General features: G+C 39.9%; 1 protein-coding gene across 1 annotated transcript; it reads right to left on the bottom strand.

Moving 5' to 3' along the window:
• Nucleotides 1–1,090: 1,090 nt before the first annotated feature.
• Nucleotides 1,091–32,022, bottom strand: SPTSSB (serine palmitoyltransferase small subunit B). The gene is made up of 3 exons (XM_045503073.1): nt 29,920–32,022; nt 19,635–19,730; nt 1,091–2,694 (listed from the first exon to the last, which is right to left on the bottom strand). Exon 3 carries the CDS (start codon nt 2,659–2,661, stop codon nt 2,431–2,433), a length of 231 nt encoding a protein of 76 aa, XP_045359029.1. The 5' UTR covers nt 2,662–2,694; nt 19,635–19,730; nt 29,920–32,022; the 3' UTR covers nt 1,091–2,430.
• Nucleotides 32,023–60,948: the final 28,926 nt, after the last annotated feature.

The following is a 60,948-nucleotide window of genomic DNA, read 5'->3' as shown; positions in this document are numbered from 1 at the left end:
TAAGCCCATTTTAACCATGAAGCTTTTGGCTATTTTTTTTTTTTTTTACAGTTCTGTGACCACCATTGAAACATACATATAAAAGAAATAAAGAAAAAGCATATAAACAGTGTTTGTAAACTAGGTTAACTGTAGTCATGGTAAAGAGCATCTCTGCCTAGTCTAGAAAATTGACAAAGCAGACACGGCAGGTAGGGCTTTCTTGCCTTCTGCATGCAGATAGGTTTTTATCCAAACTGTTTGATTGTATTTGTTGGACTCTGTGTTTATCATTTTGATTGCTCAGAGGAAATGCTTACCTTCAAAGTGACATCCTGGGGCAGTGCTTTGCAATATCTTTTATTAAGCTTTGCTGTGTCTATTCACATTTATTTTAACTCTTATTTTTAGAAGGAGGATTTTAAGAAGGTCAATGCAGTATCTTTGTAATTGAATTCCAAGAGTACTTAGTAGGGGTCCATGTATATAAGGGTGTTAAATCATTGTGAACTGGGAATGTGTCCAAGTTCATGCTTAACTGAGAATCCTCTGTTAAATATTTAAAAGTGAAAGCAATCTTTCAAAATAGGCAGATGGGCCTGGACAGCATAGAAATGGGTGAACACAGCACTTGGGTAACAGCAAAGGTGGAAGCTGGGACTTGGGCCTGTTGTTCCTCTGACCTCAGCTGTCTCCTCATACCCTTGCCCCTTTAAATTGATGTGGTTTTGCTTTCTGACATGTTGGTGACCCTATCCCATCAACTTTCATTTGCTCACATTATCCTCCCATGGGCTTGCATGTGGCAAATATTGCAGGGCCCTGTGTGGTCCTGGATTTGCTTTCTTGCTTTGCCACTAGTAGATAAAGGATCTTAAACATGAATCTCATCTCTGCCAAGTTCTACTTTCCTTACCTGTAACTGGGAGACCTTCATACCTACTTCAACATGTAAAATGTGTTCACTATGGAGAAGGCCCTTGATAAATGTTAGTTTTATCCTACCGTTTTAAGATCAGTTGCCACAATGGATTAGTAAGAAACAGGAAGTCTGGGGACAAATGAGGACAGAAGCACCTGGATATTTAGTGTAATATGAGGAAAAAGCAAATCTGGAGGTGAATATTTTATTTACAAAATTAAACCTAATTTTATTTTGCAAAAATCAACAGTACATGTTCAGATCTGGTTTATCTTCAAAACACGTTTTTGTTTTTTAACAAACATGCATGTTAATTTGGCATGCCAAACATCTTTCTCTCTGGGCTTCCTGGGAATGTTTTCTTTTTTTTTCCCCCCCATAATACAAACATAGGTGCAAATATTGTCCAAAAACTATTTCCATTTTTACCCTCCAGAATTCCTAACCTTACTGGTTATTGGAAGGAAAGACAAACTATAAGGTTTGGTCTTTGGCATTCACATCTGATTCAGCAGTATACTTAAAAACTTGTATTTGTTTTTGAGATAAACACTTTGAAGGAAATTGAATAAATCTTGTTTTTGCTCTGCAAAGGAGTCACTATATCAAAGCATTTAACTGGAGCTGTCGAGTTCCTGCTGGTAGAATATTACTTCCAGTCTATTTATTAGCGTTTCTTCCTGTAGCCCAATACGTGCTTCCCCCCAACCCTCCACTGAGTGAAATCACAGAAAGAAAGCAGTTTCTTTTCCCTCCCCCTTCTCCCCCTGGCTCCCCAGCATCACGCAAGGCCAGGCAGCATCGCAAGTCACAATATCTAAATTTACTTTGATTATGTTTTGTTCCTTACACTTAACATTTTTGTGTCATAATACTTACTGGGTTATCTAAAATCAACATTGTTGATTTTAACCTGTTATAAATCCAGACTTTTAGAAGGCATTTGAAATAATTCATGAACCGTGTCTGAAAAGAGATAATTGCCTCCAGCCTATTCTTTTGCACTTGAAGTAAAAGAATTTTAGGTATCAGCAGTTTACTAGAAAATAAGACTTTAGGGGGCCCATATAATTTATTCATATCTTTTCATATGTTGTAAACAAGGATAGGATACTTTTGACAGGAGCTTATGAACAGATTTTTAAAAATAGACCCTTTAGTACAGAACAAGTATCAAGGGAGCATTTTAAATATGATTCTGGTAGGTCTCTTAGGAGCCAACTTCCCAGAAAAATTTTATATGAAATTTCTGATTAAAAAAAAAAATCTGAAGTTGTAGATTTAAGTTGAGAGAATACAGCTGGTATGTGAGGTAAGGTCTTTGTGTTATCCATGGTCCGATGCACAATGCAGAATGTACAAAAGAACCTAAAGAGACATCTATCTCACATTTCAGGCAAGATACAAGAGTGCATAGAGAAGGGAGCTTTTCAGATCAGAGAGTGGAAGAAGACACAGTATTCATGTAAGTTGGTAAGTTGTAAGCAACATTTACAGAGGCAATGCCGATTCACAGAATGCAACTAAGATCAATTAGAAATTGTACTGTGATAGCCACACATTTTGGAGAAAAATTCCCAAGCCAGACGAATATGGATTGGGATAAAAACATAGGCGGTGTATACCACCATAGCAAAAATGGTTAGTAAGATCGTATTGAACATGGATCGCTCCCAGGGTTCCAAGACAGCACAGCAGCTAATGATTTGGTACTGATAGTAGAGCCAGGAGAAATAGTCCTTCACACGTCTGAAATCCATGGTCGGCTCCTTTCAAGCTGCAGAAAGTCTGTCCTGTTAACAGATGAGAAGAGAAATAAAATAAGGAACCAAACACAGAAGCTCCTTAGGTTTTCATGGTCTCCGCACGTTAGCACCTTTAAAAACATGTTAATGATCACTGAATGGATTAATATGACTATTATATAGAAATAATACCCAATATGTTAATCATAGGAATTCATAATATTGCCATTATGAATAATAATTAGTACTAGGATTAATGGCAACAATATTAGTAATGATAATATTTATCTAAAAATGATAATTGCTAGTAATAGTCTAGTGAAAATATCTAAAAATTGAGGCTAACCACATTTTCTTTAGCCATGTGTACAAAGAGTGAGAAGTGTGAACTTTCTATTTCCTACAATATGTATTCTGGAAGAAGATTTAAAGAATGGTGTGCAGAAAAGAGTTAATATAGCAAGCCTGAGGCTGCTATCTTTAGAAGGATCTGCTTGCAAGTTTGGCCCTGGGCTGGCATCTGGGAACTTGGCTTTTGGAATGTTCTCTCCATTCCCTAATGGATAAGGATGATTCACTACGCCTAAACTGTGCAAATGACATAATTCATGGTGAACACCTACTTTATTCTGGAAGTCTGGAGTTTTGGTAATTGTCAGGCAAAGATGTCCATGTAACAAGCCCCAGTGAAGACTTCAGTACTGTGTCTCTAATGGGCTCCTCTGGGCAGAAATATTGCATGTGTATCACTGCACTTTTTGCTAGTGGAGAAAGAAGAGCACTTGGTCTGTCCACTCATGGGAGAGAGAGAGCATCAGAAGCCTCTAAATGAATTTTTTTGGGATACTACCTGTATCTTTATTCCTTGCTGATACTGTTGTACATCTGTTCACTGTAATAATCCTTATCTGTGAGTATAAATTATATTGACTTCTGTGAGTCTTTCTGGTAGGTCACTGAACAGGTGGGTGGTCTTGGGGATCTCTAAACAAATGGAAAGCCCAAAGTTGGATGGTCATTTGAGTTTTGGGTAAAAACTTATGAAAACCACATAAAAATGTTTTCTTGGTCTCACTGTGATTAGATGGATCACAGTTACAACTATATGCATCTAAAACCTCCTAGAAAGAAGGGCATCTATCATTTCTAAAAAGATTCTTGGGAAGATTCTATAAAGTTTCATAGACATGATAGGTGTCTATGGTAATACAAGCTGACCTTTGTGCCTCTTTTGCTTACTCCTAAGAATATAACGGTGCCACATCATCTAATTCCACTTTGAGAATGCTTCCTATTCAAATCACAGTTAAATTTTTTAAAGATCATTTCTATCTTCTGACCTGAAAATGTCTCTTTTCTTTGATTCTTTTTCGTGAAAGTGTGATGTATTTGCTCCATAGGACTGTGGACTCCTCAGGCTATGGTCATAAGTAAATATGCACTGAACGAGTGAGTAAATGAACGACAAGCAACCAACTTAAAGAAAAATAATAGTTATAGATCACTCAGAGTCCCAACCTAAGTAGGATATAGTTAGCTATTATTGACTTTCAACAGTTTGGCTTTGATAATAAGTAACTCTTTCTGATAAGTGTAATTTCTACAAAACAAAACAAAACAAAACAAAACAAACAAACAAACAAAAAACAAACAAACAAACAAAAAAAAAACCACCTGAAAATGAAGTCTTTGTGTTACCAGGTTGCAATTATCTGTAATAATGGCCAGGGTAATCCAAATAAATGGATGATACAAACTGAAGTCATTGCACTTTCTTATGAAAAGTCAGCCTCCCATCTTTCCTAAAAGCCAAAGTAAGAACTAAGTAATTGGATTTAAATGCCTTGTCCTGGTAGGTGGACCTTGGTAAGAGCTGACTTCCACATTATTTTTCATTCCTAGCTTTGGTTGCAGAGAAAGAGCAAAGGCCAATAGAATTAGGTCTTGGAGGAAATGAATGACCGAGGAAGTGGTAATTTCAGTGAGTGATATTATCCAAACAACCAACATTTTTCACTGATAGGCTGAAATGGAGAAAATGAGGAGGTATCACCATTTGAGCTGTTAGGGTGTCCCACTAGACAACTGTATATATTATATTTAAAACTCTATTCATGACTACCCATACTTGCTTCCTCTTCATTACCTAGGTAGGATTCAGGGTGGCACCAGGTAACTGTTGGGGAGTGTGAGAATACCTTCATCAGGTATCATGTTCCAGGTTGTACTGGGAGAAGGTGGGAGAACAATGACTCAGACATAGGCATAGACCTATGGCATAGATCCCTTAGGAAACTTGGTCCGGTTGAGGAGACAGGTAGCAATCAAGTAATATACACAAATATGTAATTTCCAACTACATTATGCCCTAAAGGAAAAGAGCAGTGTATAAGGGGCTGTGGGAAACCTGATCCAGTCTCAGCATGTCTTGGAGGAAGAGATATTTGAGATGAGATTCAAGGGATGACTATAAGTCATACAGATAAAATGGGTAGTCAGGTGGGAGAATGGCCAAGATAGGGATCAAGTTGTGTTTGTGCCAAAGTTAAGGTGGGAAGAGGGTTGATGGACGTTTGTGGGAGGCAGGGAATGGAGCCATAGAGATCTGGGGATGCAGGGTGGCAGTAGGAGAAAACTGAAGAGAAGGGAATGGCTAGAGTTAGGCAACCACTGCAGGGCCTAGGTGGATAAGCTAAATATTTTGTCTTTATCCTATGAGTGAAGGGGTCTCTAAGGGTTAACAGGGGAATGCTGTGGTAGGTTTGAGAGAATGAGGAGTTAATTTCATATGGACACATGGCCTTCCCTGCATTCTAAAGCCAAGTTGAAATGAATTTGAAGCCCAGTGATTTCAGAAAACCTGTCTCTGTTCTCCCATGGGCATTACTCATTCAGGATCAACCTTGTACTAAAAATCTGGTTAAAATATTCTTAATACTCTTTTCACTTTTATAAATGAGATAAATTACTCATTTACAAATTATTTATAGAAATATCATTGACTTTTTCTCTCTACATTTTAGCTTTTAAAAATACACACAAGCCATAGCTTTGTTTTCTAAAATTAAATTTCTTGCTTGAGCAGCCCCGACGGACACCTTGATTGCAGTCTTGTGAGAGACCCTGAGCCAGAGTTGCTCAGCTAAGATGTGCTCAGATTCCAGAGCCACAGAAACTGTGAGACAGTCAATGTTTATTATTTTAAGCTGTAAAAAATCAATCAACCAGTCAATCAAACAATAGATCTAAAGCATACCAACATGCATTACACCAAAGGTGGCTACCTGGTAGGACATTGATTACACATTGCTAACAATTTAGAGAATTAAGACTTCAGAAGTTTTTCTTGTCTTGCTAGTTTTTCCAGTCCTCTGTATAATTTTCTAACCCTCTCGGTAGCCATCTCTGACATGTAAAAAATGCTTTTATTGTCATATATCACTTCAGTCTCCTGAAGTTCTAAAAGTTCTAAAAGGCATTGATTTCTCCCCCCACTTGGATTATTTTTTCCCCTTATTGATGAAAAGCAATTTTAAAGATTGTTTATTGTTTCTTAGGTAGAAAGATAACTATATAAATTAGTCACGGGGATGAAAAGTACAGCATAGGAAATATGGTCAATAATAATTGCAATAACTGTATGGTGACTACACTTATGTAGTGAGTGCTGTTAGTGTGCTGAATCACCATGTTGTACATCTGAAATTAATATAACATTGTATGTCACCTATATGTTATTTTTTAAAATGTTTATTTATTTTGAGAGAGAGGGAGTTTGAGTGTGTGCAAGGGAGGGGTAGGGGGAGAGGAGAAAGAGAACCCCAAGCTTGTGTGCTGTCAGCACAGAGCCTGACACGGGGCTCGATCCCACGACTGTGAGATCATGACCTGAGCTTAAATCGAGAGTTGGATACTGAACCAACTGAGCTACCCAGGTACTTCAGTATGTCAACTATAATTTTAAAAAATTACTAATGCAGTTGAAAAAAAATGGCATTATAGTATATTCTAGAATCTGTGTGCATTTTTACAGAATAAAATGGGATAAAATTGTGTAAAACATTTAAAAAAGAAAAGGTGAGAAGAGAGAGTGGGTTATTATTGGTAAACCATCTGCTACAATCTATTGTTGGAATATCACTATATTTAGGTTCTAGATTTGCTTAAGTAATATATGTCTACTTCCTTTTGATTCCATTTTTAAATTTCCTATGGGACTGCATCCAAGATTTAAAAAACCCACTTTTTAAGATGAGTAATGTGGGTAGAAGAATTCACTCATTCATCAACAAATGCATTTTGAGTACTACTGTGTGATTTCTTCTGAATAGTAATGGCTTCAGAAGGAATCTTTCCCCAAAATGGACCTGCAGACAGGAGATGCTCTTACAGGCAGCACGCTGGACCATGTTACAAACACACAATGGCTGAGGGGCCAGGAATGAGTACCCCATGGGGGAAAGGACATGGAAAGATGCTAAGACGGACACTAGGAGAATAGGCTGAATTTGGGGAAATAAGATGGCAGAAATGCAATGAAATGAATTACCCATAGGTAACATAGAACTAGATGAGAGGAAACATCTTGAAGTCTTAATTTCTCACAATGAAGGGTGGAATTAGTTTGCTCACTTCCTTAACGACCTAATGCCCTATCCCAGTAAAGCTAAACAAAGAACTTAAAATGGTAATTCTGCTCAAGCACACAGTGAATCTCCTTGTTTTTGGTTAAGCGCTTTCGAAAGATGATTTCCATATATGGAAAAGAGGGAGGCAGTAGTTTGTTACCTTTAAAATAATTTTTCCCTCGAGGCTCCTGGGTGGCTCAGTTGGTTAAGCATCTGACTTCGGCTCGGCTCGGGTCATGACTCCGTTAATTTGTGAGTTTGAGCCCTGCATCTGGCTGGCTGCTGTCAGCACAGCACCCACTTTGGATTTGCTGTCCCCCTCTCTCTCTCTGCCCCTCCCCCTCACTCTCTACCTCTCCCCCGTTTGCATTCTCTCTCTCTCTCTCTCTCCCTCTCTCTCTCTATCTTTCAAAGATAAACATACATTAAAAAAATTTTGTTCCTCTAAACTTGATGATTTTAAAAACCTTCCTAGATCTTTAAGGAGGCTGTACTTTTAGGGGTAGCATTGCTTAAGCAGATAGTGATGTGGCTGCAGGGGCCTAGATGGGTGTGACTGACAGCTGAAGCTGAGTGATGATACCCTTGGGTGAATTGGGAGGGCTGGAAGCCCCTATGGAACACAAAGCAATTGAGGCTCCCTGTAAGAGGTAGGAGGTGAAGCAAAGGGCAGCAGTGTTACTTGGAGGAATGGATTGTGAAGCGTAAGGAAAGGCTTTCTCTGGGCCATTCTTTTAAAAACATGGGGACCAGTGTGGTACTACATTCTAAGGTGCCTAATGGATTTGATTTATCAGAGTTTCTCTAATAATAATAACAAAACAATTTGGATTATTTATAGTTTGCGAAATGCTTTTATTACATTTGCATAATGCAGAGTATGGATTTGGGAATAAAGATAGATGTTGGTTCAAGTCCTGACTCCTCCACATACTGGCTGTGCGAACTTGGCCCAGTACTTAACTGTTTTGGGCTTCAATGTCCTCAGTTGTAAACTGGAGATAATAATCCCTAGTGTTTAAGTTTGCTGTAAGGATTAGTAAAAATGAAACTGTAGCATCAATTCAAAGGATTTGTACATGGAGAAGTATATAGATAGGAAGTTAGAATCTAACTGGAAAAAGCCTTTCCTCTTTCCCTCCCTCCCTCCCTCCCTTTTATTTACTGAAAATAATTATTGACATGCCGGAAATTGCGCTAGGAACTGGAGATTCCATAGTGACAGAGATAGTCACCATCATCTTTGAGGATTCTTTTTTTTTTTAATTTTTTTTTTACATTTATTTTTGAGAAACAGAGTGAGACAAAGCGTGAGTGGGGGAGGGGCAGAGAGAGAAGGAGACACAGAATCTGAAGCAGGCTCCAGGCTCTGAGCAAGCGGTCAGCACAGAGCCTGACGTGGGGTTCAAACCCACAAACTGTGAGATCGTGACCTGAGCCGAAGTCGGACGCTCAACCAACTGAGCCACCCAGGCACCCTTGAGGATTCTAATTCAGTTGAGTATATTCCACCCATATACATTATGGACAATATTTGCCACATGTGTTAGGCAGCTAAAGTGAAATCTAGAATGTTAAAATGAAATCTAGAATGTTAATGGAACTGAGATCCCCTAGACCAAATCACTCAGTTTAAAGAAAAGGGCCAAGTCTATGGGGCTAACACCAAATTGATATTAAATTTGTTGACATTTAAATTGGTTTGTCAAACTGAATGGAAGTAACTGGACCAGGCAGGCAACACCCTGTGTTTTGGGAATCAACATTGGATGAAAGAAGTGAAAAGTCCAGTGAAGGTTTTCTGTGGTCTTAGAAGACTCAGTCTTGAGCAAGGACAATGGAGCCAGGTATGTAGGATATCTGGAAGACTTCAGCCCTACCCTGTTTCCCCAGTCTCTACTCTTCTCAGAGTTAAAAGACCCAAAAGCAGAGTTTTACCAAGTTCAGGGGAGGAAGAGGGAGAAGGATTATTAGAGTCCTGGGAACCACAGGAAGAGACTGAATCCTACAGAGAATCAGCAAATGAACAGGGACACTGGGGCAGTGGAAACCAGTAAGGGCTTGGAAGTCCCCTAAGAAGTTATCCTACAATTGATTGGAGACTAAGTGACTATATTTTATTTCTGAATGTCACTGCCCTTTTTTAATCAACAGATGATGATTTTTTTCTCTCACTAGATTTGTGTCCAGTGAGGAAGGAGATAAAGTTTCACCCCTTTTCCCAGAATGAACAGGGAGGACCTGGGACTTATGACACACATTACTCAGGAGCAGGACTTTGTTCCGGCCTGAATGCACAAGAAAGGATAAATAGAGCAACATCAACAATGAAAAACAAACAACAACATGTGTTCCCATGAACCCATGTTTGAGTCATGAAATGAGAATACTGTAAAGGGAACGTGCAGGGATGTAACAAATGTGGAGGTGGGGCTTGCTCAGAAGTTCTGTGTTGTTTTCTGTCCATGGGAATAGGAGTGGCAGAAAGTTAGGCAACTGCAGTGAGAGGTAAGTAGCAGGTGGTTTGGCAGGGTGGAATTTACCTTGCTAATATCACAGAACACGTGATCCTGCACCTAAAGAAGGTACTCCAAATTCCTGGATTTTCTCAGTATGAGATCTCCCTTTCTAAACATTAGCTAAAAATGAATCTTCTCTCTTGGGGGATTAAAAAAAACACCCTCCAACACATTTTGGGTTAAATTTACTTCTAAAACATCAGAATCTGGGGCTGAGGAGAAAAGTCAGAAGGATTTGCAATTGATTTTGGGTTAATTCCTTTCTGACTTACTTTGGAACTCCATGTCAGTCACTCAGCTTTTGTGTGTGTGCTTCATATTAGGAACCTGAAAATCTGAGATGTGAAAAAATTATTCTGCCTGCTACAGAGAGAGACACTGAATCTAAAAAGAGACTGTGTCTGTTCTCAGAAGTAGGTTTCCTTTTGGAAGGAACTCAATATGATTTACTCCAAGTTCAAGCCTCCCTTTAATTAAGTAATTCATTTTTAAAAGGAGCAGAGTGATTTCCTTCCAAAGAGTACTATTTGAAAAGGGAGATAAAAAAGTAAATTTACAGTGGAGAAGACTGATTAAGCCCTACCTCAGCCAGTGGATCAAGGCCAACATCAATAGTGATAAATGATGTTAATGGTAGGTATCTATGATATCATGGCATGAAAATGGCACTTTACCTCTGTGTTTTTATCCCAGATAACTGACAACCTCAGTCTAATCATGAGAAAAAACACCAGACAAAATTCCAACAGAGTAGCATGCTGTAGAATATGTACCCCTTAAACTCTCAAGGTCATCAGAAACAAGCTAAGTGTGAAAAACTGTCATAGCTCAAAGGAGCCCATGGGAACACAACAACTAGATGCAACGTGTTATTCCGGGTGGAATCCTGGAAAGGAAAAAAGGATACTAGGTAAAAGCCAAGGAAATACGAGTAACATACTGGCTTTACTGAATAGCATATCAACATTGGCTCATTAATTGTAACACATGTGTCATACTAATGTAAGATATTAGTAGGGGAAACTGGGTACAGGGCATGTGGAGACTCTGTACTATCTTCTCAACTGTTCTGTAAGTCTAAAACTGTTCTAAATAATAAAGTCTATTAATTTTTGGAAGGCAAAATAGTAATTAAGAAAGTCTTGAAAGGTCCAGAGTTATCCCTATTCCCTATTCTAAACTCCAATGAACTTAAACTCTGCGCTTCTGGAAACGTTTTCCTAATAACTCTGAACATAGTTAAATCATACCCTTTCATAAAGGAATGGCTTTCAAACATTTTTAAGCAGAATGGAGAGGGAAAGTACATTTACATTGTTATCCAGGGTACACACGCGCACACACACACACACACACACACACACACACAAACCCAGCTACATAACCGAAACAAACATCTCTCAACAATATTACTCTGCAGTGCATGCTTTTTTTTTTATTCTATTCTCTTTGATTAGCTCTACTGTATTCTATGTTATTCTCTTTGGTGATTGAAAAATATCCCAATTGTGAGCTACACCAATTGGAAAAACCCTCCTTTAAGGCTTAACTCAAGTGCCAGCTTCTCTAAGATGCCTCTGCACTGTCCAATATGGCAGCTACTAGTCACATGTGGCAATTTAAATTTTTTTTTTTTTTCAACGTTTATTTATTTTTGGGACAGAGAGAGACAGAGCATGAACGGGGGAGGGGCAGAGAGAGAGGGAGACACAGAATCGGAAACAGGCTCCAGGCTCTGAGCCATCAGCCCAGAGCCTGACACGGGGCTCGAACTCACGGACCGCGAGATCGTGACCTGGCTGAAGTCGGACGCTTAACCGACTGCGCCACCCAGGCGCCCCTCATGTGGCAATTTAAATGTTTAGTGCTCAGTAGCCACGTGTGGCTCATGGCTACCATATGAGACAGCATGGATGTAGAACATTTTCATCATTGCAGCAAATTTTATTGGGCAGTGCTATGGATTCTCTCCATCTCTTGCTTGAACTAATGAAATAGCCTACCAACTTATCTCTTTTTCACCTTAAAATCTTCCATCCTGCTGCTGGAATTAACTTTCTAAAATCACAGATTAATTTCTCTGCTTGAAACCCTTCAGTGGCTCTCCATTTCCTATGATATGAAATATTTCTCTGAGGCCCTTCAGAGTTTGATTTCTCTACCTCTCCAGTAGCATCTCTGAACTCTCCTGCTAAATTCCATTTACTCTTAAGCTTCTATGCTTTTGTTCATCTTTTTTTTTTTTTTCTGGAAATGCTCTTGTGCCCTTTCTCTTCTAGACATAATCCTGATTACTTTTATAATCCTAGCTCCTATATTCTCCCTTCTATGAAACATTCCCAAGAGACTACCCTTCCCAAGGGAAATATATTGCTTTCTTTTATGTGTTACTACTAGAGCAGTGTTTTAGCACTTACACCATATTATAATTAGCCATGTACAGTCTGTTTCTCCCCTAGACTGTGAGGTCTTGGAGAACTGTGAATATGCCCCAGTCAGCTCTTTATCTCCACTGTCTGCAATGTGGGATACTTGTATGCTGGCTGATGAGCTGGATGGCTGGCTGGATGGCTGACTGGATTGTAAGTGGGGTGAGGGCAGGGATCACACCTGTACTTATTTAATATTTCCACAGCACAATGTGGGGTACATAAAAGGTAGTTATGAATTCTCATTGTCTGCTTTCAGGCAATGAGGTTTAGGCAGATTGTTTTTTATAAATTCAGTACAAGCTGTCTTTTTGTAGGAAGGAAAGAAGAAGCTGGTACTAAATTTTTTTCAGTGTAACAAATGCTTTTTTTTCTTTCCTTCTCATACTGTTAAAAGTTCACAGACTCTGTGGGGAACAAAAAACTACTTGTGAAGTGGTTTTAAAGCCCATTAAAATGGCTTTTACAAGTGCTTACTCTAGGTGAGTAATAATTTAAGATTGGTAGGTAGAAAAATTGTTCTAATAGAAAAAAAATCACAGGATGAGAGAACATCTGAAGACCTGAATTCTGTTTCAGCTTTACTGTTTTGTCATCATTCATTGATTAATTCATTCATTTTACTTTGTGTCCTTGAACAAGTTCCAAAATCTTCTGGGTCACAGCTTCTCTGTGTAAAATAAAGATAATTCATAATTGTCTCTAAGTCTGTCTCACTGATATAAAGAATGTAGGGATAGGTTGTGAGCTCTTTAGAAGTCATAGTCATAGTAGTATTTGTTGTTGTTTCTTATGAATTGGTACCGCTTTAAACTATTTGCAAGATTTTCTTAAGTTATAAAGTCAAAGAGTCTTTGTGAAATAACGGTTATCTATAACGGAGTGCTTTGTATATTTTATGGGGAAAAGAAAACCTCAGCCCTTATTTGTGTTTGCTAGTTGGATTGCCTAGTAATGTTTTTGAAAAAATAAAAAATACAACAACACACATATATAGCGATGACCACAAACCACTACTTGAAAGGCACCGCAATCTCTAAGCACAGTTTCAAATATCTTGGGCAGGGTTACCACATACCACTGTGTGGGCTGTGCCCTGCCCAACCTTAAGTAATAGTTTTTGTCTTGGGGACCTAATCAAAAGCTGCTTCTTTATATGAACATGATTTGATTCACAAAGATACAAAGTTCCTACGATTAATGGCAAAACCTCCTATCATGTCTATGTAAGAATCAGGCATAATAGCAGTTTATTGGCTTCCCACTTTTCCAGATATCTTGCTCTAAGTTTTCTGCGGATGACGCCAATGTTTTCTGCGCCTCCTAGAAAGTTCCATCCTTGCTTAACATTTTCATGTGAATTTCCCTTCCATCTTAGAATACGCTCCAGCCGTCCTTTGGCAACGAATTCTTTATGCTGATACCAGGGTTAATATTGGAAGTCAGACCAGAAGTGATGGATTTGAAAAATTCTCTAGATTCCTCAGAGAGGAAGAAACAAACAATTATAAGTCAAAGGATGTTACCGCTTTGGGCAAAAGTTACTCGAAGTCTTCTACTCTCGTACTTAGAAGGGAGTTACTGAAATAGTACTAAAAGGAAAAAGTCTCACTAACAGTTTAGCCAAGTTGTTGTTGGTACAGTGTTGGTTCGAATCATACACGAAAGCAGAGTGTTTTTGTGGCTATCTGGACCAACTTTATTACCTCCAAATTTAACTGACACTAAATAAAAGCAGAACAATAGAAAACGTGTGTTTCCAGTCCAACTCTCAACTGAGACCTGAGACCACTGGGCAGCATGGCATGTATCGAGTAACTGTAATTTCAAAGTAATCCTTATTGTTTGACATTTGCTGACAGATTCCAGAGGGATTTGTGAATTAAGGACATCTGCCTGGGAAAGAAAATTTGGAATTTGGCTTTAACAGAAAATTTCAAAATAATTTAAGAAATAAACTATTCATACTAGACCAGTCTCTATGTTGGGTAGCTATCAAAAAGAAGATAAATATTTCAAAACTAAAAAAGAGCAGGAAGTCCATTAATGTTGAGTAGATCAATAAGAAGAGAAATCTGCACTAGGGGAGATGATATATCTTGTCTTATTCCTGTTGTCCTTTCATTTACTCATATAGAAAAAGAGCAAGTGGGGCACCCGGGTGGGTTAATCGGTTAAATGTCTGACTCCTGGTTTTGGCTCAGGTCATGATCTCATGGTTCATGGGATTGAGCCCCACGTTGGGCTCTGCACTGACAGCATGGAGCCTGCCTTGGATTCTCTTTCTCTCCCTCTCTCTCTCCCTCCCCTCCCCTCTCAAAACTAAATAAACATTAAAAAATAAATAATAACAAAAAGAAAAAGAGCAAGTGTGCCTATTTATTTCTGCCAATACTGGAGTGGAGAGTAGGGCTTCTAAGCCAAGCTTCTAACTGTAATGTCATTTCTTAAGATGAACCTCTGTATTACTATTTTATTAAAGAAAGAAGAAACCCTGTTATCCTATAAAGAAGGAAAGACTATAGCTTCTGGGTGGCCCTTTCCTTCTGAAGATACTATTCTCAAGGTCTGCCAAGTTGTTTTCAGAGGTAAAAAGTAAACAGAGTTGCCACACAAACAGTGGCCTTAAAGTCATTAAAAATAATTAAGTCATTAAATGTACACCCATATTATTCGCAAGAGCCAAAAGGTAGAAGCAACTCAAATGTCCACTGGCAGATTAATGGATGAATAAAATGCAGTATATACGTATAATGGAATATTATTCATCCCTAAAAAGTAAGGAAATTCTGGCACATGCTACCACATGGATGAAACTTGAGGACATTATGCCAAGTGAAATAAGCCAGTCACAGCAAGACAAATGTTGTATAATTTCTCTTATAGGAGATATCTAAAGTAGTCAAACTCACAGAAACAAAGTAGAATGGTGGTCTTACCAGGGGCTAGAGGAAGGGGGAAACAGAGTTGTTCAAGGGGTATGGTTATGTTCAGTTTTGCAAGATGAAAACATTTCAGAAACTGGTTGCACAGCAATGCAAATATACCTAACACTACTGAGCTGTACATTTAAAAATAGTTAAGATAGTAAATTTTTATGTTACGTGTAGTGTATCTTATTGCAACTAATTTTAAATGTCAGGGGCACCTGGATGGCTCATTCTGTTGAGTTTCTGACTCTTGGTTTTGGCTCAGGTCGTGATCTCATGGTTCATGAGCTTGAGCCCTGTGTCAGGGTCTGTACTGACAGTGTGGAGCATGCTTAGGATTCTTTCTCTCCCTCTCTCTGCCTCTCCCCCACCAAAAATAAACTTAAAAAAATTTTAAATGTCAATGAATAACTCTAAACATTATGGAGAACTGAAATTTAAATATACACTTGGAAACAGTCTGAACAATATATGTTTTTTGTCATTAAAAGTCATTGAGGTTCTCAATTCATAGTGGGGCATGACTAGTTGAGCAAAATCGCATAGATGTACTATCCAAAGCTGAGTAAGTGAATAACCCCAGATGTCTTCAAATAATAATTGCAAGGTCCCAACGGGGTTCCCTTTTTCTTGACTTGCAGGGTATAAGAGGAAAATTGGGAACTGCCAAACTACAAAGAAGCTTCTGAGAGGAGGATTGACATATTTAGGTGTATTCTTGGCATCAGTGAAATTCGGCATACAATATACAGAATATAGTACTTGTAGGAACTGTAATTATGATATGCTGATTCGTTTTTGACAATGAGCACTTACAAAGGAGTAAGAGTGGAAAAGTGGTTAAATTGTTTGATTGAAACTTTTCTACTATCATCATAAACCCCTTTCTAGGCAACTGTGTTCCATGCACATCATAACTGCTCTGCCTTTCTCTTTTCTTCCCCAGCTCTTAGCCATAAAACCCACAATTTGGTAAAGGAACTACTTGCTTACTGTTTGTTTCAAAGGACTCTGTTTTCTTAGGAGCTAGAAGTCTGACCATGAAGGCTTTATCCATCCCCACCTATCCTCATTATAATTGATGTTTCATCAGAAACAGAAAGCTTATTTCCAAGGAACAATTTGAGGCCGAAGAAGGCAAGTTACTGCAATACTGATGTGTCAAAATCATACCTGCTGAGCACTTGCTCCGAGTTCTGTCAAAGGAAATCTGTTTGCATAGGCAGCTGGGCAACCAAGATACTTCCGACAGTGTTTCCTAACTGTAGCTTTCTTTGCAAATTTATTTATTTTTTTGGACAACACTGAATATTTGCTCATAAAACTTTGTTTTTGTTTATTTTTCTGTTCTTCCTCCTCTGCTTCCTCCTCCTTCTCATTCTTCTGGCTTATTTTTTACTTCTTATCATACTGTCTGGAATGCTCCTGGTGATGAGTTTGGTATTTTTCTTATTTTGGTGACCACTAACATTGAATTTCCATAGGTGTAATTTTTGTGACACTAGTAATATGGTCTGCTGCCTTTTCACTGCCCTCAACTGAGCTACTTCCGTGTCTCAGTTATTACTGCTTTTAGGCAAATGAGTGGAAAGCCAGGCTGACTCCAAGGGTCATGGAGATTGACATAGCATTGCTGAGGTATCTTCTCTGCCAACCCCCAGATCCAGGGACATTTCCCTACTGAGTTGGTTGGGATTCTAGGTCAGCTAGTTTCTGGGATAGGAATTGGAGGGGTAAAATGAGAAAGGGAGAAAGGAAAGGCAGGTGTTTATAGAGTTATGTCAAAAAATGTTGCTGCTTTTAGTAAATTAAATTACTCTAATTAGATCTTATGATCTTGTACTTAGAATTGAGTTACTTAAATGCCATACGAAAAGAAAAAATTCTCGTTGACAATTGAGCCAAGCGGATTTCTCATTCTCCTAGTATGTGGACATATTATTGCTGGCTTTATTCTCCAGGTGCACGGATGCCTTGTGTGATTCCAGTGAAAAGTGGAGAAGCGCTGAGCTCCACACTTGTTCTCTTAAATGGGTAACACTTATTTGTTTCTTAAGAACTTTGCTGATGTTCAAGTAAATGTGAGAAGGTTAGCGGCAAGTGAGTACATTAAGAAAAATATTTTCAACTGGCAGATTTTATAACCAATTTAACTATACACCTAAACTGGGTGAGATGAAATGTTCTTTTCCCTCTTTGTATAAATGAGGGCTTGTTGATCAAGAACACCAGAGGGAATCCCCTAAGAGTGGTGGATCCCCAAAAAGATATGTCCACATCTTGGAACTTGTGAATGTGCTTATTTGGGAAAAGGGTCTTTGTAGCTAAAATTCCACCAAGGGAGGTACAGAGGAAAAATGTTCCCTAAAGCCGTTGGACGGAGTGTGGCTCTGCTGACACATCGATTTCAGACTCCTAGCCTCCAGAGCTATCAGAGAATACATTTCTCTTATTTTAAGCCACCAACGTTGTAGTACTTTGTTACCACAGCCCTGGGAAACAAATTAAGAGCTCTTTAAAAACCCTAGAATTTTTATAATGTGGAACTCTCTTCAGGGAACAGAAACATTTATTAAGTACCACTGCAGCAGGCACTGGCTAGATGCTTAACTTAAGTGATGAAGGATGAAGAAACTGAGGGCAAAAGTCTCACAGTGACCACACGGGGAGCTGGGTGAGAATCTCACTGAGAGGCAGTGTGGTGAGTATGGAGCTCTGGCTCTGGATCATGTCTGGCTTTGATCCTGGCTAAGTTACCCACTCCAACTCAGTTTCCTCAACTGGAAATTAGAAATCATAATAGAACATCATAAAATTTCTGGCAAGATGAAAACGTGTAAGGTATTAGAATAATACATAAGAAGGGCTAAATGAACATTAACTATTAGGATTACTACACACTAGACTACACACTATATTCTACACACTATACACTATACTAATCCTACTAATCATAGCCTTAGCTATGGACACCAGGCATAGACTAAAAGAGAATGAGCTCATCTGTAAGACAAATCATCTGAACTTTATCAGTTATCACATTAGAGGCCACTTTTAGAGAGATTCTTCTCTAGTACATTTATTCAGTTCTGGTGTGGCTGTCAAAAGGAGATAAAAAATATATTACCTCATTTTAAAGATACAAAAACTGAGGGGTGCCTGGGTGGCTCAGGTTAAGCAACTGACTTCGGGTCAGGTCATGATGTCACGGTTCATGGGTTTGAGCCCTGCGTCAGGCTCTGTACTGACAGGTCAGAGCCTGGAGCCTGCTTCAGATTCTGTGTCTCCCTCTCTCTCTGTTCCTCCCCTGCTTGTTCTCTGTCTCTCTCTGTCTCTCAAAAATAAATTAACGTTAAAAAAAAAAAAAAGAAAAGAAAAGAAAACTGAAGTTCGTTATCTTTTTGTACCTTGCTCATGGTCTAAAGCCAAGGACGAAATGACAGTGGGATTTAGTCCTAGGATTCTCTCACTCCAAAGTGGTCTTTCTGTCACACTGCACTTGCTTCCTGTGACAACGCTCTGCACATGCTAATGTCCAAGGAGTGTTTTTTGAATTTTGAAATCAGGCCTCATCATCAATAAGTTTAAAGTAATATTGGAACTTCCCAAATTATTTTGAAATGAAGAAATTGTGGCCAACCATTTCAGGATCATCAATCTCTGAAAACATTATGGCCAAGGGAAGGATTAAGAAACAATCAATTTAGAAGATAAATCTATTTCTTTTTGTCCCCACCCCTACTCTTTTTCCCGTTTACCATAGATTTCATAAAAGTGGCCAGGCAACTAATTGAAATCTAGGTTTATTTTTTTTTTCTTTTCTTACTTTCTTAAAAATTAAAGAAACAGAAGGGAAATGAATGTCCCATTATAAGCATGGATCATCCTCACTTTCACAGTTAACATTTTGGAAAGAAAATGTTTTCATTTTACATTTCTCAATTTGTCCCATCTAGTTAATTAGATACTAAGACATTTACTCCTCTCTTATATCAAAGGTCTTCAGGATGGGATGCGGCTCCATTTAAATAAAAGATGAAGGATACTGAAACAGAAGCAGCCTTTAACCAGCAGACCCATAAATAAGAAAGTAGTTGGAGCTATACAGTCCTGACCCTGGCACTTGTACTGAGCTGGCGAGAGGTTCCTCACCTGGAGGTTAAGCACTCGGTGGTGGGGTGCATCTATAAACCCCTTAAAATGTTTGCAAATTTTGCATAAATATTTTCTACCTACACTTCAAAGGGGCCTTGATATCTGTAAGCTGAGAACGGCTGCTTCAAGGCCTCATTACTAAAGCTAATTGCCACATTTTATTCCTTTATATTATCTGAAATGCCATTGTAATGTCAAGTGTATAATAAATGTTTGTTGGTTGCTTATGTGAGAACCAGAAGCTCCATGTTATTAAAGATGTCATATTGTTTCAAAAGGGTCAGATTTCTAAAAGGGTGATTCCATGCTCTAATTAGAAGAATTTACCTGCCAGGGAGGGTCCAGATTGGGTTCTTGCCCTTGTGCCTCTATGGAATGATCCTGTGTGGGTTACTTCTCTTCTGTGGGTTGCTGTTTCTTCATCTGTGAAATAAAGATGGGAATTAACCCAAAGTTGCCTTCAAACTTTAGAACAATTCTGTTCCATGTTGGTGTGCCTGGGTGGCTCAGTTAGTTGTGTGTCCAACTCTTAATTTTGGCTCAGTTCATGATCCCAGGGTCACGGGGTCAAGCCCTGCGAAAGGCTCTGCACTGGGCATGGAGCCTGCTTGAGATTTTCTCTCCCCCTCCCTCTGCCCCTCTCCTCCACATGCGCATGCTCTCTCTCTCTTTAAAATAAATTTAAAAAAATGAATAAAATCTAAAAATAAATAAATAAGACAATTCTGTTCCATGTCAAAACAATTCTGTTCCATCCTGCTAAATGATTTCCCACAAAATTCTAGATTGTATTATAAAAACAAGGCATGAAAAGTTAGCCATACTTTAAAAATTATTCTTAGAGAAGGTTACAGTTTGAGAACATGCCATTGGCTAGTGACATCTGAATGTACTTGGAGGACTATAAGGTGCCACATTACCACCCATAGCAGGGTTTAGGGGAGGTCCCAACTGGGACAGAGTTAGAGGCTAAGAGGCTTATACCTCTCTTCTATCAGAGCAGCCAGCTTGTAATCTGCTTTATGTAGTGGGTTTCTGAGCGAGATTTTGTTTGTAGAGAATGTTTTTTGATTTTAATTAGTCTCTGTTGATATCCATGTGGGGGGCAGGGAGGTTGTAGAAAAAGGAAAGAGGTGAAGTTAATTATTGTATTTAAAATCAGGTTTTGAAAAGTGACTGGAAACAGAGTCAGAAGGCCTAAGGCTTGTTTCTTAATTTCTTATTTATTAGCTATGTCACATTTGGCAAGTCAGACGGTCTTTCTGAATCTTTGTCCTCACATATAGAATGACAAAAGTATCTCATTTACAGGGTAGTTGTAAGAATCATATGAAATGTTTGTGAAAGAGCTTCATAATTGGTAAAGTAATATAAATTTGGGGTTCAAGCCCTGTGTTGGGCTCTATGCTGACAGCTTAGAGCCTGGAGCCTGTTTGGGATTCTGTCTCTCTCTCTCTCTTTCTCTCTCTCTCTCTCCCCCTCCCCCACTCACGCTCTGTCTGTCTCTCAAAAATAAATAGACATGAAAGCAAGAAAGCAAAAGAAGGAAAGAAAGAGAGAGAGAGAAAGAAAGGAAGAAAAAGACAATTTGCAGATAAGTCCAAGTTATGGGGTGGAGTTGTAAAATACAGCAGATTACAGAGTTCCAAGTATGGTCAAACTTTGGGGGAAATATAAAGTCGTGTTCTTCAGTTCGAAAAGTCAGTTGGGGGTACCTGGGTGGCTCAGTCAGTTAAGCATCTGATTCTTGCTTTCAGCTCAGATCATGATCTCACAGTTCATGGGATCAAGCCCTATGTCAGTCTCCATGCTGACAGTTCAGAGCCTGCTGGGGATTCTCTCTCTCTTCTCTCTCTGCCCCCTCCCCCTGCTCATGTACAGGAGTTCTTGCTCTCAAAATAAATAAATAAACTTAAAAAAAAAAAACCCTGAAAAAAATAGTTACTTGTCCAAGGGTAGGATGGAGGGAAATGTGGCCTATGATCAGTTCAAGTAAAAAACACTAAAGAATTTAAATTGACTTCAAGTTCATTATGAGCCATTAGTGTTGTGGAAAGGTTGGCAAATAAAAGTGATCTAATTGTCTCAGTCCATTTGGGCTTTTATAGAATGCCATAATCTGGATAGCTTATAAACAATAGTGATTTATTTCTTATAGTTCTGGAGACTAAGTCCAAGATCAAGGTGCCAGCATCACTGTCTTTCTGGTGAAGGCCCTCTTCCCGGTTCATAGCTGGCACTTTCTAACATGTCCTTACATGGTGGAAGGGGCAAGAGATCTCTCTGGAGCCTCTTTTATATGATCACTAATCCCATTCATGAGGGGGCTCCATTCTTATGACCTAAGCACCTCTGAAGGGCCCCTACCTCCTAATCACTTTGGGGGTTCCAATTCAACATGGATTTTGGGGGGATACATTCAGACTGCAGTGCCAATATTCTTCTGTATCTACAGAAGTACTGTGCCGTGGATGACAAGAGGGGGCTGCAACTCTTTGCTTTGATTAGCATCTTTTTTCCAGCTGGTATGAGTGGTTACTGCGGCAGGTTGAGCACAGCCAAAGAAAGTTAGATAGAGAACGTCTGGAAGGTTTTCAAGGGCAACATTGAGAGAAGATTTGGAGAGAGAGAAACTTGTGTCTTAAATGTGTTACAGGCTATCATGGAGGTGAAGGTTTGGAATTGTTTTATTGTTTTCAGAGGTGAATCTCAGGAAAAACTTTAAACAATAAGAGCTATCTAAAGGGGAAATGATTGCCTGGTTGAAGGAGTGAGATTTCCATTAGGGAAACTGTTCAAGCAGAGACTGAACCACACCGTCTGAGGGTTGTTACCAATCAGCAGGAAGGTTTTAAGAAGAAATTACTAAGATTTCATCAAATCTAAGATCTTATTTCTACAACAGAATTCAATATCCCACTAGAGAATGATTTGCTTCATTAAGTTGTTTTTTTGCCATAACAAAAGTGTGGGTTTTGAAATTGGCAAACTGGAGTTTGCTATTGTGCGATATTCAGAATGTTGTTTAACCTCTGGGAACATCGGTTAGGTTGTCGGTAGCACAAAAATGATTATCTCTGCGTTGCTGTGAAGGTGATACAACAAACACAACATTGGTAAAGGATGCTTCAGGGAGCTCAGAGAGTAAGGGCTCAGAGAGAATAACTTTTATCACATTTATTACCTGTTCCTCTTATTTTCTACATGCATCTTATTTCCAGTCCGAAGAGATTCCTTTCAAGTGACTCTACTGGACCCTTCAGAGACATACGAGCTAAGTGGGTCAAATGGTGACTCCCATGAGTCTAGGAGAAAGACTTCACTCCGGAAGTTCACAGGGGTACCATATCACCTCTTTTGTGTTTGCATCAATGTTTGTTTTCTCCTAAAAGGAGGAAACCTGTGGAACAACTCCTTTGTCCTAAATTATAACCTGATTTTCCTGCCCTTCGAAACCAGAACTAGGGCAACCTGATTGATTTATTTTCTTTGTTTAAAATTTTAGTCAATAAAATATCTTATTAAAAATTTAAGGACCAAGATCTCCCTTGTGGAGTAAAGTATCTGCAACCTCGAGGAATAAAGAGGTGGTAACTGCAGTATTTGGGTCAGTTATGTATTCTTTCTATGCCTATTTTTTCCCATCAATAAAGCAATTCTAAGCTGATTTTACTTAAAAACGACTCCCCAGTTGATGAGTTAGTAAGGGGCAAGCAGTTTACTATTCTTAACAGAAGATGGAAAACATGACATTCCTCCATGGTTAGGAAAGAGATCGTGTGAATTCTCTCTGACAGAAGTAGAAGGAGGCAGTAAAGACGCTGGGTTTCCATAGGTTGGTCATAGGCTGGCCTTTGGCCCCAGTTAGAAGGTAAGAGGGAACTGTCTATGAGGAGATACTATGATAATTCTGACTAAAGATCTCACACAAAAAGCAGATTATTCGATTTTCAAAAGAAATGAAAAAGATACTATAACACTCTTTAGGCTTATTTATTTATTTTTTAAAAGTTATTCATTTATTATTTCTGATAGAGAGCACGAGTGAGCACAAGCTGGGGAGGGGCAGAGAGAGAGGGAGATGCAGAATCAGAAGCAGGCTCCACGCTCTGAGCTATCAGCACAGAGCCTGATGTGGGGCTTGAACCCACGAACTGTGAGATCATGATCTAAGCCGAAGACAGATGCTTAACCAATTGAGCCACCCAGGTACCCCACACTCTCTAGGTTTAGATAAGACTCAACTTCAAATTTTGTTTTCACTTTTCTTTCTTCTGCATGAGCAAACATTTATTGATACCTGTGGGGCATGACATTCTATGAGGCACAAGCATGTTGCAGAACAGGGATGAGCTGGCACTTTGGTCACCTAAAGAAGAGGTCTGGGTGTGAGGACAGTAGAGTTATTATTGCTCCAGAAAAATTGCCATGGAAGTAACATTTTGAGCTTGTTTCCTTCTTTCTTTTGCTAGTCCTTTTAATTTATTTGTTCAATATTCTACTTCTATTAATTCCCAAATTCTCTTTTGAGTCTTTTCAGAGATCTTGAACTCAAAATGATCACATTAGCTTGGAATTCCTACTTGACAACCTTTGATCTTCTAATGGAGCTGAAAAGGCAGGGATGCAATGTTTAAATAGCAAACTGTCACCCAGGAAACTACCATTCTATTTTGGTAACAATTGCAGAGAGAATTTATTGAACAACTTATGTCCCAGAACTTTGCTAACCACTTTATATGTATTGCCTTATGTAGTTCGCCTAATAACACTATAATGGAGGCACTATTTCTATAACTGTTTCACAAGTGAGGAAACTGAGACACTGGGAAATTTAAAAGCTGGTGCAAAGTCTCACAACTAATGTAGAGTACCCAACTCTTAACCACTCTTGCTATACTGTCTCTTTGTGCAAACACCTTTGATCTTAACCTGGCAGATCATTAATCTACATATCCGTCCATCCAATCAACTATTCATCAAGAGTATGCTGGAGATATAAACTATGAATAAGACTGACACAGTCACTCTCCTCTGGCCACTTTCTACAGAGAGAGAGCGTGCAAGTGAGGGAGAGAGGCAGAGGGAGAGGGAATTAAGCAGGCTCCATGGTCAGCAAGGAGCCCGACTCGGGGCTTGAGACCCGGGGATCATGACCTGAGCTGAAATCAAGAGTTGGCCATTCAACCGACTGAACCACCCATGCGCCCCAACAGGGATTCTTTTGACTTATTTCTAACTTGACTCTGAACATGCTTAAATTCTTCTCCTCTAAGCCTGAAATAAATGCTCTTTTTTTGACTTAAAAAAAATCAAGTCCCTGCTCTCTTTTAAGCCACTTTCTAAAAGCTCTATTCCAGGAAAGCTGCCACACCCATTGTATTTTACTGAACAATGTGTCCTCAGGTATCTTTTAAAACAGGTGACTTGAGTAGAGATTCTGGGACAGTCCAGCTAAGTGGACACTCTGGTTGCTTTCCCCCACCTTTTATCAAGTGATCTGTGGGATTCCATGCTCTGTTCTCTAATTTTGAAAGATCTGTTCTTTCACCTTTCCAAGTTGGCCTGAAAATTTTCTTCCCCTCAACCTCTCCCCTACCCTCTCACTCTTCAAAAAGATGTTAACTTTGGGAGAGCAGTTCTTAATTATTTACCACACAGTCCTCTGGCAGACTACAAGAATCCAGGGCAAAGCAAAAGAGAAAGGCAAAAGAAAACCGAAAGCCGAGGCTAATGATTTCCTTCAACGAGAATTTTTCTTATCATAAGGCGGTGTTTTATTTAGGTTATAGTTCTTTAGAGCAGGTATTAGCTATGTCTTCCTTGTACCTGCTTGGAATTTGTTGAGGCTAATATTTTCCTTATTGAAACAGCAGCAAATCTAAGGTAGCAAAATAATGCTGATGGGAAGGGGAAACCAAGACTCCCAGGGGGAATCTTCATGGTCTATCTCAGAGACATGTGGCCAAGTTTGTACACAATCTTTACGTTATCTAATTATATAATTTTACTTCCTAGCTTGATGCCACAGTTTAAAACTGCACCTCATTCCCTTCCCTGGTTAATTTTTCTCCAGAGCCCTTTTCTCTGCTCATATGCTATAAAATTCACTTATTATAATAATTATTATTTTTAAATAATTCTTTTTAAATGGCTGATGTCCCCTCTAGAATTTAAGCTCCTCAAGGGAGCTTAGTTTATTACTCATTCAGGGCCTAGAGTTGTTCTGGCACAGGATAGGTGCACGATAAATATCTGTTGGATAAATGAATTATTAATCCTGATCAAAGTAATATTAATAAATAATAACTGTGATCAAGGGTTTTTTTTTTACATATATTTAATTTATAGACAACTGGTTGGACATTTACAGTTACAATTATTTTATATAAATCTTCTAATTGGCAGGGTGCCTGGGTGTCTCAGTCAGTTAAGCGTCTGACTTCAGCTCAGGTCATGATCTCATGGTTCATGAGTTTGAGCCCTGCGTTGGGCTCTGTGCTGACAGCTCAGAGCCTAGAGCCTGCTTTGGATTCTGTGTCTCCCTCTCTCTCTCTCCTCCTCCCCTGCACATGCTCTGTCTCTCTCTGTTTCTCAGAAGCAAATAAACATTAAAATTTTTTTTTTTTTTAAATTCTAATTGGCTAAAATATGACAAAAGGACCTCTACAAAACTTTGATGGTCAAAAGTCACATAGAACCCATTTTTATCAGCATGATAGGCTCTTCTAAACATACATGGCATGGGGCGCCTGGGTGGCTCATGTGGTTAAGCGTCTGACTTTTGATTTCAGCTCAGGTCATGATCTCATGTTTCATGAGATCGAGCCCTGTGTCAGGGCGAAGCCTACTTGGGATTCTCTGTTTCCTTCTCTCTCTGCCCATCTCCTGTGCATGTGCATGCACACTCTCTCTCTCTCAAATAAATAAACACTTAAAAAAGTTAAAAAAAAAATAAACATACATGGAAGGATCAGTCTGTGCTGATGAGAATGGAAAATCTTGAGTTTTCCTGAAGCAGGAAGACTTACTTGAGTCCCTACAGCTAAGGGTAAGGGTGTGGTTTGCCTGAGTGTACTTATACCTGTTTCTAGCAGCAAGTTGAGGTGCTGCTTACCAGCCACACGAAACTCAGACTCACCAATTTTATATTCTTATTTCTGGACAAAACACTGTCATCCAATTCCATGGTTCTTAGGACCAGATCAGGCAGTCCATTAATTATTTGAGAGCTTCTCCTGTATTTGAGACTGTCCCAATCACAGGAGATGCTTCCCAGCAGTGACATGTCAGTGTGCTTTGAGGACCCTAGTGGCTGCCCCAGCTCGTCCTTTCCTCCCAAGACTCCTACTTCCGGGCCCAATCTAGTGTAAGCGAGACTGGGCTAATCTGAGTAACAAAGTTCACTTTTGGCTGAGATTTAGTAACCTCCTCTCACTTAGTGTGGCCTCTTTCAATAAGTGGCCTGAAGAACTGATAAAGGACTAGATTTATCTAGAAGTGGGAGGAACAACTGGCTTCACTGGGCTTAACTTAATAGAGTAGGTTGGTGAGTCCAAAAAGGTAGGGGATTTGCAAGCCAATTCTCTCTAGGCCTGCCTTAATGACATTTGACTTATTTCTAAACAGAGGAAAGCTTGGTGGGTTTGCAAACATACGCAAATCACATAGCCGTGTAACACCTGTGCCACTCTTAATAATGTCATATATTTCAGTGTGGTCCTTGGGAGAAAGCCTCATATAAACTATACATCTACTGGTACGTGGGGATTCATGAAGTCCAAATTCTAAATCCATCTGTTCTTTTAATATCTTGGCTAATTTATTTTAAAAAAAAGTCTTATTAACATGTAATTCACCCATTTAAAGTATATAATTCAATGGTTTTTAGTATGCTCACAGTTATATAAACATCACCAGTCAATTTTAGACCATTTTCATCACCCCAACAAGATACCTGTATCCTTTAGCAGTTGTCCCCTATTCTTTAAAAAAATTTTTTTAATGTTTATTTATTTTTGAGAGAGACAGAGACAGGGTGTAAGCGGGGGAGGGGCAGAGAGAAAGGGAGACAGAATCCAGAGCAGCCTCCAGGCTCTGAGAAAGCTGTCAGCACAGAGCCTGACGTGGGGCTTGAACTCACAAACCGCGAGATCATGACCTGAGCCGAAGTCGGACACTTAACCAATTGAGCCACCCAGGCGCCCCAGTTGTCCTCTATTCTTTTCCAATTCCACCCTTGCTTTCTGGCTACGGGATTGCCTATTGTGGATATGGAACACAGATGGAATCATACAATATATGGTCTTCTTCCACTTAGCGTAATCTTTTCAATGTTCACCCATGCTGTAACAAGTATCAGTACTCCATTCCTTTTTATTGCTGGATAATATTCCGTTGTTCCATTCTGTATCATACTTTATCCATTTTTCAGCCAATGAACACTTAGATTGTTTTCATTTTTGGCTATTTTGAGTCATGGTGCTGCAAACATTTGTGTATACGTTCTTACGTGGACACACATTCTAATTCTCTTGGATATACAGCTAAAAGTGGAATGGGGCTGGATTATATGGTTACTCTATGTTGAACTTTTTGAGGAGCTACCAAACTACCTGCCATAGCAGCTCACCATTTTACATTCCCACCAGCAGTGTATGATGATTCCAATTTCTCTACCTCCTATCCAATAACTGTTATCTGGGTTTTTGTTTGTTTGTTTGTTTGTTTCTTATTATGGCACTTTGGTTGGTGTGAAATGGTATCTTATGCTTCTGATCTTCATTTCCCTAATGACTACTGATAGTAAACACTTTTTCATGTGTCGATTGGCTGTTTGTACGTCTTCTTTGGAGAAATGTCTATTCAATTCCCTTGCCCATTTTTAAATGGCTTACTTGTCTTTTAGATGTTGAGTTTTTCCTCACAGGCCTTAAGAATCGGGGATAGTTGGAGGAAGAGCCTCAGACCTCTTGCCTGCTCCAGTCTAGAAAAGAACTTTTGCAACACAAAGCTGGGGTGGTAAGATGCCGGCAGCCTGCTTTTCTCAGGGATATACCATAGCCCTGGACTAGGATCCAAGTTGAGAGGGAGTCCTGTGTTCTCAGCGGCACCCATCCAGAGTGGAACATGGTCCCAGAGCTGGAGGTGGGCCGGGACTGGGTTGTGGCTCAAATGCCTCACACTCTTGCTGCTCTTACTGAATTTTAGTAGACTGTCTTGAATAAAGTTTTCTTCATCTGTTATATTTCCTCAGGACAATTCCTAGAGACTAACTAGTTGCTGATGTATACTCTTTACCAATTGATGTTTTGCTAAGGAGTGGGTTCATGGAGCTCCTTACACACCATTCTGGAAGTTGAGTTCCATTTGGATACTTTTTTAAAGAAAATGTTTCACCTTGTATACGTGGTGGTAAAATAGTTTATGCTGACATAGTAGATACAGAATTATGAAGGGCAGTTTTTATAAAAGTATTTGCAAGTTTATAAACAGTGGATTAAGAAAACTGGTTGAAGTTGAGGACTGGTTGACTTTTAACTTTGTATCCAAATGTATTTGGTCTGACAAACCATTTTTAATTTATTGTTATTAAATAGTTGAATAGAAATATTTGAACAATGAGGGTGATAGTGCATTTCAGATGAGAGTTTATTGTTGCTCTAGTAATCTGTGTAGAAGGCCATTACCGCCATTGAAATTTATCAAAATGATGCCTGTTTCAAGTTATGAAAACCTCATTAGTTCTATGCATTAGTCTGAAAAGTTCATAGGCAAAAATGACCATACATTTCTTCATTAATTCAAAAGAACTACCACACCACTCTATGTCTTTTCAAAAAACAACTTTCCCAATTTCCCTGATGAATTTATTTGTAGTTTCAGGGCTAAGATTTACATTTAATAATTCTTCAAATTCTTTATTGAATCAAGGGCTGAACTCCTATATATTAATCGCCAACCAGTTGAATATCACTTTAGTTGAGACTCTGCTCATATCTAAAACCCTTTTCTTCCTATTCCTCACATCCCCACCTCCATGGTGAAGTTGACTATTCCTTTCTCTTGGGGTTTAGAAGTCTGGTTAGTTATAAATAATCACATCAGCATCTTTGAGAGAATACGTATTGCTTAATAATCATGAGAAAACGTTAAAATGTATTCCTTATTGGAAATTCGTCACTTTTTGGCCAGTTGGCTTGTGTGTATTACTGCCTAAAGTAGCTTTATGGGCAAAAAAAGTATTGTATAAGAACATAAAACTAGAATATTTAAGAATGAAACCAAGCATCTCCCAATGATATTTCCCTGAACAGTTACTGAACTACACAAAGATAAATCCTGAAAGTAATTAACGAAGTAATTTTCTCTTCTTTTGGCTGGGAAAGTTTCAGTAATAAAGTTTGGCTTCTGTTGAGTTGAAACCTCTTAGTTTCCAACACAGTTCAAGGCAAATGGAAAAACCCATTCAATCCTTAATTTTTTAATGCAGTTAAATAATAAACTGATAAATTGCATTAAAGCTAGGATTAATTTTTCCCCTGCAAAGGCAGGAATTCTATCTTACTAAATCTGCTTTAGCGTTCAAGCATATATTTTGGAAGATGCTTACCTCCCGGTTGGGTGTATCTCCCTGCGGCTTAGGTGAGCACCCAGGCTTTGGCTCCTCCCCAGCTGCTGCCAGCTTCCCACTGCGCCGGTGGCTCGGAGCGTCCTGGAGTTAGGTGTTCGGCCCCGCCCTCTGCACTATTGCTAAAACTCCAATTCTGCCAGACTGATTCCGGTGATTAATTATTGACAAAAGGAAAACACTCCCACGCAAACTTGTGTCCAACAGCACTGCTCCCAGCGATTCCTTCCAGAAGAGAATGCCGGCTGCACCACTCCCCTCCCCCCTTGCTCTACGGTCCCAACTTCCCACACGCTGCCACTCTCAGTCCTGGGCGATCAGGCTCGTCCTCGGAGGAATGCAGCCCAGCGACTTCTACATTTTTAAATTTGGTTTTCTGCAGCTCGTTAGCACTTCTCCGGGGACCAGCCTCTCTGGAGGGGGCGCTTTCCGGATGCAGGGGAAGCCGGGGCTCTGAGAGCAACGGAGGAGGCTAAGGCGTCGCTGTCACCTCCGGCTGCTGCAGTAAAACCCCGAGCCGCCGCGCGGATGGGGAGGAGGGGATAGGGAGGTGTCCTCCCCCTCGCTTGGGCTGGGAGCCCCGACACTACCAAAGGGGCACGTCCTTTGGTAGTGGTGGTGGGGGCGGGCTGATAAACAGGAGGCCCAACGTGGGAGCTTTGGGGCTTTAGCCTAAGCCGGCGTTAACCCGACCAGGGGAAGGAAGCCTGCCCAGCATCCATCCATCTGCAGACCTGGGCAAGGGGGCGAAGCTCGGCGGATGCCGCGCAGGACTGCGGAGCGAAACTCGGCAGCAGGCTGAGGAGTGAGCCCAGGGCTCGGGGCCGGGGCGGCAGTCGGCCGAGCGGGCATCCCACTGCATTTGTGTGTCAAAAACCGAGGAAAGTAAACCCATTTAGCGTCGGCAGCTAATTTTGGTGCCTTTGAACGTGCAAAACGCCTCTCCCCGCCCCACTCCCTCCATCCCGCCACCTTCCCTCCGCCCCTTGGCTGGGAGGTTAATCGTTGAAAAACTGGACTCCCCCGGGGAAACAGATGGAAGGATCGTGCCCGGGGAACTTGTGTGTGCTCACTCACAAGTGAAGAGAATTAATGTGGGCCCGGACTGCGGCAGGAAAGCAAACTGGGGAAAGAGGGCTTGGGAGGCGGCTCGCCGGTGCAGACACGCGCGGCGCGGGCTCCCGCGGATCCGCGGCCCGCGTGCCCAGCGCTCGCGTTCCGCTCTCAATTATCTTCCCGAGGAGGCGCGGGACCGGCGAAATGCATCTTCCCTGGGAGCCAGCATCCAGAACACCATCGATCCCTTCTCTACCGAGAGCAAGGTGCTTAGATTTAACGTGGCGGCTGCTTTGCCGAGAGCGCCGAGGCCCTGGAGGCTCCCAGCCCTGCTAACTCCGCATCTGAGACGATCTGCCCAAGACCCAGGGGCGTCCGGGGCCCAGAGCCTCCTTTGACTGATGAACATTTGGGCAACAGCTGCCAGTCAGCCCCCAGGGCTTGAGGAGGCACTGCACATGCTCGGCCCGGGCTGGTTGTGCTGGAGCGCGAATTTCAGCTGCTGGCAGGTTTCTGCTCATCTCACAACACACTTCCAGCAGGTTCCAAGCTGCGGGTGCCGCGAAGAGGGAGACTTAACGTTATCGGGCGGGATTTTCTCCACGCAGGAGGGAGTGTGTCCCCAAAGGAAGCTGGAGGCGGTTGGGACCTGGGGAAGGAAACCACTAGGAGGAACTGAGCACTTTGGAGCCTGTATTGGCCGTTTTTACAGGTTACCTTGTCCTTCTCCTGTACGGCATGTAAATATTTGCACCCGTTGCTAGTATTTTTTATTTCATCATCACTGTGTGTTGTGCGCATTCCTAACCTCCCTGCTTCTCCTGACAAACCTCGTAATTTGGGCAGAGCAAGTAAGACTCCACCACTGGGGTAATGAGGAAAGAGAAAACCTGAAAAGTGACTTGTCCAGGGTCACCAAGCCTGTTGTATAGTACAGCCAATACTATTTACACTAGTTTTTAGGTCTCATTATTCATTATCTAGTTTTCTTCCTAGATCTTGACTCACCCCCCCCCCCCCACCATGTGATTATACCTTTGTGGAAGCATAGAAACAGGTCTCACTTCTCCCTGCCAAAGGTTTGTGAAATGGATACGAGACCTTGTGATTACTTCAACTGCAGTTGGGGAGGAACTGGTACAGTTGGCAGAAGCGTCCAGACCATTAAAAATAATCTTGGGGCGCCTGGGTGGCTCAGTCAGTTAAGCGGCCGACTTCGGCTCAGGTCATGATCTCGCGGTCCGTGAGTTCGAGCCCCGCGTCGGGCTCTGGGCTGATGGCTCAGAGCCTGGAGCCTGCTTCACATCCTGTGTCTCCCTCTCTCTCTGCCCCTTCCCTGCTCATGCTCTGTCTCTGTCTCAAAAATAAATAAACATTAAAAAAAATTAAAAAAAAGAAAAATCAATACATTTTATATTATTTAATATTTATTTATTTTTGAGAGAGAGAGAGAGAGACAGCAGGAGCAGGGAAGGGGCAGAGAGAGAGGGAGCCACAGAATCAAAGCAGGCTCCAGGCTCTGAGCTGTTAGCACAGAGCCAGATGCAGGGTTCAAATCCACAAACTGTGAGCTCATGACCCAAGTCAAAGTCACAGGCTTCACCGTCTGAGCCACCCAGGTGCTCTCAAAATCAACACATTTTAAAAGGCAGAAATCATACAGATCACATCATCTATCAAAGCACAATGAGGATAAAATTAACAAGAAAAATTCCCCCTCGTTGATATACAACTAGACATTTAAAAATACTTTAAATATAGATTAAAGAGAAGAACAAATGAGATTACAAAATCTTTTTTTTAAAGTTTATTTATTTTGAGAGAGAGAGAGAGAGAGAGAGAGAGAGAGCTGCACATGCCCAAGCAGGGGAGGGGCAGAGAGAGAAAGAGAGAGAGAATTACAAGCAGGCTCCGTGCTGTCGGTGCACAGCTCACCTGGGGCTCAATCCCACGAATTGTGAGATTATGTCCTGAGCTGAAATCAAGAGTAGGATGCTTCACCGACTAAGCCATCCAGGCTCCCACAAAATCTTTAAAAACAGAAGAAAAAAAAATCATACGTAACAAAGTCATGAGAGTATAGATAAGCAGAAATCATGAACCTTAAGTGTATTTTTTGCAAAACAATGTACAAACCAAGAAACTTAGGAAAAAATTACAAAAGAATTATGTTAACTAGTAAAGATTAGAGCAGAAATTAATGAAATAGAAAACGAAAAATCCAGGAGAATTGATCAATAAAAGAAAAACTTATTCACTGAGAAAATCAAGAAACAAAGACACAAGTAACATTAGGAAGGGAAGATGAAATATAGCCACAGATAAGGAGGATATTAAAAAAAAAATTCTCAAATGATGTTCTTTCCCCACGAAGAGGATTCTCCCTTTATGCTGATAATACAAATTGTGAGATAAGAAATGGTAAAGATACCCCACAGCTTACGGAAAGGGGAATAAAATTTAAAGACCCAGAAAGAATTGTTAGAATATAATAGTAGAAGAATCTGAAGTAATGATAATTGTATCAACTGAACATTTTGAACCAGGCCTTTTGTCATCATTATCACAAAGCAACTGTTGCATAACTGAAGAGTTCATGTTTGCTGAGGTAGAAATCTTTTAGAGGCAATAAAAGTTAAAAGTAATAAAAGGGTATATTCCCTTTGGTAACCTGGGAGGTTTGGGGACAAATATTACAGGGAAGGGAATGGGATCACTTGGTAAAAGCTGTACTGATTGATCCAGGAAGGTTGTTTGAAATATATCTGGAGTTCAGCACACCAGGGAGGAGAGAGGGCCTGATATGAGATTTTACTTAAAACAGCCAGCTGTCAGGTGCGAGATCTGGTGTGCATCTGCTGAGGATGGTCTTACTTCTGGGGGAGCAAGTTAACTGTTTGAAATGTGAGTTTTCTCAGGCTTCCAAACTTAACCACCGTGGCATGGTGGAAAGGGTTATGGACTTTGGGACCAAATACTCCTGGGTTCAAATCCCAGCTTTTCTACCAACAGACTATATTCTGAGACAAATGATCTAGTATCTCTATATTTTAGTTTTCTCATCTGTGACGTGGGAATAGTACTAGCTTCATAGGGTTCTTCTGAAGAATAAAATGAACCACCATTTACAAAGTACTCATATAGTTCTCCATCTCTCCCTCCCCCCCTTCTCCTCTTGGCTTCCTTCCTCCATTCTGCCTTCTCTAAATACTCATCTTTCAGAACTTCTCCTATGTGCTATGACATTTCTCCTATTTTGTTAGTGGGACTGTATGTTCCTTCCCTTCCTTTCAGTGACTCAGCCACCTCCGTCATGACTCTTTAGCATTCAGAAATCCAAGCATCATGACTGAGAACCTTTGGAATACTTTAGAAAAAGCCCCCTGAATTAAAAACTAAACCAGCCGCTCTCTTATAAGGTGCATGTCAAAAGCAGGATTGCCTCCATGCCTGCCTTTCCTCCCTCCCCTCCTTCCTTCCTTTACTTTCTTCTTAGTTGAATGCATTTTCTGAGTACCTATGGAGCTATGTTCTAGCAGCATGAGCGACGCTGCTCCAGCTTACTGATTCCAAGATTACAGATATGTATATGCTTAAGCTGAAGTCTTTCATTGTCAGAAGATCCTAACCCTTAAACATTCTCAATTTTAATATTAGAATAAAAGTCATATTAATAATGAGAGTCAGTAGTTTGTTCTAAAAACTGGAAAGGGAGTATTTCATTAAGGAATGAATGTGGCTGTCCCATTAATTGTCACAAACATATGAAATGTATCATAATAGGCTTCTTCTTAAAAGGATACTTCTTAGCAATAAAGAGACCCCAGAAGAACAATACATAAACCCCCAGAGCTGCTGTAAGACCAGCTTAACAAAAGGTTTCCTACAGGATCTATTCTAAAGCAGTTTCAAACACTGTCTTTACATAACTCTATCCAATGTGTATCTACAACCATGTGGACAAGACAAAGAGGACAATGGAAAGCCAATGAAATTAAGACAAAAAAAATAAAGTTCCAGCCAACTACATCAGCAACATCTCCCTTTAACTATTAACCCCTATTCTCTTATATTCATCTTATTATCAGGAGGAGAATCAGTAGGAAACCCAGTAACAGATGTGGGTATTTAAAAGCAAAAAATGGGTGCACATGGGTGGCTCAGTCACTTAAGTGTCTGACTCTTGATTTTGGTTCAGGTCATGATCTCATGGTTGTGAGATTGAGCCCCACATAGGGCTCTGCACTGGGACTCTGTCTCCTGTCTCTCTGTCCCTCCCCTGCGTGCACTCTTTCTTTCTGTGTCTCAAAAATAAATAAGAATAAATAAATAAATAAATGCAAAAACAGAAATTTGAGACAAATTTTATTGACTTCTTTCTGGTTTGCTTTCACAGTGTGCAGGTTAACCCTTATTTTTTAAAAACAGTATTAGATTAGCATCACTTATTTTTATGATGACATAAAATGCTCTTACTGTCCCAGAGTAGAACTCTTTGTAACACTTAGTAGAATTCTAAAGGTTTGTGAAGCTCGCATAGAGTCACCAACTAGCTTTGTACCGACTCTGCACTTTTGCCTAAGCCAGCTACTGTTTCCAGAACCATATCATGGTTAAACCCAGGTGCTTGGATAAATTACTGGAATATATTAATCAATTAAAGGAACAATCTCAGTTTCCGTCTGCTTAGTATAAGGAACGTCATTCGTGATTGTATAGTTATCCTTGCGTTCTCAGAACAAGTGGGTAATTCTGTTTTTCTGTTAAATGAAAACATTTTTTTCCCGTCCTGGCTATGTGATTATAAAGATGTACCTGCTATCCTCCATTGCTATCAATTCTTGTGTTTCCCTCAATCTACATAGAATTTTATTTTCTTCGTTAATTAGAACTTTTAGGTTGAAAACCAACCAACCAACAACCAACCAACCAGGAAAGTTGTATGGCTTGGGTCTTTGAGCTCTCTGTCAAGCTTCAAAAGAATAATAATAATGATAAAAATAATAATAATTATGATAATGACTATAATTTATTGAACTATGATTACCAAGGTTTCCATAAATCATCTTTGTCTTGCCACAAGTCTGCAGGATAGGAGGTTTTATTTCCTTTTCATAGATGGTAAAGCAAGAATCGGAGAGGTTGTGCCTCTTCTAAAGTGACAGAACTTTAAGAGTTGGATTTCAAAACCTGTCTTTTGCCCTATACTCTGTTGGCTCAGTGTAAACAATCTTCCCATGACTTTGTATGTATCACTTTTCTCAGAGAAGGCGGCCATGTTGTGCTGGTTAGGAGAACAGATATTGGAGCCAGACCTCCCATATTTAAATCCCAACATGACCACGTAACTTGTGAATGAGAACAGCTTACTTAACCCTCAAAGCCTCAATTTCCTCATCTGCCATAAAGGATAATAAACATATTAAATTACTTAAGTTAATACTCAGAAAGCACTCAAAATTGTGCCTGGCCCCGAGTAAATGTCTCATAAGTGTTCCCTACCATTATGTTGAGAGCTTAATGAGATTATAATACATATATAAAGCAGTTAGCTAAGTATCTGGACCTTAGAAAATGCTTAATACATCTGTTTTACTTATTAGAATCTTTTCTTTTATAACACATACAGCTTGAACCTAGTCTTTTAGGAATATGATTGGTTTCTCCTTCTTCTCTCCTTCCCTCCATCCCTCCTTTTCTCTCCTACCTCCCTATCTTCTTCCCTTCTTCTCCTTTTGTGCCAACTATGACTTACTCAACTGTGTTTTCTATGAACCACTTTTTCAGGGAAACTCATTGCTTACCTTAATGTAACAGACCAACATAAGACGTATTTTAATTCAGTATCACATATTCAAACACAGAGCACTTCACTTCCTCATCTGTTTAAAAGACCTTTAGTAAAACAGTAGTTAATTAAAAAAAAAAATTAAATAATTCAGATTTCAAAAGTAGAAATTAACTTAAAGAGAACAATTTCCTGTTTTATGAGAGAGATTGATTCATCAGTTAAGGATAGTAATGATGGAACTCTCAATGTCTGAAATACATATTGGTCTAAAGTGACTGTATTAGGGTTCTCTAGGGAAACACAACCAATTATAGAGAGAGTGAGAACAGAAGAGAGAGAGAGTGGGGGGTGGGAGAGGAGGAGAGAGGGAGAAAGTTTATAAGGATTTGGCTCACTTTCATATGGAGGTTGACAAGTCTCAAGCTCTGCAGTTGGGAATCTGGAGACCCAGGAGCAAATGATGTAAATTCCAGTCCAAAAGCTGACAGTCTCCAGACTCAAGAAGAGTTGACCTCTTGATTTGAATCTAAGGCAGGAAAAGACCAACATCCTGCTCAAGCAGTCAGACAGGAGGAGTTACCTCACCTTTTTGTTCTATGTGGGTATTCAGCTGATTTCATGAGGCCCACTCACATTGGGGAGGGCAATCACGTTTATTGAGTCTACAGATTCTAATGATAATTTCCTATGGAAACACTCTCACAGACATATTCATAATAATGTTTGCATAAACTTCTGGGCACCCCATGGCCCAGTCAAGTTGACCATTAATCAGCACAGTGGCCAAAATGTTTGAATGATCCAACTATTTTAGTTTGGGTTTTGACCTGTAACTGCAACTCTGCCCAGAACAAACTTACTTTGCCTGTCTTTTGCTAAGAGATTCATTGCCTTCTTTTTTTTTTTTTTTTTTTTTTAAGGCTTTTGATTTAGCATCAATCTTCTCAGACTTATCCTTAATTAGTTGGAGTAAGACTCTTCAGCTGTAATTAATAGCTGTGTAATGAGAAAAGGAGAACTCCAACCCCATCACTGCCCCATTCCCCACTGAGTGAATTGTCACCCTTCTTCAACAAAACATCTTTCTCTGACTTTTATGTACTATGGAAATTCATAGCTGCTCTAGGGTTGTGAGATTTTTCTGTGGCGAATTTGGCATTCATTGTAAAGATATTATTTTAGTTACCATCAAATTTAATTTTGGGGTCAGGGTTGCTGTTAGGTATAAAAAGAACAAACCCAGAGTGAAAATAAGAAAAAAGAAACTAAGGCAATAGGAAAATGCAGGTGTCAAGAGTAAACAACAATAGGCAAAGAAGGTCATGCAAACATAATGGCAACTGAAAATGAAGCCAAGGTCCTTTTGTGGACAGTTTGTCCCACTCTTCAGTATTTGGTCTAGTGACCTAGTGACCTGTATTTTAAATTTATATGACAGCTTTATGGGAGGCATTGGGGGAATTTGGTGAAGCATCTCACAAACCATGTAATAATCACCTAAGAAATTCTTCCCAGCAAGACTAGACTTTTTAAAATCAGGCAGGTCACAACATGCTATTGGCTGTGTAAATTAAAACAGAATCTTACCATAAATAGGAACCAAAAGTTTATATTGATGTCCATCATTTTATTTTTTAAATGGCTGTCCTACTCTTCTATCTTTTGTTTTTAAAAAACAGCATTATTGAGATATAATTCACATACCGTACAACTCACTCATTTATAAGGTACACGTCAGTGGTTTTTAGTATGTTCACAGAGTTGTGCAACCATCATCGCTATCTAATTCTGGAATATTTTCATGACCCCAAAAATAAATCTCATATTCATTAGCACTTTTTTTAAAGTTCATTTTATTTTTTGAGAGAGAGAAAGAGAGAGAATGAGCAGGGGAGGGGCAGAGAGAGAGAGGGAGACACAGAATCCAAAGCAGGCTCCAAGCTCCAAGCGGTCAGCACAGAGCCTGACGTAGAACTTGAACCCACCAACTTTGAGATCATGACCTGAGCCAATGTCGGTGGCTTAACTGACTGAGCCATCCAGGCGCCCCTAGCAGTCACTTTCTATTCTCTTACACCCACCTCCTCCCTAGCCAACCACTAACCAGCACTCTATCTCTATGGATTTGCCTATTCTGGAAATTTCATATAAATGAAATCATACAATATGTGGTCTTTTATGATTGGTTTCTTTTATTTAGCATAGCTTTTTCTTTTTTTAATTTTTTTTAATTAATTAATTAATTATTTTCAATATATGAAATTTATTGTCAAATTGGTTTCCATACAACACCCAGTGCTCATCCCAAAAGGTGCCCTCCTCAATACCCATCACCCACCCTCCCCTCCCTCCCACCCCCCATCAACCCTCAGTTTAGCATAGCTTTTTCAATGTTCATTCATGTTGTAGTATGTGTCAGTTACCCATTCATTTTTATTGTTGAATAATATTCTATTGTGTGGCCATACCACATTTTATTCGTTCATCATTTGATGGGCATTTCAGTTGCTTCCCCTTTTGAATTTTTATGTATAATGCTGCTATAAACATTTGTGCACATTCTTTGTATCAACACGTGTTTTCATTTCTCTTGGGTACATACCTAGAGTGGAATGGCTGGGTCATATACCAATTCTGTGTTTAACTTTTGAGGTACTGCCTCCATCACGGTACTGCCAGAATCACAAAGTGATTTCTGAGGTAGTTGCACCATTTTGCATTCTGACCAGGAATATATGAGGGTTCCGATTTCTTCACATCCTGGCCAATACTTGTTATTGTTTGTCTTTGTGATTTTAGCCATTCTGGGAGGTGTCAAGTGGTATCTCATTTTGGTTTTGATTTGCATTTCTTTAATGGATCATGATGTTGCACATCTTTTCATGTATTTACTGGTTATTGGTACATCTTTGGAGAAATGTCTATTCAATTTCTTTGCCCATTTTTAATTGTTTTTTTTTTTAATTAGGTATTTGCATTGTTGTAAGAGCTCTTTATGTATTCTGTACACAAGTCCCTTATCAGATACATGATTTGCAAACATTTTCTCCCATCCTGTGGGTTGTCTTTGCTCTTTCTTGATGGTGTTCTTTGAAGCACAAAAGTTTGTGTTTTTTAAATATTTATTTATTTATTTTGAGAGAGACAGACAGAGAGCATGAGGGGAGGAGGTGCAGAGAGACAGGGAGAGAGAGAATCTTAAGCAGGCTCTGTGGTGTCAGCACAGAGCCTGATGCAGGGCTCCGTCCCACAAACCATGAGATCATGACCTGAGCCAAAATCAAGAGTTGGACACTTAACCGACTGAACCACCCAGGTGCCCCTGAAGGATAACATTTTTAAACAAATTTTTATGAAGTCTCATTTATCTTTTTTCTTTGATCTCTTGTACTTTTGGTGTGTAAGTAAGAAACCATTGCTAATCCAAGGTCATGCAGATTTATTCATATTTTCTTCTAGGAGTTTTAGATTTTACATTTAGGTGTATGATCTGTTTTATGTTAATTTTTGTGTGTGGTGTGACATAGGTATCCACATTCTTTCATTTGCATGTGGATATCAAGCTGGTCCAGCACCATTTGTTGAATAGAGTATTTTTTGCCCATTGAATTTTCATAGCACTCTTGTCAAAATCAATTGACCATTGTTATGGACTTAATATATGTGTCCCCCCATCGCCACCAAATTCATATGTTGAAATCTAATCCCCAAAATAGTGGTATTTGGAGTTGAGGTCTTTGGAAAGTAATTGGGTCAAGAGGGTGGAGCCCCCATGGATAGGATTAGTTCTTTTATAAGCAGAGGCCAGAGAACTAGGTATCTCTCTTTCCACCCTTTGAGAACACAAAAAGTCATCAGTCTATAACCTGAAAGAGGACTCTTACTAAAACTCCACCATATTGGCACCCTGATCTTGGACTTACAGCCATTGGAATTGTGAGAAATAAATTGCTGTCAATTATATGCCATCTAGTTTATGATATTTTGTTATAGCAGCCCAAGTTGACAACCATAAATGTAAGGGATTATTTCTAGACACTCAATTCTATTTCATTAATAAATATATTGAGCCTTATGCCATACCATACTCTTTTGATTACTATAGCTTTACTGTACTAAGTTTTGAAAATTTGAAATGTTTTTCCAATTTTGTTCTTCTCTTTTAAGATTGTTTTGACTATTCTGGATCCCTCGCATTTTTATATTCATGTAATTTAATTTTTTAATTTTTATTTTTTTAGAGAGAGAGAGAGCATGTGAGTGGGAGAGGGGCAGAGGAGAGAGAGAGAAAGAGAGATGGGGTAGAGAGAGAGAGAGAGAGAGAGAGAGAGAGAACCTCAAGCAGGCTCCATGCCCAGAGTGTAGTAGATTGACCATGGAGCTCAATCCCATAACTCTGGGATCCTGACCTGAGCTGAAATCAAGAGTTGGATGCTCAACTGACTGAGCCACCCAGGTTCCCCTTTCATATGAATTTTAGAATCAGCTTGCCAACATCTTGAAAACAACAACTGCAATTTTGACAGGGATTTCTATCCCTTTCTACAGATTGAATCTGTAGATCAGTTTGGAGATTATGCCGTCCTAACAATATTAAGTCTTCTGATCCATGAACATGGGACATCTTTCCATTTATTTAGATCTTTGTTAATTTTTTTCAACAGTGTTTTGTAGTTTTCAGTGTACGGGTATTGTACTTTTGTTGTTGTTGTTAAACTCTTGATATTAAACCCCAAGTATGAATGATGTTTAGCAATGTTTGGGAACTATGTCTTGGTCAACTCTGCTCTGTATCCCTCCTTCCTGGCTTAGTGTCTTGAATTGTGGTTGGCAATCCCTGTGCTTATTGAAGTGAATTGAGAAAATATATTTTATATTTTTAGAAACTTTATGAATATTGGTTCTTTTTTATTATAGCATCTCATTTAAAAAAAAAAGAATACGTATTAACCCTATTTAACAAGAAAGTTAACTAATAGATAATATATGAAGGCCAAGAAGATTAATTGGCATGGCCAAACATACTTGGACCATGTCAAATATAAAATTAGAGCAACATTCAACATTTCCCCCCACTATTGTATTAATACTGAAAGTTTTAATTTTTTTTATTAAAATGATTTTTTTAAATGTTTACTTATTTTTGAGAGCGAGAGAGTCAGAGCACAAGCAGGGGAGGGGCCGAGAGAAAGACACAGAATCCAAAGCAGGCTCCAGGCTCTGAGCTGTCAGCACAGAGCCTGACGCGAGGCTCAAACACACAAACCATGAGATTGTGACCTGAGCCGAAGCCCGATACTTAACCAAATGAGCCACCCAGGTACCCCTGAAAGCTTTTAAACCAGGAAACACATGGAAAAGATCAGGGGGAAAAAGAGGATGGCAGTATGTGACTTTTACTGAATTACATAAAAAATGTATATTGTCATATCATCCAGATCCTTTAGGGCTAAAAGAAGGGTTGCATTCATAAGATGTATTTCTTTTTTGAGCTTTTCAATTAGCAAAGTGGAGAAAAGGCTTACAGTTATCATCACGTCACATTTCAGTGACTCATTGATGTGAAGATATAAGTCTCTTGACTTAATTAAAGTCTGACTACCAGAGATGGAGTTAAACATACAGCAAACCTTCTAGACGCTCTTTTCTACTTGTGTTTCAGAGTGGAGGGATCTCTATTACCAGTTGACATCTCCTAGAATGTTGTGTCTCTTCATTAGACTTGTGCATTCAGTTAAGCGTTTGGTTGAGCATCCAATAGAGAAGTGCATGAGATAAAACAGGTATTAAATTATTATGACTAAATGAGTGATGGGTATATTAAGGAGGGCATTTGTGATGAGTGCTGAGTGTGTTATGTAAGTGATGAATCACTGAATTCTACTTCAGAAACTAACTTTTCACTATATGTTAACTAAATAGACTTTAAATAAAAACTTGAAACAAAAGTAAAATAATAACAAAAGGATAAAAATAAATTACAGTGACTGAAAGGAGAGCAGGGTATCTAGCATTTATAGACCAGGAAGACGTTGTCAAGGCGAGGCAACCAAATGGACAAAAAGTAGAGTGTTAGACCTGGCTAGATATTACTGATTACACAATTCTCATTACACTTAGAGTTTCCGACGCTGGAAACAGGAGGTGAATTAAGAGAAATGCCTGTCATCAGGGATATCAGACATTGTGGCATAGGGAGGAACTGCCATCATTGACTGATGCCTTTCAGGTCTAAACTTGATGAACGATGATGGCTGCCTGGACCCAAGATGAAGAAATTTTCAATTGTAAGTGGTTCAAAAAGAAATGACTTCAGGAAGTATTCCCAAAAAATAGTTCCCCAAGGAAGTAATACCTCAGGAAGTATTTCCCAAGGAAGCCACATTAAAACCTGTGATATTTCTTCTCTGTAGAAAAATGTAAGTAGATTTTCAGATTTTTCCCTGAAAAAGAATTTGCAGATAAAGAAGTAAGTTGAACTGCTGTTTCTCACATATTTATTATCTTATTGATTGTTTGAGAGTCTAACCAATGAAATAAAGAAGTAAACGTTTTAATGAAGGCTACAGAATAGACCCTGGGCATAACATGTGGGTGCAACATTTTTTTAATTTCACTATATTTAAATCATTTTAGAGGTCTTTAAAACTTGTGCTTTTGCTGAGCCACAAGCTTGAATTCTGAATTTGAGGTTGCAATGAGAGAGCAAGTTCCTTAGTTGGGAAGTGACCTAGCTAGTGAGTAAGAGGTAGTCTTTAAAAAGTTGTTTTGTTTTATTGTGTTTTTGTTTTTAATTTGCCATCAGCTCTGGTAAAAACAGGTGGGAGGTAACATGAATATTTACAGTAAAATATTTGAATTACTGGAGTCTATTTTGCAATATCCCTATCTTCTATTAACATAGATAATAGAGTTTATTTAGAGGAGATAGGGCAGTCCCGCATTTCTATTAAAAAATTTCTGGGGCTCCTAGGTGACTCAGTCAGTTAAGCGTCCAACTTCAGCTCACGTAATGATCTCAAGGTTCATGAGTTCAAGCCCCCCCATCGGGCTCTGTGATGACAGCTGGGAGCCTGGAGCCTGCTTTGGATTCTGTGTCTCCCTCTCTCTCTCTCTCTCTCCTTTCCTGCTCTCTCTCTCTCTCAAAAATAAATAAACATTAAAAAAATTAAAAAAAAAAGAAAATTCTTAGACATGGCAAATAGTAGGAAGATGAAGCTTTCATCATGAAGCTACATTTCTATGGTAAGTATCCAAATTTAAGTGAGGAGAATATTAAATAAAAACTGCAAGAGTTTATTTTTTCATCTTAATTTCAAGGAGGCTTATAGTTTTTTTAAAAGAAAAGATTCATATTGCTGTTATTGCTAAGGAAAGTTGAGATACAGTTTTGAGTAAGAGGTTACCTAGGCATTCTCCTCAAACTGTTGTGTGAATAATACACCATCAGTTTCAGGTTATAAGGGTAAAGTTATTTTTACTGCGGTCGTTGTTTAGATGCAACACAGTTTTGTGGAGAGCTTACTCAGAAGTCTCTTTGACAGGTCTTTGGAAAATACGAACTCAAGCCCTTTTAAGGACTAAGGATCTTTCAAGTCCCAGGAGAAGGGAGCCAGACTTGGGTTCACTGGATTTAGCAACAACAAAAGACCTGCTTTTGAGGAAGAAATAACAGAGCTGTGAATTTGGACCCATGGTAGGACCTGACAGTAACTCTGAAGCTGCAAGGAGTCTTGGAGCACAGATTTTTGTTCTTTGTTTTTTATAAGCTGGACAAGTTTCAGTCAACAATACATCAACCTTTGTGTCCTCCTTTTTGAGACATTGGGCTCCGAGGCAGGGTCTCTTAAGTTCAGAAGCTGCTGGGCAGGGAGATACTATCCCTTCTGTCAGCAGCTTTTCTCCCCACAGGCATTTGAGGGATAAACAAATGAATATATAGGCTAAGCCCTCCTTCTGATTTTGAAATCAATAATAGCAAAGGAAGGAGCAATTAAGAGGTAGATCAATAGCTGAAACAAAATGAGCACTAGGAATTTCCCTCTATTTGAGAAAATTGTCTTATATTAAAATAAACTGGTTTTTTCTTTTAAAATAATTTTTTTTTTCTGTTTCAGGTTTTCATTCTTTATACGGAAACAGTGTAATAGTTTGAGTCAATATACCTCAGAGATAGTACATTTTATTTGCCTCAAGCCTTTTATACTAGAATTTTTTTTTATGATGACTTTTATTTTTGTTTTTAAGTCAATGGTTGGCTTTATAAGAGGTCGAGCACTCGTAGATACATACCCTCCTGCAGTGTGTATGTCTTCCTTCTCCGGATCTGCAGAAATGCTGCTTTTCCTGAATTCATCTTAAAATTATCTTTCATGGAGGCGTAGAACAAGGTTTTCTGGATTTAGCAGATTTCAAGACAATTTTAGTAATTATAAACCTTGAAGTTTTAAATAAGACTGGAGCTCATTTAAAAAAAGCTGAGCCATTCTTAAGGGAGAACTATAAAAATTTCCAATCAAGGGCTATAAAATTGAAGACTTCAATTCTATACCACGGCCACTAGGGGAGAGCCGGAGGGAAGACGATGAGGATGGGGTGTCACCAAGATGGGGAGAGACACATACAGACGGTTCTTCCCCCAAATGACAAGAGAATGAAAAGTGGCTCAGCTAGAGAGATTGACAGATAGAGAATGAGAGACAGGAGGGGATATTTACTGCAAATGCTCTGAGAAGACACTCTGCTTTCTCACCATCTTAGTAAATAATCCACTTTTGAGCCCTCCTTTGCTTAGGGGAGGTTTTTGACCTCCTATACCTCTAACGAAGGACGTGATGATAATCTTTACCCTCCCTGTATCCTTTTAAAAATATCATTTGGAGACCTTTTGGCTGACTTTATTTCTTTGTTCACGAGGAAATAATCAATGTCCCTTGAAATGCCTGTCCTTTCCAGTGATATCAAATAGTATTCCTGACTTAATCGGGAAATACCTTCCCTACTCTTGTTTACTAAAGCTAATGTTTCTTCTCTCCAAGTCTAGTTAGTCATTTAATGCATGGGTAAGGCGTTAGAAATTTACTTTTCAACTTAGTTGTTGGATCGTTTAATTTAAACTTGACACAAAAGTTGCCTGATTGGCTTAATGTTGGTTTCAGTGGATATCTAGATATCTACATTACCTGGCTATGTGAAAGTTAGTACCTACTGATGTGGTGAATAAAATGATATTAAAAAAAATTTTTTTTTAATTTATTCATTTTTGAGGAGGGGAGGAGGGGCAGAGAGAGAGGGAGACACAGAATCTGAAGCACACTCCAGGCTCCAAGCCATCAGCACAGAGCCTGACACAGGGCTTGAACTCATGAACCGTGAGATCATGACCTGAACCAAAGTTGGACCCTTAGTAGGCTGAGCCACCCAGGTGCCCCAATAAGATGATATTTGTGAAAACTGAAAACAAACTGAGCATTGATGGGGGGTGGGAGGGAGGGGAGGGTGGGTGATGGGTATTGAGTAGGGCACCTGTTAGGATGAGTACTGGGTGTTGTATGGAAACCAATTTGACAATAAATTTCATATTAAAAAAAAAAGAGTTTCCCATTGCCTTGCACATAGCAGGTACTCCTTGGTTATTAGTTTTCTTACTTCCTTAATAGTGAAGTTTATGAAAGATTTTTTTTTTTAAGTAGCAAAATTATGATTTAGGATTAAATGCGTTGATAAAAGCTTTAATTTCCTTTTTTGAGTAGGTTTCATGTTCATATGTACAGAAAGCCTCGCTAGGATCAAACTAAAATTAAAATTTTTTTAAATTTCACAACACTAATATTTAATTTAATGTTTCATATCTGCATTTATGGCTTAACACACTAAGTTTCCTCTATTTTAACATGTCTCTTTGGTATCACTAACTAGGATTTTAGATATAAAACACACTTCCTTCTTCTATGAAGCTAAAACTTGTGTCTTTGCAGTCTTGTAGGAACCTTAGCAATAGAACAAGTCATTTAGGGTTATTCTGGAAAGTTACAAAGTATTGTTACAGCTATGGGTGGCTATGATGGTTTCATTCATTCATTACTTTATCCAGTGAACACTGATCGAGCACCCAGGTCCAGCTGTGCCCATTCTAGCCTACACTGGTGACAAACACAGGGTGACTTCCTCCTTTCATGGAGCTTTTCATTGTTGTGATTGCAAATTAGCTGAGCAGTCTGGAGGTTTCGGTTTTGGAGGATTTATTTTAAACAACAATCATATCATGTGAATAGGTCAGGGATGAGGTAAAGTTACCTGAAAGTTACTCGTGTAGATCTTGGTCTTCCTCTTTTAAAAAAAAAATGTTTTTGAGAGGAGGGGAGGGGCAGAGAGAGGGGGACAGAGGATCCAAAGAGGGCTCTGCACTGATAGCAGTGAGCCCAATGTGGGGCTCAGACCCACAAACCATGAGATTATGACCTGAGCTGAACTCAGACACTCAATGGCCTGAGCCACCCAGGCACTCTCTGTCTTCATCTTTTTGGAGACTGTCATATTTGCATCTCCTAAGAATCTTGTAGGAAAGTTTCTTGCAATATAGGCTGATGGGAAGTTAAGCCAAAAGATTTATTTATTTAAAAACTTTTTTTAGTGTTTATTTTTGAGAGAGAGAGAGAGAGAGAGACCGAGCACGTGTGCACACGTGAATGGGGGAAGTGCAAAGAGCAAGAGAGAGACACACAGAATCTGAAGCAGGCCCCAGGCTCCACTGAGCTACCTGGGCGCCCCCTAAGCCACAAGATTTCTAAGGTCCCTTTCCTACCTAGGATTTGGTGAATTGATAAACCAAGGGAAGGGGATCTCTCCAAAGTAACCCCAGAAAAACACAGAAACCCCCTTAAAAAGTGCTATTTGACTCAATGTAACTGTAGTGAGCTCTAATGAGTCTGCAGGGATGGGTTATGTCTATTGCACTATTGACCCTTGCTCATCTTTTATCATTTCGTGCAAAGAAAGTCTGGAGACTAACGGACAAGCATTATGGAGCTTTATTGATCTCTGCTTCTGACTGTGAACTGGAGCTAGAGACTTGTTAAGCTCAATGAGCTCAACTGAGACTCGGGCTGCCCATGTTTATGCAGAAGCTGCACCTTAGCTTCTGTGTCTGCAGAGGTTTCATATGTAAACAGTTTTGAGCTGGGCTTTTTGGTGTTTGTAAAACAAAAAAAGAAGAAGTGTGCCCTCTTAGTTTTTGGTGAAATATGGAAATTTCTGTTGTTTTTACTTCAGAAGTATATGTGTTTAGAATTTGTTACTACAAACTGCTTTTCAATTTAACATTTTGAAAAGTAAATAAAATTCTAACTTCCTGAAGCTTTGCTGAGTGGGCAGTGTTAATTTCACTTCGGTGTCCATTGTGGTTAGAGATATTTAAACAGAGGATCCATAACAATGAATATTATAGGGCAGTGGTTCTCAGAGTGTGGTCTTTGGCCCAGTGGCATTAGCCTCACCTGGGGACTTGTTAGAACTTTCCCTTGCTCCAGGTGGTTCTGATGCATGCTAACATTTGGCAGCCCTGTGATAGGAATAGAAGACTTAGGTCAATAATTCTCCAGGAGGAGAAAGAGGAAGGAGAGTATCAGAAACATTTGGGTTTCTTCTTAAGCTCACAGTCTCTCTTCCCTTTCTCATACTCTTCCTTCTATCTTCCATTACTGCACAGTGAGCCATTACTCTGAGAATCTGAACACAACTTTGGGAGGTGTTGGGGTGAACCATTAGACTGGATAAATGTAATTTTCCAAGAGATGGTCAATCCTGGTGAGCTTTTTACAATACTTGTTGATAAAAATTTATAAAGTTCTGTTGTCATTGGATCTATTATAGAAATACTGATAGCACCCACTACTCTTAGGAGTTAGAAGTAGGAGATGCACAATTGTTTTATAGTCTAGGACTAGCACCTGGTTGCAGATCTTTCCTAGCAAACTTGAAAAATTTGTTACTCTTTTCCAAAATAAAAGTTTTAATCCTACTGTATTATGCCTTGCACTTTGGGTTTCTCAGAGGTAAGCCACCCTTTAACTGGCATTGAGAAAAGATAATGCAATGGCCGGAATATGCATGAGCACCTTCCCAGGCTGTCTGGGCACAAATTCTGGCTACATATGTGATCTTCAGAAAGTTCCTTTAGTTCCCATGTCAGTTGTTTTCATTTGTAAAATCAAGCTAGTAATGTCTACCTCTTACTCTGTTTCAAGCATTTAGTGAGATAATACATGTTAAATGTGAGATTTACACAAACATTTAGTGAGGTAATATATTTACCTAATAAATATTAGGTACTCCTATTCTGACTTACATAATGATATAAAATTACACACACACACACACACACACACACACACACATATATATATAATCTGATAATCTGTCAGGATAGAGTGAAGAAGCTATGGAATTAGACACACATAGGTTTGACTTCTTGGTATGTGTCTTACTGTAAGTAACTGCCATTCTTGAGCCTTGATTTTCTTAGTTGTGAAATGGAGACAATGCTATCTGCTTTGCAAGGCTGTTGTTAGCAGAAACAGTAACACTCTAAAGGAGGCTGGTGGTATACTCAATACAAATGGCTATTATTCTTTTCATTGCTGCTTGCTATCTTGACTAAATTTTAAACAGCGACTTCCCTTTCCTATGGAAATCTAGGAGTCTGATTTAGAGGAAATGTGTATATGCTGTGGAATGGCCCATATGCCACCACGTTGCTATTAGAATGTGACTCATTATTTCTAAACTTAGTGTTCCTTTATTTGTATGCTATTTGCTTTTCTCAGAAATCCCTGTGTTCTGATCCAATCATGAACTTTGGGTATTAAAAGAAAGCAACCTCAATTAAATGCATTTTTGTTGGGAGCAACCACAAGTCACTCAGATGTGGTTGTCTGACCAAGAAGTGATGTAAAGAGGACTGTGGCATTTTATATTTGTACACAGCTTTTCTATTTATAGAATTTTAAATGCTATTATCCTTTTTATTGAGCCACAATTTACATATAGTGAAATGCATGGGTCTTAAGTGTGCATTCTATCAGTCTTAACAAACGCATATACTCTGTTAAGGGACAGAACATTTCCATCACCCCAGAAAGTTTCCTCATGTCCCTTCTCAGTCAGTTCCCCCCACCCAGCCCCATGCAACCACTGTCCTGATTTTTGTCATCACTTGTTAGCTTTTCTTGCTAGAAAACTTCATATAAATTGGGTCATTCAGGCTTTTGTGTCTGGCTCTCCCCCCCCCCCCCCCCCCCCGCTTAGTGTAATGCTTTTGACAGTCATCTGTGTTGTTGCAGGTATCAGTAATTTGTTTCTTCCTGTTAATGAGTAATATTCTATTGTGTGGATACACCACAGTTTTTTTTTTTTTTCTTTTATCCTTTTTCTTATTGAGGGACACCTGGGCTATTTCCATTACTTTTTTTGATTCTCAGTGTAATAATGTGGGATAGGCAGAGGTTTTACTATCTTCATTTTCCAGATTAGGAAACTTGAACTCAGAGCAGTGGGGCAATATGTTTTCACTGCCAGCAAATGATGATTCCAGGCAGAAAACCTGGCCTTCTGCTTCCAGGACCTCTGTTTCCCTCCCATTAAAAAAAATGTTTATTTATTTAATCATTTTTGAGAGAGAGAGAGAGAGAGAGAGAGAGAGAGAGAGAGATTGAGCAGGGGAGGGGCAGAGAGAGAGGGAGACAGAGGATCCGAAGCAGACTCTGTGCTGACAGCAGAGAGCCCGATGTGGGGCTCTAACTCATGAACGTGAGATCGTGACCTGAGTTGAAGTCAGACACTTAACTGACAGCCACCCAGGTGCCCCCGCCTTCCATTTTCGAAGACCAGTTTGCTTTGATTTGACCCCGACTCATATTTGATTGAGAAAGACTCAAAACATCAAAATTCGGGAATTCAGCCTAATCTGGGGTAGCCCTTGGCAAAGCCTTAGTGTCTCAGAAGGAGCAAATGGATTTCCGAGGCTGGCCCAAGGGTTGGACCAGAACAGGGGATCTGGATGGGTTAGATTATAGATCTCCAGATGTCCCTCCCGAAGATGCTCCAGGAGAGCAGCCTTGTCTTCTATATGGTGCAGAGGGGAAGGGGGATGGATGTGGAATAGGACCGGCCTCGGTTACACTCCAGCTCTGCCGTGCGTGCTGGCTGTGAGCGCTCAGGCAAGTCAACCTCCTTGAGTCTGTTCCCTTCTATAAGGGAGGTAGTCTGGTGCTTTTCTCCCAGGTCCTGATGAAGAAGTTTCTGACACATGACCTGCCCTTTCTATGCTCTATCAAGGGTGGGCTTAAGGGAGCATTACAATGTGCTGTTGACCTTGCTGTGAACTAATCCTCTCTTTTATCTCTGAAGACAGTAATTCATTATTTATAGACTCTGAACAGAGACAAGAAAGTTTACTTGTCAGTAAGGTCTTCACCAAAATAAATCAAAGGAGGGGCACAGAGGGACTCATTTGCTTTAAGAGGGCTGGGAAAGTGAATAAAGCTAAATGTAGCCTTTGGAGACACTTTGTCGTCCCCTCTCAAGAAAAATGCAAACATCTTCAGGAGGCTGCCCCTTGTTTAGGGCGCTGACTAGGCATATGGTTAAAGAAGGCCTGTAGGAAAAACAAAGGAGAAAGCGTTTTATTTCGGCTTCCATCATCCCATTCCTGCCCTGTTATGGATTTAGTAATGTCTCTGGATTTCAGTTTCTCTCCTGTAACCCTTAAATAGCACTCTTTATCACTCATCAGGATTTAATGTGAAATTTGAGGAGTTCAATTTGCCAATAATTTACATGCCTGCAAAGATTTTGGTAAAGAAAAAATAGTACTCATGTGCGTACTATGTAATTTAAGGTTAAGTGTGCTTCCAAGAAAACCTTACAACCTATAAGACTGAGATGTGGATGACTTAAGTATGGGATACATTAAACTCTAGCAAAAATTGGAACAAGGCATAGAAGAAACTACGGTTGAATAATTAGCTTGGTTGGTAAGAGCGTCTAAAGGAATTTTCAAACAGCTCATGACATTACTGAGCTTTTTTCAACCAGGATTGAAAATAGCTCATCTCAAGTGACTGAACACGTACCACTGCTCTGTAGAACAACCCTGTTTCACAGCACTTACCTGTAATGTCTCCCTCAGTGTTCCCAAGGAAAGGACACACTTCTAAAGACTCAGTGCCTGTGGCTGGGGAGCAAGAACAATGTGTGGAAACTGGAGTGCCTGCAAAGTACCTATGCAGGAAGTGAAATGATATGGTTCATTTATGGTTCTCCATAATTGCTGTTTGAACACCATCACTCTGTTGCCTCAGATTTTTAACGTAACAGATCCCTCGCGTGTAGGAGGAAGAAAGAACATGCCTCTCAATATGGGCTGCCTTTTTATTTTATTTTATTTTATTTTTTATAACGTTTTTTTATTTATTTTTGAGGCAGAGAGAGACAGAGCATGAACGGGGGAGGGGCAGAAATAGAGGGAGACACAGAATCTGAAACAGGCTCCAGGCTCTGAGCTGTCAGCACAGAGCCCGACGCAGGGCTCGAACTCCCGGACCGCGAGATCATGACCTGAGCTGAAGTCGGACGCTTAACCGACTGAGCCACCCAGGTGCCCCTGGCCTGCCTTTTTAAATGAAAAACACTTGAGAGGGAAGAGATGACCAGAAGACAAAGATGAATAAGATAAAGAGAAAAGCATAGAGAAAAAGGTGTCCTATGCGGTGGATGTTTATGTAGCAATTGTTTGGTTTGGGCTTTTTGTTGGAGGACATTTTCTTTCAGAACTTATACTCAGTTAGGTATTACTCTCAAGTGGATTACATAATTTCCATATTTCTTTATATGTCTGTCTCCCTTTGAGGCATAAAGAGAAGGACACTTTGAATCTCAGGAGACAACAGGACATATATGCTTTTAGTTACTTTTTAAAAAGGTATCCTTTATTGAGTGCCTTTCATGTGCGAGACACTGGAAAAATCACTTTTATTTGTAGTATTTTATTTGGTTCACGTAATGATCATATGAAAAAAGTATAATTATTATTTTTATTATTATTATGCTACAGATGAGGAAAACCCAAGGCAAGAAGTTGCCAAGTTTAGACAACTGGTAAGTAGCAATGGCTATATACTATATATTGAGTTTCTCGACGGTGGAGATCCTTGTCTCATCCCTCTTGGATCTTCAGCACTCAGCTCCGTGTCTAAAATATAATATTTGTTGAATGATTTACAGAACCTAAATATTTTTGTTTATTTATTTAAAAAATGTTTGTAATGTTTATTTATTTTTGAGAGAGAGAGAGAGAGAGAGACAGAGTGTGAGCGGGGGAGGGGTAGAGAGAGAGGGAGACAGAATCCCAAGCAGGCTCCAGGCTCTGAGCTGTCAGCACAGAGCCTGACGCAGGGCTGGAACTCACGAAGTGCGAGATCATGGCCTGCGCCGAAGTTGGGTATTTAACCGACTGAGCCACCCAGGTGCCCCAAACCTAATTATTTTTATAGTGACTTTTGCAAAACAACTGGTGTCCTTAGATCTTTTTCCCCTCTATGCTCATAATCAAGAGGTGGGGCTTAGGTAAAATTTGGAGTCTCTTTTGGAAATGTTAGCTTTGAGATGCCAATTAGATGCCCAAATGTGGAGTGGATGTTATTTAAATAATTGTATTTGTGGAAAGGAACAAAGAAAAAAAGAGACAAACAAAGACCCCAGACTCTTAAATACAGAGAACTAGTAGTTGCATGTTGCGGGGGGGGGGGGGGGGGGTGGTGGTCAGGGAATGGGTGAAATAGGTAAAAAGGGATTAAGAGCGCGTTTATTTGTGATGAGCACTGAGAAATGTATAGAATTGTTGAATCACTATATTGTACACCTGAAACTTATGTAACACTATGTTAATTATACTTGAATTTAAAAAGATGTATATATGGGATCAGAGCTTAAGGAGGGGAGAAGTCAGGACTGGAGATAAAAATAAGGTTGTCATTAGTGAATAGATAACATTTAAAATCATGGGCCTAGAAAAGATCCATGGTGGGGTTGGGGTTGGGGGTTGGGGTGGGGGGCTGGTGGGAGCAGAAAGGCTGGAAGAGAAGAAGGCTGAAGACTTAGGCCTGGGATCTACGATTAGCAGCTGGGTATAGAAGAAGGAAAAGGAGGTTGGAATAGGGAAAGAGTGAAGAGCTTCAGGTCCTAAGAGAAAAAAGCTTATCAGGAAGAGGAATGTGGACAACGGCATCAAAATGCAGTGAGAGGTCAGTTCGGATGAAGACAAAGACCCAGTCTTTGGGTTGAGTGTGACAGAAAGTCCTTGACAAGACTTGTTTCTTGGGAGTGGTGGGGATGAAAGATGATTAGAGGGGTTGGCCAGGGAGTGGAGAGAGAGAGAGGACTTTAGAATTTTGCTCTAAAGAAAGCCAAAGAATGTGGCAGAGGCTGAATGGGGTCCTAGGGTCAAGGGAGCGTTGGGTTCTTTAAATAGATGTTATCATTTGTATTTTATCCAGTAGTGAGGGAGAAACAGAAGACGCTGAGGAGAGAAGGGAAAATCATGGAGTCATGTCCTTGAGGAGACAGAGGAGAGGGAAGCCGAGCTGCAGTGGAGGGATGGGGCTTCCATGGAGAAGGGACGCTTCTCCCATGTTCCAGGAGAGGAGGCAGGGTGTGGGGGGTTAATGATAAATACTCCTCCTTTACATTCATTCTTTACACTCCCAAGAGCTGATGAACTTTGCATATGCCAACTGACAAAATTTATTCTTATGGATAAGTATATACACAGAAAATATTCAGTCAGAAGCTGGTGTAAGAATAAGGCAAAATGTGATGGTCAAAGACAATTTCATTATCAGATCAACATTTAATATTGAACTTTAAACTGCTTGCTGTTTTCTATAGCTGCTATCTCAGACTAAAAGGAAGAGTTAGTCATCATATAAATGCAACAAAACCTTTAATAAAATGGTGAACTGTGGAAGTTTTAGAACCAAGAATTCTGTCTTCTGTTTCAAAGAATTTAAATCTTCACAGAAATGATAAAAGCAACAGTGTCTATAATCAATTGTAAACTCTGTGTGCTAAGAACCTATCACATTCCTGGTACTTTTCAAACATTCTTGCTGATCTTCACAACAAAGCAAACAAAGTGGTTTTATTACCGGTTGATAAGTGAGAAAACTGCCAGGGAGGTTCTGCAAGGTTTAATGATTTGCTCAAGGTCGCCCAGCTGGTAAGGTGAGATTTAAATTAAAGCTCATTCTGGATTCAGAGTTGCTTTCTCTCATACACTGTCTTGATACAGCAAATGTTTTGATATAGGTAATTCCTCCATTTAACACGTGGAAAGCATTTGACTCGAAAGATTAAATTCCTCAAATATCAAAAGACGTTGCATTTATTCGCACAAAGTGCTCCTATTTTACTTTTAGTCTCATGTATAGACATGGCTGGAGGAAAGGAAGGAAGGAGGGAGGGAAGAAGGGAAACCTACGTACAACTAGAGACAGTCGTATCAGGAACTGTCATATCTCATGATCCAGCCTCAACAGGGGTCAATTTCTGGCCAATCTGAGTTCGTCTCTATCCCCCCTTCCTCTCCCTGCCACTAGATTATTTGAAATCCCAGATGTCATATCATGTCATCCATTCATATTTCAATATATATTTCTAAAAGATAATTTTTAAAATGTCACCTTGATATTATTACCACATCTTTTAAAAGTTAACAATAATACCTTAGATTTGCCAAATATCGAGTCAGTATTAAAATCACCTCGAGCAGCTCATGAATGACTGTAACAGTCAGCTCCCTCCGTTTCTGAAGGACTGCACAGGGTAGCTGGTTGAATGGTTTCTCAAGTCTCTTTTAATCTGTAGTTTCTGTGGCCTCTTTTCCCCCTCCCTCTTGCAATTTGTTTGTTATTTGTCCTGTAGAGTTTCCATTTTTTGGATTTTTGCTGCTTGCATCACTGGGCTTTGGTTTAACGTGTTTCCCTGACTTGGTATTTCTTAGAACTTGATTACTGATCAGATTCAGCAGCACGAAAGCAGGCTGCATAGCATATATCTCAATATTTTAAAGTTATAAACTAAGCCGTGTCCACAGTCAGCCTGCCATTCCCACCCATGGTCCTTCTTTTTCGGGAGCAGAAGGAGATTTGCACTCCTAGAGACCAGCCTTGCCGGAATGACTGCCAGGATCCCCTGGGGCAGGACAGGGTGGAGTCAGGGACTAGACCTGAAACTTCTGAGACTGGATCTTCCTGCATCCGTGTGGGGACCTACTAGAGCAAGCTCCCCAGGGAGCCAAGGGATCAGGTTATACTGCCCCACACCTTACTTTTCCAACTCAAGTTTTCTAGGGAGTTAAAGCACCTTCTAAAATTTGGCCTTCTAGTAGAGGGATAGGAAGGAGTGCAGACTTCTGGGAAAACCAGTCTTCTGAGACCCTTACTTTTGCCAGTGCTCGTTTCTCTTCCTGTTCATTGTGGGCACTGAAGGCTGTTGCTCTCTTCTCTACCCTGCAAATGTTTCTAAATGGAGGATTAAGGCTTGCTCTGCTCTAAACCTCACTAGGGGGGGTCCTTTCTCACCTGTGTGATGTTTTAGCTGTTGCCTGCTGAAGACACCCAGGGTGCTGCATCCAAGCCACAAAAAATCTCAGCCATCAGTCACAAGAGCTGACAAACTCTGGGAAAATCATACGTCCACTTGTCCACTTTATTTAGATGCCACAGAGGACAGACTTAAATAATTTTGTCTTATGTTTTGAATTCATCATCTTTAGAATCAAAAGTCAGGCAGTTTGAACCAAATTTTCTCATTTCTGTCTAAGGGATCAAAGCCACTCTGATGTCTAGATTTATCTAGGGTTACTATGGAGATGGCTCCCTTGTGTCAAGATTTACATAGACAACCTAGAAGGGCAAGGAATTTGGGCTCCTGAGTTCTTTAAAGGCCTTGCAAGGTGGGGGGAGACCAAAAGCAGACAGAGTGTACAAACCTTGAATTTGACATTTTGACTGGTACACGCCAGTGAACCATCACTGGTTGGGGGAGGGGGGTTGGCTATGGTCTGCAGACAATGGTGTCCATATTCACAATTGTTTTCACCCCCCACACACCAGTATCAGCTCTGACGCTGTCATTGGTTCACAGCTTGCTCCTTCGTTTCGGTTACTGAGTTTGTGACTTCTAGCCTATATAGCCTCAGAATTATAAAGCACATGTAAGTTCTACTGAAAGTGAAAATAGGGGAAAAGGAAGGACATTTTAGTAATGTACTGATGCCTAGGAAGACTGAGTGGTCATTGAGTGGTCCTGAATTGTTTTTTTTTTCATCATAGGGCACATAAGCCAGGATTCCCAAGCTTTACCCTGGACTGTATCCAAGAGTCAATTTATTTACCTTCCTCTCCTTTCCCCTAGGTCTCTTTCACATGCTCCCAACAGCCCAGCATTAAATTTATTTTTATTTTTTAAAAAAATATTTACTTTTGAGGGGGCGGGGTAGGAAACATGAGTGGGAAGGGGCAGAGAGAGGGAGAGAGAGAGACTCCCAAGCAGGCTTCACACTGTCAGCGCAGAGCCTGATGGGGGACTTGATGTCATGAGCCTTAAGATCATGACCTGGGGCGAAACCAAGAGTTGGATGCTTAGGCCCCCCAACCACCAGGTGCCCCAGCATTAAATTTATTTTAAGTCTCTCCTGTTTACAATGAAAAGTTTGCGCAAAATTTATATTGAATTGCATAGTGCTTTTGGTGTTTCAATATAAGCTACTTCCAGTCAATAAAATTGCCCCAAAGCTTCAAGTAAAACAGATGTTCCAGAATAACGTGCCCTGTTACCCGTGGCTCCAAGTACAGCCTAGTGTACTGCCCATGCTCCTGCTGGAGCACAAAATTCCATTTGAGAAAGAGCAGAGAAGGATACTTTTTGCTAAAAGCTGTGAAGGACCATTGCCTCTGGTCCTCTGTGATGTTTGAAATTCCATTTGAAATGGTGTTCTTTAAGCTCTGTGTTCTCCTTGACAATGCAACTAGAAAGAAGAGCATAATAAATTATTCACATCTTAGCAGTGGCTAGTGATACCTCCAAGAGAGCATGCATTTAAATCATGATAACTGCATAATAATTGGCTATGGGGGGAATCATGAATGAAAATTGAGTGGCAGTTCTATATTTGAGAGATGAGGAAACCAAAATAATTACTTGTAAGTCATGGAACTGGTTGATGAATGCCTAGGAGGTCTGGACCTCATTTAATTATGTCTGATTAAAAAAAATTTTTTTTTAATGTTTACTTTTTGAGAGAGAGAAAGAGAGAGAGAGACAGAAACAGAACAAGACCAGGGGTGGGGCAGAGTGAGAGGGAGACAAAGAATCTGAAGCAGGTTCCAGGCTTCGAACTGTCAGCACAGAGCCTGACATGGGGCTCGTACTCATGGAGGTGAGATCATGACCCGAACCGAAGTTGGACGCTTAACTGACTGAGCCACTCAGATGCCCCTATTTCTGACTTTTTAATGCCTAGCACATAAGAAGTACTAAATCAATGATTGTTGAATGAACAGCTGGGGAAAATAGGGTTCACATCTCTGGCCACTATGATTTCTGTTTGGGAAAACCAGAGGGTCTCAGTCTCTTGCGAACAAATTTATGTAACTCAAAAAGGATTTCTGCTCCCGGTACCACTCCTCTCCCTGGAACCAGGGGTTGAAGTCTTGTTTTTACTGCATTTAACCATTCTGTGTCCTGTTCCAGGGGCTTCTTCCTTTGCAATTTCTTTTTTATTTCTTAATCTCCTCTGCTCTTCTCTGGCTTAGGCCTTGGTGTTTTCCCTGCTGGAGGATTATACTAGGCTTCCAGCTGTTTTTTCTGCCTTTAGACGCTTGCCCTCCAGATATTCTGGTAGTATTAGAACTCACACATCATTTTTGTTTACTCCCTGCTCCAAAACCTTTATCGATGGCCTGTGACCCATCACATCCAATTGAACTTCTTTCCTTGGCTTTGAAAACCTACCTGCTCTCACCTAACCTAACTTTGGGGGCTTATCTACAAAGCTACTGACATAAAACCTACATTCTTGACAATCTAGTTGTTTTATAACATTTCCTCACGCTGGAAAACATTTTGTTGAATTGTGAGGTTGCCATTGACACTTGATGGTAATCAGTTTGAGGATGGGGTATATCCTGTACCTCTTTGAGTTCATTTCCTGACACAGCAAATCCCCTTGTGATGATGTCCATCAGAGATGCCAATTTCAGCTTCTCCGTGGGGTCCTACAGCAGGACTAGGGTGCAGAGGGGTTGTCCCTGGTGCTGGGGCACAGGTGAGGGTACATGAAAGAGTGAGTGAAGAACTGAAAGTGGTGGGTGAGATCGGGGAGCTGGTGCTGAAGGCACATTTTATCTTTTTAAACTTCCTGGAAGGGTTGGATCATTGTGGGCAATCCTGACATTTTCTGGTGTGGTGAAATCGACTTTCAGCCTGGCATGTGATGAGAAAAAAATGTACTGAGAAGGGGTTCACACTAATGTCTGGGAGAGGGCTCAGGTGGTTGGAAACCCCAATGGAAACTAGCACACAGGTCACTAAATGGGGATCTGGGAGGCATGAACCAAGTTGATGACCAGCTTTCCCAGATTGAGGACAAGTATGCCTTTTTTTGGGAAAGACTGGCTTAGCAGGGATTGTAGGCAGCTAAGCCCTATCTACATGCAAAAACTGTCCTGAAAATTTTGGTATGCATTAAATTCAGATGCCCCAGTGTTTGAGGGAAGTTGGCCATTTGTGTGTGTGTGTGTGTGTGTGTGTGTGTGTGTGTGTGTGTGTGTAGCCTAAGCAAAAAAGGCTGTACATGACACTAAGACTTCCTGTAACCATAAACCCAAGAGCCTTGTGAAAAGGTCTGTAAACTCCTGGGTTAACAGACCCTGGGTCTAGGACACCTCTGATTTCATACGTTGTATTAACTCTTCCCAAAATAGCATTCATATTTATCATACTCCATGCCTTTATTTCTGGTGTCCAAACACAGCTCTTTTCTATCCCAACACCACTGTCATGGAATTTTCTTTGACTACAAGTAGAACATTTCCCTTCGCCTTCTCTTACTTTCCCTCTTCCACTTTGCTTTCTTCCACTGCTTCTTGAGAACTTTCTTTTGCACTTTGCAAGAGGGTCAGCTTTCAGAATTCTACAGTCTACAGTGAAGCTTTGTGGAGGTGTGTGGGACCCAGAGACATGAGAATTCTTTTGTTTCTAGCTATTTGTTTTCAGCACAATAGTAAAAATACTTTAAGTTGTAAAAATTAAAATTTCTCTTGAGACATCTTCATGTATGGTAGAACAAAAGTCAGGAGATGTCAAATGGTTGTCACTAAGAGTAAACTATTTTCTGGCTCCAAAAATTCTCTTCAAAACAAATATGTGTATACCTGCAAGTGATAGCTGCAAGTTTTGAATGTGCAAATGTTGACTCTGTAGATGGATGAACCCAGGTTGAACAGGCTCTGTTTTTTTTCAACGGTTGGCCCTATTATGACTCCAACAAAGGGTTATGTTTTTCCTCCCCACCTGATGAATTTTTTAGAACAGGATCATTTCCTGCCTAGAATATATAACATCTATGGAAAATACTAAACAGATTTTTATCACCCCGTGTCTTCCTTTGAAAATTCATTTAATGGTTTAGGTTAGATACCTGGTCTCACCTAATCACTTCTCCCCCTCCCCTCCCCCTCCTCCTCCTCCCATTCCTCCTCCTCCTCCTCCTCCTTATTCTTCTAATATAATTTATTGTCAAGTTGGCTAATATACAATGTATACAGTGTGCTCTTGGTTTTGGGGGTAGATTCCTGTGATTACTCACTTCCATACAACACCCAGTGCTCATACCAACAAGTGCCCTCCTAGATGCCCCTCACCCATTTTCCCCTCTCTTCCCCCACCCCCATCAACCCTCAGTTTGTTCTCTGTATTTAAGAGTCTTTTATGGTTTGTCTCCTCTGTTTGAAGCTATATTTTCCCCTTCCCTTCCCCCATGGTCTTCTGTTAAGTTTCTCAAGTTCCACATATTAGAGAAAACATATGATATCTGTCTTTCTCTG

The sequence above is a fragment of the Leopardus geoffroyi genome, chromosome C2 (assembly GCF_018350155.1).
Source record: "Leopardus geoffroyi isolate Oge1 chromosome C2, O.geoffroyi_Oge1_pat1.0, whole genome shotgun sequence".
NCBI lineage: Eukaryota > Metazoa > Chordata > Mammalia > Carnivora > Felidae > Leopardus > Leopardus geoffroyi.
This window is presented reverse-complemented; position numbering and strand designations above follow the sequence as displayed.

Coding starts and splice junctions, on each gene's coding strand:
- SPTSSB (XM_045503073.1), bottom strand. CDS start 2,661: ATGGATTTCAGACGTGTGAAGGACTATTTCTCCTGGCTCTACTATCAG.